This window comes from Lonchura striata, chromosome 3, assembly GCF_046129695.1.
Source record: "Lonchura striata isolate bLonStr1 chromosome 3, bLonStr1.mat, whole genome shotgun sequence".
NCBI lineage: Eukaryota > Metazoa > Chordata > Aves > Passeriformes > Estrildidae > Lonchura > Lonchura striata.
In genome coordinates, this window is record NC_134605.1 from 90,802,074 (window position 1) to 90,872,137 (window position 70,064).

At 41.2% G+C, this 70,064-nt stretch overlaps 4 protein-coding genes across 5 annotated transcripts in view; 3 read left to right on the top strand and 1 right to left on the bottom strand.

The window, feature by feature from the left end:
- Positions 1-2,512, top strand: part of LOC110482162 (glutathione S-transferase-like) — a 10,470-nt gene extending 7,958 nt beyond the window's left edge. The window contains exons 4-7 of the mRNA XM_077782376.1: positions 353-485; positions 807-948; positions 1,941-2,072; positions 2,208-2,512. Coding sequence (XP_077638502.1) covers positions 353-485; positions 807-948; positions 1,941-2,072; positions 2,208-2,330 — 530 coding nt within the window. The 3' untranslated portion in view covers positions 2,331-2,512. The remainder of the gene's footprint in view (positions 1-352; positions 486-806; positions 949-1,940; positions 2,073-2,207) is intronic.
- A 4,373-nt stretch (positions 2,513-6,885) lies between these two features.
- On the top strand, positions 6,886-13,027 carry LOC110482139 (glutathione S-transferase-like). Its single transcript, XM_021551109.1, has 7 exons — positions 6,886-6,929; positions 7,967-8,080; positions 8,728-8,779; positions 10,508-10,640; positions 11,514-11,655; positions 12,258-12,389; positions 12,717-13,027. The coding sequence occupies exons 2-7, from the start codon at positions 7,994-7,996 to the stop codon at positions 12,834-12,836; spliced, it is 666 nt and encodes a 221-aa protein (XP_021406784.1). The 5' UTR covers positions 6,886-6,929; positions 7,967-7,993; the 3' UTR covers positions 12,837-13,027.
- Positions 13,028-15,257: 2,230 nt separating this feature from the next.
- Positions 15,258-25,867, top strand: LOC110482210 (glutathione S-transferase). 2 transcript variants are annotated; one of them, XM_021551286.3, is made up of 8 exons: positions 15,258-15,338; positions 15,372-15,406; positions 19,244-19,350; positions 20,688-20,739; positions 20,979-21,111; positions 21,673-21,814; positions 24,636-24,767; positions 25,528-25,867. In XM_021551286.3, the coding sequence occupies exons 3-8, from the start codon at positions 19,264-19,266 to the stop codon at positions 25,648-25,650; spliced, it is 669 nt and encodes a 222-aa protein (XP_021406961.1). In that variant the 5' UTR covers positions 15,258-15,338; positions 15,372-15,406; positions 19,244-19,263; the 3' UTR covers positions 25,651-25,867. The 2 variants fall into 2 exon arrangements, with proteins under 2 accessions (XP_021406961.1, XP_021406962.1); XM_021551287.2 differs by having other exon boundaries at positions 15,290-15,406.
- Positions 25,868-27,502: 1,635 nt separating this feature from the next.
- Positions 27,503-35,316, bottom strand: TMEM14A (transmembrane protein 14A). Its single transcript, XM_021551288.3, has 5 exons — positions 35,256-35,316; positions 34,014-34,099; positions 32,319-32,420; positions 28,860-28,947; positions 27,503-27,891 (listed from the first exon to the last, which is right to left on the bottom strand). Exons 2-5 carry the CDS (start codon positions 34,087-34,089, stop codon positions 27,852-27,854), a joined length of 306 nt encoding a protein of 101 aa, XP_021406963.1. The 5' UTR covers positions 34,090-34,099; positions 35,256-35,316; the 3' UTR covers positions 27,503-27,851.
- Between the last annotated feature and the right edge of the window lie 34,748 nt (positions 35,317-70,064).

A 70,064-nucleotide genomic window follows, 5' to 3' on the forward strand; every position in this document is an offset into this window, starting at 1 on the left:
TTCTCCTCCTATTCCTTGGGTTGGAAGTGCTGTTTCAGGCTTTTCCTGCCAGCAGGAGACAGGCTCCAGAAGTGCAGAGATACAGGCAGAGCCAACTCCCACCAGCCACTGAAGCTCTGTCAGTGCTGTCAAGCCCAGGGCCCAGCTGTGCTGTGGTGGCTTTGCTGCAGGAGTGTGATGCAGGCTGTTTGATCTTCCCCACAATGGTAGTTGAGTGCTGTGAGTTTTACAGTTAGAGCAAGACATCAGTGGTCTCCTACACTGCAAGAGAAATGTGCTCCGTGTCTCACTCTCCTGTTCACCTTGCAGTCTAGGAGGAACTAACAGGTTTTCCTTCACCTCTCCACCCTAGATGGATTCCTGCTCTTCCAGCAAGTGCCCCTGGTTGAGATCGATGGGATGAAGATGGTGCAGACCAGAGCCATCATGAGCTACATAGCAGGGAAATACAATCTCTATGGGAAAGACTTGAAGGAGAGAGCCCTGTATGTAACACCTCCTATCACTAACAGAGCAGTCTGTTATTTGATAGCTACATTATATAAACCAAATTCAATCCTGTAAACCCCATATAAAGGCATCAAAAAGGCTAACAATAAGATTTAACCACTGCTTCTGAAATGCTCCTAACACAAATAGGCTTGTGTTCTTTTAGAAAAATATTCAGGTTCCGTTCATGCTTAGTTTTGTCTGTAAAAATTGGCACTATGTTGGTGGTATAAAATTCCTGTGAGTTGCCTTAGTTAATTGGAAAACAGATTAAATAACTTCTTTGCTTTTTTCTACCATCTTCCCATGCCCAATAGGATTGACATGTATGTGGAGGGAATATCAGATCTGATGCAAATGATTTTGGTGTTTCCTTTCTCTCCACCTGATGCAAAGGAGAAAAATCTTGAGTCAATTAAGGAGAGAGCAACTAACAGGTACTTTCCAGTCTTTGAAAAGGTAAGTGACAGGAAGTATGTGTCCATAAAACTTGAGACAATAAAAAAAATTTCTGCAAAATAAGAATGTAGTGTAGGTCAGTTCCCAATCCTCATCTTTTTTTGCTAGCAAAAAAGAGGAAATACAGCAGCACATCTTCCTGTCTTTGTTTGCTTGTGTTGTCAGGTCTGTGGTATTTGAATATCTGCAAAGCAATATGTTCTCAGCTGTACAGAAAAACTTTTCACTAAAAGTTTTGTGATTATTTTTCTTGAAGGAACAGTTATATACTTATATTTGTTTAAAGCCCATCTCTCTCCCATACTTAATTTAATTTAGAAAAATTTCCCTGGAGGAATGCAAAAATCCCTTGTACATAAGTCAGGGGGAGAGGTGTACTTGAGTAAAATGACAGTCACAGATTTATAAAACAATAACCCCAGCCCATATGATTCATGCATCTGGCAATATTTCCCACTTCTGTAATAATCTAGTTTTCTTGGAAAACAGTAATAAAGGCTGAACATCACACAAGTTCTTGGCACTAAATTGGTCTTTTCCCAAAGGGAGAGATTTTCTTTAGTTAGTTGTTGCAATTCTGCATTTCTGAGTTTCCTTCCTGATATCAGCATAGGACATCTCTTCACATGAAGCATCTAAATGGGAGTTCTATGAATTCCTTAAATTGCTTGTTGCTTCCTCCATTATCCCTATTTCTAATTCTAGGACTGTTACTGCTCTACTTAAGCACATGCTTTTGTTTCTGTTCCATCATAATTCATTATTACTGAGTGGCCCAAGTTTGTAGTTTGTGTATTAGAACACAAAATGAACAAAACTTCATTTTTCCCCAGTAATAATGAAATTTAGGCTCAGCTTCAGCTGAAAAGCCCACCCTGAAATTTCAGATATAATTGCTGCTCAGCTCTGCAGCTGTGCTGTGAGGCTTAGCTGCTGAGGATGACCATATGCCCCACTCTCACCTGCAGCCCACATTTTCTTGTCTTCCCCAGGTTTTGAAACAGCATGGCCAAGACTTTCTTGTGGGCAACAAATTCAGCTGGGCAGATGTTCAGCTAATAGAAGCCATCTTAGCAGTGGAGGAGAAAGTTCCTGATGTTCTCTCAGGGTTTCCTCAGTTGCAGGTAATTTAATTACTGCGTATGCTGTATGCAGGAGCTAGAGGTCAGTCCTGAAGTAATCATCTCCCCATGCTGGGTAAATAATTTTTGTGTCTGGAATTCCTCTCTTGCTCTTTTTTTTTTTTTTTTTTTTTTTAGGTGTTTAAAACCAAAATGAGCAATATGCCTACAATTAAGAAGTTCCTGCAGCCTGGCAGCCCAAGGAAACCCCCACCAGATGCCCATTATGTAGAAACTGTGTTGAAGGTTTTTAAGAAATGAAAGCCTTGCTACCTTTGGTGAGACCCAAAATGCTGGGAGAGTGGGGGAAAGCAGAGCAGCAACCCCAATCCCTAAACCAAAGGAGAAGAAAGCTCAGCAAATTAGTGTTGTTTTAGTTAAAACCAGTGCTAGAGGAACAAAGCAGCCCATACCAGAAATAAATCATTCTGTTACACTGGCAATGTGATGGCAGCTTTGTCTTTATTGATATCAAATGCTTAGCAAAACATGAAAACAAAGGAGTATGGAGGCAAAGAACTATTTGTAGGATTGGGAATTTATTAATTTGGAAAAAGAACAATGCAGTGTTAGTATTGTCAGAATGTAACTTGTTGGATTATTCTTCTGTATAAATCAGGTATTTCAAACCTGTATGATCATACCAGCTGCTTACAAATATTTTACCTCTTGAGATCAGAGTGTTGTGAAAGCAAAGTGCAGTCTGTCTTGCAGACTCTGGCAAGGCAAAGGGGGTTTATTTCTACACATTTAGGACAGAACACAGAGCAACAGATACTCACGGTCCAATTAATTTCAAATTAAAATATTTACAGCAGATAATAAACAGCCTTGTGAAGTGGCCTGATGCAACAGAGAAGCACCTGCTTAGAAGGAAACTGTGTTCCAACAACTGTCAGTAACCAGATCTGAGTTTAATAGTCTATGACATGAGTGAAGAAAAATATAAATTAGAAAAAAATATGGGAAAATGGACCTGAGGGACAAAACAGAAGAATACCATTTCCCAAAATAGCTCAGTGAAGTGGCATTTCTGTAAGTCAAGTTATGAGACATTGGACTCAGTTGCCTGAAATCTCCATGGATACTTGTGACAGAAGAAGCAACATCAGTACTAGGATTAAATCATCCTCTGAAGACAGTGCTCTTCTCACCTACCTATAAGGGAAGGCTGAAGAGACTGGCTTCATCAAAACTTTTAACTATCTCAGTTGAGACAGAATTTTGAGTAGTTCAGCTGTAACTGGAGAGTATGCTGAGGGGTTCCTCCTGAATTTGGACCTATTGGAAGGAGACTAGAGAGCTAGACCAGATGTAGGTGCCTATGAAGTTTGATGAGATGGGTTTTTCTGAGTTGTCTACACTACAATTAACTTTCAGGTTTGAACTCGCATTTCCCTACCAGGTGATCACTATCACTAACATCCTAGAGTTTATTAGGAGCAGGCCTACAAATGGTGAATCCAGACAAGTTACCTAAGAGGGAGTTTGGGTTTGTGAAACAGCCAGATGCTCCTTGGTGCGCATGTGCCATAAGTCATTGTGCCCAAAATGGGGGAAACACTGTTTCCAACAGTGTCAAAGGCTGGATGGAAGACCTTCCCAAAATGTAAGGAGGGGACAGAGGGACGTAGAGCCCTAACCAGAATGGGGAGCTACAAGAGGTGCTCTCAGTCAAGGGTCCTCTTTTGTGAAGCCGGGCTCACTTTATGTGCCATGTGGGATACAGAGTGTTTCACCTGGTGATTAGGCTCCTCCTAAAAGACAATACAATGCAGTGGTGACTTTTTTGATGCCTTGTCCTGTGATTCTAGTTCTGAATAAATTATTAAGCTTATTTTATTGTCAAGTATGGAACACATCAATATAACGGGTACCAACAGTGAGGATTGATGGGATGAGGATCATTTTCAGCTACCAAGCAATGAAGTATGCATACAGGAGGGACATGAAGGAGACTGCCTGCTGTACTGTAACTGCAGGTGATGGCTACAACAATATTAGCCAGGTAGATTAGATAGCCAGGAAGGTACAAGGGAATGTATGCTTTATTGACTTTTTGAAATCCATTCAGTTGTCCAGAGAAGTCAGTCAGGAGTGCAGAGTGCAGTTTGCCTTCTGATACCACACTTCATTTACCATCTTTGCTGTGTATTTTCACTGAGTCAAATTAAGGGAAGCTTTCTTCACAGGAAAAAAAAAAAAACCAAAACCAAAAAACAACTAACCCAGATGTCCAGAAGAGATTCAACAGAAGTGACCTGAAGGAATATACACTAAGAAAGGCATAGAAGCTTGTGAATTCAGCTTGAGTTGAATTAGTTGATATGATTTATGTAAAATGGCAATATGTAAAAAGAAAAAAAACCCGTAAAACATTAGAATAAAAGTGTGATTGCCATAGCAGTATTCTTTTAATCTGAGTGATTATAATTATTTTTGGCTAACATGGTACCAAGCAATAAAAATAGGAGGCATATTACCATTTTGTGCTAGCACAGATGCTTCCAATGATCATGATCTCTGATTTTTTTTTTCACATTTCTACATAGTCAGCATGAGTCACGAGTTTATTTTCTGTAAGTGAGAAGTAACTTATCAGAGCTAATTGGTTTTGTTTGCTTAAGAGAGAGAATTTTCATGTTTTCAGAGAGCTGTTTGGAATGCTTAGTGTAGGAGGGGCTCCAGGGGAGTTATACAATCTTAAGGCAGAACTGCTGTAAACTTAGAGTGAGTTACACTGTGCACAAGGTAAGTGAGTTTTTTGCTTTATTTTCCCTAAAAATGCAGGAAATTGTACATGAAACTCAGTCATTGAATGGGTTTTATAGATTAAAAGTGTGTATGTACTTTCTTTGCTAACATGGTTATGTGTACCAAATTGTAATACACAATTTAGAATAAATTCGTGCTCAGAACTAAAAAATCCAGTATCCTTTTTAATGGAACCAAGTGAGGGGAAAGAGCAATATACACAGGATGAATTCCTGTCTTAAAAGATGGTTATTCTGAAGGATTATTCTGTCTAGAAGATATGCCTTGAAAGATAAGATGAATATTCCTTGACAGAACAAGATATTTGAGGGATTACCATCTAACAGGATTTCAGCAACCAGAGGATTCTGGGAAAACTTCCCTTTAGAAGCACCACAAGAAAAGAACACGCATGAATATGTGAAAAAGGACAAAAAGGAAACAGGAGGACCCCTCAAGAATCCCGCTAAGTCTGGAAACAGCATAAAGAAGACCCTGAAATCAGTGCCCTGGGAACTGGCAGGGTATGGTGCTGCATTAGTCTGGACCCAGTTCATCCAGCACCCATTGCCTGGCTTGGTGCTGATTTGCTTTTCCAATTTTACTTTGATTTAATTTAATAAATTCCTTTAATTATTAAATTCACTGATTCATTTATGACATTGAGGAAGGAGCTAGGATGTTGTCAGGTCTTGAAAGGTAGAAACCCATATCGACTCATGCCACTGTATATTAAACCAAGTTTATAATACTGGAATTATTCATTCTAATCACTTGGATCAAGCTCCAGTACTGAGGTTAGCAAGACTGTTGAACTTTGATAAATTTGTGCATTTATGTAGTGAAATGTGTTCCTGTCCAGGGCAGGAGAGTTAAGGTCCCTTCTAACCCAAACCATTCTATGATTCTGGGATATTGCTTAAATACCAAATAAACCAAGTTTGTAAATGAAAGGGCCAGTGCCCTAAATCCAGCTACAACTGGAGCACTGGCAGTTTTCAGCTGGACAAACTTAGGGCTCTGTATCTCTTGCTAAAGCCAACAGTTTCTTCATAAGAAATCTCATGCAGCTGGAACCAGTTTTTGTTATCAAAAGAGGAAATCAACCCGTATTTTTCAGTAGCACAGCATATGTTAAAGGGAGTTGTTGCAGGAGCTGTTTCCCTCTTGCCTTACTGAAGCATTCAAACAACACTTGCAGCTAGTGTCCAGGAAGGACCTGAAGGAGAAAGCCCCTCCTACTGTAACAACCAATTTTTTTTGTGTGTGAGAAACTGTAATTTATACAACCTCCCTGTGTAACATAAGAATAATATCCCATCTCACAGCTATGTTCAGAGCAATTCAGCATGTATATGTTGACCTTGACTATATCAGTATTAATCACGTAGGTTAGATAGGCAGGATGGTGCATGGGAAACAATTCTGTACTGACATATGGAAATCAATATAGTTGGCCAAAGAAAACAGGAGTGCAGAGTGCAGTTTGTCTTCTGCTACCACACTTCATTCACTGTCTCTCACAGTTTTCTTTATTGTGTATATTCACTGAGTCAAATTCAGGGAAATGTTTTTGATGGAAAAAAATTCAAAACTGACCCAAATGTCCAGAGATGAAATTCAGCAGAAGTGTCCTTAAGGAATATACACTAAGCAAGGCACAGAAGCTTGTAATAGATTTGAGCTGAATTAGTTGATGTGATTTATGTAGAGTGGCAACGTGTAAAAAGTAAAATACAGAAAACATTAGAATAAAAGTGTGATTGGCTTAGCAACATTCTTTTCTACTGAGTGAGCTTTTCAGCCATTATAATGATTTTTAACTAGGAAATAGGAAGCATATTACTATTTTATGCTGGCACAGATGTTCCCAGTAACCATGACCTCTCATCTACCTTACATTTCTACATTGTCAGCAGTAATCAGCAATTTATTTTCTGTAGGTGAGAAGTAACTAAACAGAGCTAATTTGTTTTGCTTGCTTAAGGGAAAGAGGTTTCTCATTTGCAGGCAAGTGTTTGTAATTCTCTGTAGGAGGGGCTCCAGAGTTATATAATCTCAAGGTAGAACTGCTGTGAGTTTAGAGTGGGTTACACAGTGCACAAGGTAAGTGGGGATATTATTTTGGACATGCAGGGAGTTATTGTACACGAAACTCAGTCACTGAATGGGTTTTATAGATTAAATGTGTGTATGTACTTTATTTACTAACAAGGTTATGTGTACTAAATGTTAAAATCTTAATCAGCTGCTTTTGAGGTATACAGAATTAAGAAAAAGAAGTTTAGATCTCACAAGTGAGGCGTGTTTCACCTCCTCCTTTCTACTGTAGAGAAGCTAACGTTATTTACAAGGGGATTATGGTGGTGGTTTGGCCCTTTTCCTTTTGCTGCTGTTAATGCTTCAGCTTTGTTGCTGACAGGGCGTCAATAGCTGTGAGGCTGGTATAGGCTGGGCACTATTTGTGTATGTTTGTCGCTGATGTACACACGTAGTTCTGAGTCGGGTGGGTGACAGTCTGCCTAGAAACTGTTGTTACTTGAAATTCCAGCAGAGCTGGAACTGGACCAAGCAAACATTGCCCTGAGGCTGTGCCTGTGGTAAAGGCAAATGTGATGTTACTAGAGGCAAAATTAATTTCCATGTTTTGGAGCTTGTCTGAAGAAATTACAGAAGCAGGGAGTGCTGTAAAAGTGGCTGACTTGAGGAAGGAATTCCTTCCTGGCCGGTTATAGTGGAACATAATGGCTGATTGAGCAAGCACAGAAACTGATGACTTTGTAGCATGTATCCGATTAAACAGTAAACTGTATTCTGAGATAAAGCCAACATACACAGGGAGCACCCTCTGCTTTATGGCCAGAACGGAACGCTTTGGATGTAAATGGCTTTGATTCAATTGTTCTCCGACTGGGCCAATCGCTCTAATTACAGAGTTTCTGCTTAAATATTCTGCATGTGTAAGAAACATTTGAAGGCAGAATGATGCGAGGCAGTCTCTCAATATAATCTAACTTTTAACTCCACTATTAATTGATTCAAGTCTTGGACCATAACTGATGGTTTCAAACAAGATAACTTTGAGAGCCAGTTAGACTCCAAACAAGGATTGTGAATCTTTATCTTGCAAAACTTCATTGCAGATACTAGGGAATTAGGCACGTGGAAACATGTCTGGAAAACCCAAGCTGCACTACTTCAATGGACGTGGCCGGATGGAACCAATTCGGTGGCTCCTGGCAGCAGCTGGCGTTGAGGTTTGCTTCTGGTCTTTTATACTGAGATCCTGTGACAAATATGTGCTTTTACTGTCCCTTCTGAAAAGGGTGACTGAGCAGCAGTTTTGTGCTCTGCCTTTAGTGCATTGCTGAGCAAGCCAAGAGTGACCACAAGCTAACCCAAGCAGGGGGCAAGTTCCTGGCTCACTTCCAAGCATCAGGTGCAAAACCTGCTGGTAGCACCACAAATGCTTCTCCCATGTAGCTAGAGATAGAAGAGATTTAAAACCCCAGCTGCAGAACCTGGCTTCTTAATCTTCTGATCACAGAGGTCAAGCACCTGCAATTCTGAGTACCTTCAGTTAAATTCCAATTTCCAAAACAGCAAGAGATTATTATTGCTGTCATGACGTAGTTTACCTTTGAAGGTACTGGATATTGTAAACCACAAAGTATTTTTTTTTTTTTACCTCTGATACTAACCAGAGATGGAGTATGGGAATCTGTGTGTTTCAAGATCCATGTCTTTCTGTCACAGTGATGGCCAATGTACCTGACAGCTTTCAAATATGATACGTGTTTTAAGAAATAAAATTGCCCAAAACACATCTTTTTACACCTTCTTTACCTAAATGAGGAAGAAGTTAAATCATGGAATGACAACAGAACTTTTCTCCTTCCTGCAGTTTGAAGAATCTTACCTAGAAAAAAAGGAGGATCTGACAAAGCTACAGAAGGGTAAGTTTCCTTCACTTTTAGATAATAGCAGCAATAGTAAGAATAAGAAGAATTAGAATTAGAGTTACTTGCCTGAGAACACCAAAGAATTCTTAAGTCTTAGTGTCTTAAAAAGAAAATCTCTTAACTGACTTGTATATGAAGTCTCAGAGGTGCACACTGCAGCGTTAGGTGGTGTCATCATGCAGTTGCTTCAATCTTCGCTGAATCACGTAATGGCTGAGGTCAGAAGGGACCTCTCAAAAGGTCTACTTCACTTCCCCTCTTCAAGCAAGGCCCCCTCCAGCCAGTTACCCAGGACCATTTCCAGCCGGGTTTTGAGTATCTCCAAAGATGGAGAATTTACAGCTTCTCTGGACAACCCACACAGTCAAAGAGCCTTTCTTCAAGTTCAGATGGTTGACTCTCCTTTGCTTCAGCTTGTGTCCATTGCATTCCATCCTATGAGAATAGAAGCTTTTGTCATCAGATCATCTTGACATTCATTAGCATCTTAGGTTGCCTACAAAGTTGTTGTTTTATAATCCCTATGAAAACAGAGTTCTAGACTTCCGAGTTTACCTGTACATACCTCTGCTGCCTTCCTGCCTCCCAGAGCAACTACCCACTGTGCTGGCTTTAGCCTCCATCTTCCTGATCGTAATAATCATGTTTCCTCTAAACTAAATTGCATGTCTGTGCTCTTCACCTGGTCTGTCAAAAGCAATCTGAGCTTGGGTTGGCATCTGTAGTCCTGCTGTCCTGTAGGACAGGTCCCCCTGTTACAGGCTGCCTTTCAAAAAATATTTTGGGACACAAGCGTGTCCCAAAGCTAAATGCACACTTACAAAGAGAAACATATCTGATCAGTTATCTGAGTCAAGAAATGTGATTCTATAATGCAAAAACTCTTCCACACTTTTCTGACCTGATGCCTCTCTTTCTGAAGGTATTTTTACTTCCTTTCTGCTAAGACAAGTCTTCTGCATGCTAGCAAAAGAGTTGCATGGATCCTGCCTCACTCCAAGTGATATTTGGGTCTTGCAGGAATCTCACAGAACTCACTCTTTCCTACTTTGTGCCTGTACAGATGAGATGCCATTTGTATAGTCAATAAAGTAGTCACAAAGATCTTTTATGCTTTTATATTCACTATAATTTATATGTTCATTATTATTCACATTGTGTGTGGCCAGTGCTTAGAAAGTCCAGATATATTTAACAAAACATGACAGAAATTGGCTAGATCAGATCCTTCAATCCTTCCTTTTTGTATTAACCTCCATGAAAACCACCTATGTTAGAGCCATGCAGTACATATCTTTTTCAGTGTGAGGCAGCTGCAAATTCTGCATTTGGCTTTTCCCCCAAATCTGAAATTCTCACAAGTTCATTGCTATCGTATTAAGTTATTAATGTCATTAAGAAAAGGTTGTTGCATGGTGAGCATTTTCCACACCTTCTTGTAAGAATGAGGAAGGTTGCTACCAAAAGGGTTGTCACGCATTGGAAACGGCTGCCCAAGGAAGTGGTTGAGTCACTGTGTGTAGATGTGCACTTGGGGACATGATTTGGTGGTGGAATTGGGCACTGTTGGTTTTACAGTTGGATTTGATGATCTTAGGTCTTTTACCCAGCCTGAATGATTCAGAGTCTCAATAAAATAACACATGTGGTTGCTTTGCCTAACACATACTGGTGGTCCTCATTCAGGGACTGAACTTCTCCTTTTGTCTCCCTTTGGCCTAGATGGATCCCTGCTCTTTCAGCAGGTGCCAATGGTCGAGATCGACGGGATGAAGCTGGTGCAGACCAGAGCCATTGCCAACTACATAGCAACGAAGTACAACCTCTACGGGAAGGACGTGAAGGAGAGAGCCCTGTACTGTAACAGTAGCACCTTTGCTTGTTAGACCCCAGCTCACACTGCAGCCCAGTGTAACTCAAGGATATCCCAGCTCACAGCTTGATTCAGTGGGAGAGAGCAGCGCTGCTTTGTGCAGCATGAGCTGGCTGTGACTGCAGCTGATGTCTGCAGCAGAGACAGCCAGCTGGATTCCATAGGGCAAGCGAGCCCAGGAATCATCAATCAGAGGTCAATGCACTTATCAGAAGACAGCGGTCAGGGGGGCAGACTGTCCTACTGATGCTGCTTTTCATTTTCTCCTGCAGTTGTCAGCAGCATCATTTTCTCCTCATCACATTCAGGGCAATGTCTTTTAAAGAAACAAAAACTCTTCTCTCTCTAATAACCAGGAATTAGTATAGAATTAGAATTAATAACATGTTATTAAAAGACAGGAGGCCTAGGGCAAGTTTTGACCTGAGATATTTTTGAATGCTTGAAATTAATAAGCACTGGTAAACATGTGTCAAGATATTTGCTAGAAATGGTATGGACCTGCTGTTAAACTTAGGCTGTCTGATTAGATTTTTAACACAAGTTTGGATGGCACACATGACAATTTTGTAGTCAGGTGCAAAAATGCATAGTCCAGACAAGAATCAGTCCCAGTAAGTGAGATGGCTACAGTGTTTAGGTTTTGCCTAGGAGTTTTGCATTTGCCTTTGGCCCAAGCTCCTCTCCTGCCTGCCTCCAGTGCAACTGCATTCCGGGGGGAACTTTGTCAGGGTATGTGTGTGGAAGTTAAAAGGGGCAGGGATGTCCCAGCATTTCAGTGAAGTTGTGCCAGGAGTTATTGTGCTGTTCAGAGCTACTGTGTGTGGCCTGACCAAGTGGATCTATTCCTTTCAGAATCGATATGTACGTAGAAGGAATGTTCGATCTGAATGAGTTACTCCTGAAATATCGCTACTTACCAGCAGACCAAAAGGAGCAACATTTTGCAAATATGATGGACAAGGCAACAAACAGATACTTCCCAGTCTTTGAGAAGGTATGTGGCAAAGAGGTTGTAGCTGTGTTGATACTGTTATCTTGAACCTCCATCCTGGAAGCACACAAGTTTTATGGAGGACAACAGAAGAAAAAACAAACTACTGGTGCTGGGATCAAGGTGGAGACAGGACACTACAGAGGGGACAGAAGGCACTTCAAATCTGGGAGAGATGTAAAGCTGCAAAAACCCAGCACACACTGAACTCCCCAAATGTCCATGTTTCAGTGTGTGTGTTGTTTCAGACAAAAGGCACTACAGCACCGGCTTTGACATCAAATTTTCTCCTGAAGTGCAGGTGGCCCTGTACCATGCATGCTTATGTAAAAGCATTATGGTTCCTTCTGAATCTCCTACAGCTTAACCTTCAATGCAGCTACAGCAGCCAAGGCAAGATGAGCACAACTGAACTGCCAGACAGAAATGTAGAAGAGAAAGAGCTGATAGATGATGCCTAGGATGGCAGTGCCATCAGATCATTGTTTGTACTACAGGTGTTTGAACTGCATTTCCTTCTTTCACAGACATTTCTGTGCTTTGAAGATATCATATTAAGTAACACAGAGAAAAGACATGATCTGCTTCTGGTTCTCTGTTTTTAGGTTTTGAAAGACCATGGAAAAGACTTTCTGGTTGGCAACCAGCTGAGCAGGGCAGATGTTCAATTACTTGAAATAATTTTAATGGCAGAGGAGTACAATCCTGATATACTTGCCAAATTTCCTCTCTTACAGGTAAATGAATGGGCAGTTTGAATGGAGAATGAATTAGAAAGGACCACTGATTTAAAGTGACTGAGAAATATGGGAGAGTGGGAGGGTCAGAAATAACATACAAAGTAATCAGATACCCTAAGAAATTTTAGGTGGCCTCACATACTCTTTTTTTTATTATGCCACGTTCTGTCACTACAACCCCAAAAGCATAAGAGGGGCATGCATATAGTTTCTTCTGCAGCATCAAGTCTTAATGGGACTTTCAGAGTATGGATAACATTGAATGTTTGACAGTTGCAATGAATCTTAAACACTGAGATGTTTTTGTTTTGTTTTGTTTTGTAGAGCTTCAAAGCAAGAATAAGTAATATCCCCACAATAAAGAAATTCCTGCAGCCTGGCAGCCAGAGGAAACCACTAATACGAGAGGAAGAGGTACCTAAAGTGATCAAAATTTTCTACTGAGTCTAAAGCTGCAGAAACTATTTCATTGTGTTTGCTGACAGTGGGAAAATAATGAAAACACTGGAAACCAAGTTTTTTGATCCTACCAGCAAAGAAAATAGTTCAGTAAATAAAGGGTGTGTTGGACAACACAGAATGCCTTAAATAACTAGAGAATACCTGAAATAAATTCCTGCTATTGATATTCAAAACCTGGCTGCTCATTGATTTCTTGCTGCTACTTCTATGCCCAAGATCTGTATGGTTCTATTTTTCTGGCATTCCCAAGAATTGTTGGAAAATTAGGAGAGATAATCCCAAGTAGTTTATGGGGGTTTTTTTTGTGGGGGGGTTTTTTGTTTTGTTTTTTTTTTTTTTTTTTTTTTTTTTGTTTTGTTTTGTTTTTTTTTTTTTTTGTTTTTTTTTTTTTTTTTTTTTTTTTTGTTTTGTTTTGTTTTTGTCTGGGAAATGCCAGGAAAAGACTGCAGGTTCTGGTTAGCTGAGGATGAAAATTTGGATTCAGCTTTCCTCTGAGCTTAACTTGGAATATCCTTGGACCAGAGCTCCTACTACACCTCTGCTTTGTCACTAGACACTTGAAGTCTTGTACTGCAGCTTCACCAACATTTTCTTTATCAGAAGGTCCTTTGCAGACTCTGAGAAACAAATGCCGGCCACCAGTTTAAAACTTATTGAGGAGGAGTCAGGATGGTGTCAGGTCTTAATGAGACCCTGGAATGTGGAAATCCATATTGACTCATGCCACTGTATATTAAACCAAGTTTAATAGAAGTTGTACTGGAATTCTTCATTCTAATCCCTTAGATCAAGCTCCACTACTGAGGTTAACAAGACTGTTTAATTTTGATGAATAGGTACATTTATGCATTGAAATGTGTTTCTGCCCAGGGCAGGAGAGTTGAAAATAGATGATCTTTAAGGTCCCTTCTAACCCAAAACATTCTGTGATTCTGGGATATTACTTAAACACCAAATAAACCAAGTTTGTAAATGAAAGAGCCAGTGCCCTAAATCCAGCTACAACTGGTGCTGTGTCAGTGCTGTGGCGGCAGAGTGGCCCGAGCACACTGGCAGTTTTCAGCTAAGCAAACTCAGGGCTCTGTAGCTCTTGCTAAACAGCTTCTCCATAAGTAATCTCATGCAGCTGGAACCATTTTTCATCATCAAAAGAGGACATAAACCCACATTTTTCATCAGCAAAGCATATATTGCAGAGAGTTGTTGCAGGAGCTGTTTCCCTCCTGCCTCACTGAAGCATTTGGACAGTGGCAGCTGCTGCGTGCTGTCAGAAACTCAAGCCAGCAACTTGGCCTTTTGGTATTGACTCCATGCCAGGACGAGATCCAGGCATGTCCATGTGGTTTCAGGATCCCCCACAGAGATGCCCCTTTTTGGCCACACAGAGCCAGATCCCCTAGCACAAGGAGTGCTTGGCACCCCTTGCACAGGGCTGCAGCCCCATCCTCTGCCTGGTCACACAGTCACTGCTGCCTCGGGGCCTCTAAGCCTGTCCTCTGCTCAGTGTGTCCTGGCCATGTCCCTGATGTGCAGCTGCCTCTGAGCCAGCCCAGTGGAAATGTTATCCAGAAAACCTAGGTTTGTTACCCAGTGTGCAACAAACCAATAATTACACACTTAAGAGAGACATTGGCTATGAATTTCAGAGTTGTGCAAGCCTGGTTGCTTAGTCGTATTCCTAAAATCAACGACAAGTTTTTACTATTTATTCATTTTTAGCAAGCAAGGGCATTAATGTTCATTGACTACAAGTTGCCTAGTTCTCTTAATAATTAGTGTTCTCTCTTGTATTGGTTAATGATTCACTCTCTTCTCATGCTAATTAGTCTGTTTGCTGGGTCCTTCTCTTCTTTTGAGTTGGGTTTCTTGAATTGGTGGGCTGTGAGTCAGTGGTGTGGGAATCTCTCCCTGCCAGAATTATCTTTTACCCGTTCAGAGCTGATCTCAGCACAGTTGCTTTTTTAGTTTCTTCCTTATCTTGGGAGTTCTGACAAATGCCCTTGTGGCCTGTAAATTCTGTATTTTATGTATCCACTATCAGAGGTACATCCTTCTTTCCAAGCCTTGTTAAGCTCCCCCTAGATTTGAGATCTTTAAAACATGTTCAACCCTTAAAAAGGCAATTCTCCTGCCAAGTAATTTCTCTTTCCCACAGCTGGACTTCACTTAGACCTTGTTTGGTAGCTGCTCTCTGTTTCACAGATTAGAACTTCTTTCTCGTTGATTAGGCTTGAAATTGTACAAAGACGAAACATCAAATCACATCCTTTGTCAAGAAAATATTTACGTATTCCGCATCTTGCAATAGAAACTCGGCAAGAGTGCAGGGACAAGGCTGAGGCGGCTTTTCCCCGAGCTGCGGCGGTAGAGTTTGGTGATGAGCCAGCGGGGGCGGGCGGTGGGCAGGGAGCGGCCGCCTGCCGGGGCGGGAGGGCTCTGTGCCGGCGGGGCCGGGCGCCGTGTCGGTGCCGTGTCGGTGCTGTTTCGGTGCTGTTTCGGTGCCGTGTCGGTGCTGTGTCGGTGCTGTGGCGGCGGAGCGGCCCGGGCACACGGTACTGCGGCGGCGGGCGGGGGTCGCGGCGGGGCCGGGCGGTGCCAGCCCGGTGGAGTGAGTGGGTTTTGCCGGGATCGGGGCTCCTGCCCGCAGGGCAAAGGGCGAGGTGCGTGACAGACCGGCTGGCCCTCCAGGAACGTCCTGCCGTGCTGCTCTCGAGGTTATTCCCGGAGTTTGCCCAGGGGTTATCGCCCAGCTTCTCTCCTGTAGCAGGGACGGGCGGGAGGGTGAGCACGGGGGGGGTGTGTGTTTGGCTCTGGGTAGGATCAGCGGGGAAGCTGAAGAGAAACTGCTCTTTGGAGTGCAAGTTTTGCAATCTCTGGGAGTACTTTGCCTTTCCCCTCGTCCAGCCACTCCTAGCCCCGGCGGTGGAAGGAAGCTTTTGGAGCCCGGCTTGGCCGCTCAGGACGGTCCGGAGCGGGCGGGGCCGCGCTGTGCTGCGGGGCCGCCCTGCGGAGCAGCCCCGTGCGGGACGGGGCCGAGCCACAAAGCGGTGCAGAGAACTACTTTGGGGCCCATATCCAATTGCGAAGAAGGTTTAAAATCTTGGATCACATTATAAGCTTGCTGCTAAATTCATTTACTTGTTCCTCACCGAAAGGCTGGTGCCTGAATTGTTTTGGACAAAGCGATGTGACGCGTTTTTAATACAGCCGTCACAGCAGTAGCTGCCTCTCTGACACCTGTGTGGCTGTGCTCCAGCACATTAAAACATCAAGAAAGTTTGTGATTAATTTTCAGGTCCATTATTGCTATTCAAGAAGACAATTTAGCAATTTTGTGACTCTTTTATCACTGCTCTCTATTTTACCAAGGGATATTATTTACAGAGCCATAAAAGGGTCATCAAAATAGTTTTGCAGCCCTATGTAAGTGTTCAGCCTGAACCCCAAATTTGGACCTTTAGCAGTGCATTTACAGGAGGATATTCCCAGTTGTTTTCAGTGGAGCACTGGGTTGAGACTGGTAATCAGGACTCTGCATGGGCTGAATTTTATCAGCTCCAGCTCTGCCGTGTGGAGAGGTCAAGGATGTTTGCCCTTTCTGCCTCTTCTAGCCTGTCCTTACAAGTGTGTTTCTCAGCCTTGATCCCACGTGCTGTAGGTTAGAGTGTTTGTCCAGTCCATGAGGGTTTAAGTGCAGTTCTCCTCTCTGGTGAAGCTGAGATCAACACCTACTTTCTGAGCATCAGGGAATGAAAGTATTTTTGAAGTATAGAAGGTCAGGAGCTCTCGTACTTGTTGTAGTGTAAGTCATACACGGGAAGTAGAACTGAAGTGTAGGTCATGGTCCTGTGTGTGTAGGGCCTGGCAAGGGAACTGTGCCAAATCACTTTTTGAGTGCCTTGTTGCTATTCAGGTGTCAGAAATCTAACTGGGCATCCAGCAGTGCTGGATTAGATGCCAGCTCCACTCAAGATGATCTATTGACAAGCACATCTTTTTGTATCAGGAGAACTTTGCTACCAGCCACTGAGGTGTCTGGGGATACAGACATTGCCAGGGTGTGGTGGTTTTAGTTTGAAACTGGGTAGAAATACTAATTTTGTGTAGTGGTTTTGGTTCGTTAATTGGAGATTTTTTTTGGTTAATGTATTTTTAAGAGTGTGGTGGGTTTGGTGTTGGTTAATTATTAATGTGTTTATTTTATGTTGTGAGGTAGGATTAGGAGAAAGGTAAAGTGGGTTTAAAATTTCAAAAGGATATAAAGAAAAGTTTATTAACAGTAACTAAAAGAAAGAATGATAAGAATTAGAACAAATTTTTTAGATTATTTATTTATATATATATTTCTTTCTTATTGATAATGTAAAGAAACAAAATTTAAATTTTAGTCAGTTTACTGTTTTTAAAATAGGTTTTTTTAATTTACTTAGGGAGAGAAATCTTTTTTGTTAATGTTATGGAGACTTTTCTATAAGGAAAAAAACCCAGTTTTCTTGTGTTTTTATTGTGAATAGTAGTATTTTGGGGAAATTTGTAATCGTGAAGTTCTTATTTTTTGTAAGCTTTCTTACAGTTTTATATGGGTTATGTTGATTTATGGGGTATTGTTTGAAAGATTAGTTGTTTAAAGGTAGAAGTTTTTATTATAAATTTTTTAAATTATTTTTCTTTTTAGGGTGAGATTTTTTCCCTTGGGGTATAAGATTACTTGTTTCTTTGTTTAAACTTTTTATGGGATTACAGTTATTTTGATATTTATTTTATTATGGAAGTTTATGTTTGATATTAATTTTAAATTTTTTTTGTTGTTTTTTGTGTTACAGGGAAAAAGAGGTTTTTTCTCTATAGTTTATAAGATGATTTTAGCTTTTAAATAAAGGTATTTCTTTATCTTTTTTTATCTGGCATTTGATTTTTTTTACTGACTTTGATGGTTTTATGGGTTTTTTAATATGTTTGTATTTTGGGGGTTTTTTTCCTAGTTTGAGGGAGGATTGAAGTACTGAAAGGGTAACGTGTTGTTTGGGTCTTGTAAAAGGTTACTTGATTTGCTGGTAACTTGTGGAAGAGAAAAGAGTAAATTCTTAGGTTTTTTTTCATGTCTAGTTTTTTAGTGTTTGGAAGTTTTGTATTATTTTTTAAAATTCTTCTCTTGCTAAACTATGACACAGAGCTAGGTGGAAGCTGAGCATTGGTTTTGAAGACCTGCATTTTGGATGGGTGTACCTCTTTCTCCTGTGAGTCAGTTCCTAACAGAGTGGTGGCTGTGTGCTGTGGAGCCTGTGGAAGATAGCACCCAACACAAAGGACTTCAGTGGAGTGGGCCAGGGATGCAGTCTCCCTGTCACTGTTGTGCTGTTTGTGCCTCTTTATTGATGCCTTGGGATTATGGCCAAAATTTTTACTTTGTAGCTCAGCTATGTATTGTGAAGTGTATGCAAGCATAAATAAGCCTGCCTGTGAACGGATAAACCTTTGGCTTAACAATGAAGCATTCTGTTACTCTGTGCCTCTGTTTTATGAAATTTGCTTCATTCTTCTGTGACCCATTAGTGATAAGAGTACAGTGTTAGCTTTGTTTCCAGCATCAGGCAAGCTCACATCAGCTGCCCATGTCATACAGTGCCATGTGACTGCACATGGTAGGGAAATTTGAAAGGACCAAGTGTTTCATCCCAGTGCCATCATTTGATGGGCTGACTTGAGCCCCCTGCTGCCAGGGGCATTGCTCAGGCCTTATCTTCCCAACAGAGGTCAGTTCCATCAGTCTGGTTTTTGATTTTAAAGTTAAATTTTCAGGGCAGATAGAATATAAATCTCTGTTACAGTTTGACTGTAGCAGCTGGATAGGGAACGCAGTAGGCCTGGTGATATATGTTGCTTTTAAAAGCATATTTGTAAAGGAGCACAGGGCTCTGAATTGTCAGAGAGGTGAAAAGAGTGCTGGTGACTCTAGTTTGGTGTTCTTTGGAAGCCATTCATTTGATATAGTACATTTTTCAAGTATGGTATGACATGTGACAAAACCCAACACCTACTGAAGAGATTGCATCACTGCAAGGTTAAAATGTGCTAATTCAGGAATGCCCTATAGTTCTGCTCTAGTTGTAAAACCCCAGTAAGCTGTTAAAACTACGTACAATAATGTATTATTTAGGAGATGCTTATTGTCATGACGTGGCTGAATAGCTGCATATTCTGGTAGTGTGTAGTTTTTCTTTTATTCCATTAATCCACAGGAAACTTTGTTGCATCAAGCACAAGTATGAAGGACTAGATTGTTTTTCTACTTTCTCATTTATCCAACTGTATTCAGTAGTTTGGAGTGGAACATTCAAAATGCTAATTTAAAGCATGCTTCCGTAAGATCATCATCTTGATTTTATCAGGAAACAAGAACTCTCAAGTCATGGCGGGGAAACCCAAGCTGCACTACACCAAGGGAAGGGGGAAGATGGAGTCAATCCGATGGCTGCTAGCAGCAGCTGGGGTTGAGGTTTGTACCTTTTTTTACAAAGTGATTTGTAATTACATTAGGTATTCTCTGGAAGTGTTTCTGAATTGCATCTGTGCTTAGGGATATGCACATCATCACATATTGTGATGCAGAATGCTTAGATTGAGTGATACAAGCTTGTGTCGTATTTCATGACATAGTTACACAGTGAAGATATTTTAACATACAAAAGAATTGATGGGTATCATTTTTGAAACATACCTTGAAATTGTAAATTGTTGCTACAGACAAAACTGTGACTTTTTCTCAATGCTCATAACTTCCCTGTATCTCATGAGTCTTTTCCACTGAAAGACCATGCATACCACCTGAAATCTTTTGAACATTCTGTCCAAACAAAGCACCTTTTGTTCTTTGGGTCAGGACCTGAGTATGATAAATCAGCAGATCTGCCCCAACAGCAGTGTTATGTAGATTCACATCAGGTGAAGGCCATCCTAGGACATCTTAATTTCTACATTAAGGTTTTGTTTGAATATGGTTTTTTGAAGCTATTTATACTTTGTTGGAAATAAAAGGCTTTTTAAAATGGTGCTCAAGAATGTTGCTGGACACAAGTGCTGAGGAAACCAAGATCTTGTCCTTATTCAAATATCCTTATTAAAAAAAAAAATCTAGTCGATCTAAGAGAGAAATGCTATGTAAAAGAGGCATAATTTACAAGAAGTTTCTTAATATTTCATGAGGCACCAGCTGCTTTTTGAGTGATTTGGTATCCATTTATGGTTCATGCAGGTGACTCTGGTCTTTATAACGAGGAAGTTCTTTCTGGAGCATAATGCATTGAACAGTCCTGTGGGGCTGGGGACATCAAAGTCTTGGGTTATAGTCTCTGCTGGAGCAGAGATGAAGTAGGTGGTCTTTCAAGGAAACTTTCCTGTCTGACCATCCAAGAGCCTCTCCATCAGTCCCTACAATAATTTAATAATGGTGTAACAACAGAGTTACAGTATGCCTCCAGGGAGGGACCCAGAAGAAAGGAAACTACTGATCTTTTATACCCTCACAGGTATAAGGGAAGGTTTGAATACATGGGCTCCTGCTGTGTTTCACCTGGCCAGTGCCACAGGTCCCCATGCCCTTTGTTGTGCAAAGGGGGCAGTTCCAGCTCTTGCCTCAGGCTCCCAGGGCCCCATGAGCAGCTGGAACTGCAGCTGCTCACCAGCTACTGGCACTGAATGGATTCCTCGACAGGGTCAACACAATGAGAAAAGTACGGAGAATAGTGTGGAGAGGTGCATTCTAACTGCCAGACTTCCTTCCACTTCTCCGCTACCTTCGGAGTGACGCTGCTGTTTTCTATGGTTGCTTTTCAGTTTGAGGAAGAATTCATAGAGACAAAAGAAGACTTAGAAAAATTGCGCAATGGTGAGTCTGTAAACTAACCCGAAACTCCCTAACCATAAATTCACACAAATAGAACAAAAGAACAACAAGAGGTATTTTTTTTAAGAGCTGCAATATTATGTGACCTGTAAAGAAGAGCTTTCTTGTGGATGCTTTAATCCCTGAGAATTGATAATGTCTTGGTCTCTTACCAGGTCTCTCCCTTATTTTCGGTGTAGTATTTCAGCAGTCTGAGTAGCTTGCTCCTTTTTCTTCCCCAGATGGAGTCCTGCTGTTTCAGCAGGTGCCCATGGTGGAGATGGATGGGATGAGGATGGTGCAGACCAGAGCCATCCTCAGCTACATTGCAGCAAAATACAACCTCTATGGGAAGGACCTGAAGGAAAGAGCCTGGTATGGTAACAGTGTGCCACTTACTAACACTCCTCCATGATTGTTAATATTTACAGAAAGAATGTTGCTGTGAAGTATTTGCACCTAAAGGTGAGTATGCCTAACAGACTGTCACTGGAGAGGGTTTATTTTGTGAGAATGGAAGGGCAACTCCAGAGATTGCGGGGATTACTATGGACTGACAATTGTTAGCTAGCATCCTCTCATGATTATATCTCAAAACTATTTTTTTCCCTAAAGTCTTTTGCATATGCAGTCTTTTCTCCCACAGTGTAAATGAATAGATTATAAATGGAAAACAGCATTAATTCCACCTGAAATACATTATTTGCAGCCTTTTATCTTGCTTATTGCATACACTGTGATCCCGTTTTACAATCTGTGCTTTGAAAAAAATGGGAAGTTTTCTCAAAGTGGAAGAACCAAGAAAACAAACCAGTGTATTACATTATATTCAGTAATGAACATTTTACTCAGTGATCACTTCAGAGTTGTATTTCAGGAAAATAATCAAAATGGAAAATTTGAATGATACATGTTGAACAAAAATATTTGTTTCAGGATTGATATGTACGTGGAGGGAACTACAGACCTAATGGGAATGATCATGTATCTCCCTTTTCAACCAGCTGATACAAAAGAAAAGAATCTTGCCTTAATCATTGAACGAGCTACAACCAGGTACTTCCCTGTTTATGAAAAGGTAAGTGATAAATCACCAGCAGTTCACAGAGACAGTGAGTTCTGGGCTCCCTCTCCTGCCCCACTCTCCTGTTCCCACACTGTACCTCCCAGAAGGCACGTGACAGTAGAACTCTAGAAATGTATAATGGAGCCAGTATCCAGCAACGTGAAAAGAGGGCCACAAAATAATTCTTGGCTGGTTTCAGTACTGGGTCTCTTTGCTGTCTTTCTTTTCCAACCTAGCTTAGTGGCTGATGGCTCCCAGTGTTTTGCCTAAATGCATTTCAATACTTGTACCAGCCTTCAGTACTTATTATCTAGAAGTGTAGTGTGTTATAGAATTGTTAAGGCTGGAAAAGACCTTCTAAAGAACATTCAGTCTCATTGTCAACCCAGCACCACTACTGTATTCAGCATTAAACTGTGTCCTCCTGTGACATATCCATGTTTCTTGAACACTTTCAGGGTTGGTGAGTCTACCAATTCCCTGGACAGTCTGTTCCAGTGCTTTACAACCCTTTACATGAACAAAAATTTCCCAAGATCTTATCTAAACCTCCCCTGGTGCAACTTGAGTCCATTTTCTCTTGTTTTGTCACTGATTACCTGGGAGAAGAGGCCAACCTCCACCCTACTACAATGTCCTGTCAGGGTGTTGTAAAGAACAATAAGGTCTCCCACTCTGCCTCCTTTATTGTTGCTATTCAAAGTTAAATAATATTTGTGCTTTACAGCTAAGGATCCAATTCTATGTTCTTCCTCAAATCTGTTGCTTAAATGTATTATATTTAGAGACTATGATTTTCATTCTCTGAATTGCTACTTGGGCATCCTTAGGTGTGCACAGAGAGCTTCTGCAAGCAAGCTACATCTAGCATAGAAAGCATAAAGCAATTATTTACTGGCTAGCATGCAGCAAAGAGCCTGAGGTGTGAGGGAAGGCATTGGTATGCCTGCCATCTCCTTAGAGCACATGAGGAGGCTTTCTTGGCTAGAGAGGAGTTGGTCAGGAGGGGATGGATTGTTCTTTTCTTCTCCCTGGAACGTTGCCTGGATGTTACTGAACTTCCATTTTCTACCAACTTGCTGTTTGCTTTGTTGTTTTATTTCTCCTGTAAGGATATTTTAATTTTTGTGCATTTTTTTTTCCTGTTTGAATTGAGCCAGCTGTGATCCTCATCTCACATGTTTGCTTCTGTTTGTAACTTTTCCTTTTGTGCCATGTGTGGCTGTGCTGTACACACTTTCTCACAGTGCTTTTTCAGGGCACAGTGGTCTCCTCGGAAATCTGCCAAGGGTACAAAGCTGTGTTGTTTCACAGATGAGCTGGGTTTCCAGCTTGAAGCCTTTGCTGCCAGGCAGCTGAAGTCCACTCAAAAAATACAGGACTTGATGCAATTTCATGTCCCACTCTATTAGAGCCTTAAATTGCAAAAACAAAACCTACAGTGTCTGCCCTGTAAAATAACAATGTAAATTACATAATCCAGCACTTCTGTAATCACAGTTCATATATATCCACTGCCATACCAGTGGAGGGCTGTGCTGCGAGATATTCATTACACACCCAAATATTTCAAAGATTAAAACTCTGGTATGTATTTTAAGTTATTAAACAATAAAAACACGCACCAAAATTCTCTAAGCCTGTGCCTAGGTGGCATAAACTACTGTTGTGATGTTTTAGCATGTATACTTAATGTAGGACAGTCTTTAAAGTAATCTTTGTTTGCTTACGTAAAGAAGCAGCTGAACTTTTCCATTATTTTAGCCTAGTTAATTTTGTTAAAATGGTTAATAATTTTCTTTCTGTACCAGCTGTTTAAGATGTACATTGATTCAGCTTATCAGGGTTTGCAGTCTATGTGTTTTTCATTCAGGAAGCTGCCAGGAAACATACCTAGCTGTGAGTGTTCACTTTAAACACTCAGCAGTCAGATGGAGCAGCAAAAGACAATACAAAGCCCTGCAGGCAATCAGATTCCGATGCTATGTTTGGGAGCTTCCATACAGCCTGATAAACAAGGTATGGGAGACCTTGTAAGAGCAATGTAGGAAGTAACTACCTGAAGGGATCAGCTGTGACTCTGCCCATGATTGCTGCCTCTGTGGCAGAACTGGCAGATGGGCCTGGAGAAGCAGTTGGCTTCCAGAGTCACAGACTGATGCACACTGCACATTTGTTAATTAAACGCAAGCCTTGGTGTGACTTAGGCACAGACACAGGCTTCTCTTGCTCCTGATAGGAGGGTGACAGTCTTCAGGACAAAGGTAGGCTGGAGAGCTGGTAACTGCTCTGAAGCTGTGCTGCAATGTTCATCTCAACTTGTCCATTGCACTTGTTAGTAGCTTTGGCAGGGTCTTATTCTTGCATCAGCAGTTTGCCATAAAGTAGTCCTTCCTTACAGGATAAAGGGTGGGAAGGTTGTATTCTTTCATTCATTTCATATTTCAAACTGTAATCAGCAGTCTCAAATTTTGCTGAAACATCTGGTAATTCACTTAACTTTTTTCTTAAAAATTCAAGGTGTGCTTACATGTAAACTGGCTTATCTCTTCCAATTACTTTAGTCCTGTTTATTTTGTATGATGAAGTCTTTCTTGTGGTACTGGACTTGGTATACAGCTACCTGGAGCAGTAGGTTAGAGTGAGAGATGGGATCACACACATTGAAACATGAATTCTGATTTAATTTTTTGTTTATGTATCACTTTCTAACTTCACAGGTTCTTGCATGGCTTTGCTCTGCTGTGTTTTTTCAGAAATCTGTCTGCAACAAAATAACTAGATAAAATTGTTACATCCCATGTGAATTTTTTTGTTTGTTCATACTTTATAGGCCTTAAAAGATCATGGACAGGATTACCTTGTTGGCAACAAATTAAGCTGGGCAGATGTCCATCTGCTGGAAGCCATTTTAATGGTAGAAGAATGTAAGCCTGATGTACTGTCTGCATTCCCTCTGCTGCAGGTTAGTAATCATCTGGTGTCAATATGGAAGGTAACAAACAAATTTCACTGACTGTTGTTAAAAGTTAATTATGTTTACATCTTTTGAGCCATTGTACTGGCACTTCTCTGGTCTGACTACCAAAACCTGCACTCAGTGCAATGCCTTGTCTCAGAGCTGCTGGGGACTCACCTTCCCCAGTTCTGCTTTTCCCAGCTGTCCCAGCTGGCAGGAATTCACTCACTAGTGCTACCAATTTTGTCCTTTTACTGCTACTTCCATGTCGTCAAACACAGCAACAGCATCCAGAAGGAGTCCATGGCCTGGTGTGTCTGCAGTTCCTGTCCTTTTCTTTTTGCCAGCAAAATTATATTTTTAAGAAATCATATACAAAGAGCAGTTAAGTTTTGCATGTCTTGACTTCTGTAATGTTTTGCACTGAGATAGTCATGTCTTTGCCTCTATTTTTTTTTTTTTCTCAAATATAACTGCAAGATTGGGATCCAGGGTATGGGGTTTTTTTTCTTCCACTTTTTACTAGATGAATCTTAACTCTTTAATAATAATAATTTCTCCCATTCCTGTCTGGGAAACTAAGATACAGCACCAGCATTACAGATCAGAAAAAGCTAGTACTTTTAACTAGCTTTTACTGTTTAAAGCTTTTACTGTTTAATAAATATGTCTGACAAGTAAAAATCCAAGTCACCTGATCTTTAGACTATAAAGGATGGAATTATATTTTCCTTAATCTCACTGGCTTTACTGCTGCTTCTTACAGGCTTTTAAAGGAAGAATCAGCAACATTCCAACAATCAAAAAATTCTTACAGCCTGGCAGCCAGAGGAAGCCACCAACAGATGAAAAGTTTGTTGCTGTTGTGAGGAAAATATTCAATATCTAATCTAATGAAGATAACCCAACTGTAGCATATTATCAGAGCTTGCTTTGTAAGAGTAAATAGATGTATAGACGTGCTCTGTAACTTGCATCATATGGCCAGTGTTGAAACAATACACTGTGAATACATTTTAAAATTAGAGCAAAAAGCTAATTTGGACCTGTTGAGTCCGGAAAGAAGAATTTCATGAAGTAGTTATATGAAATAAAATATGCTGACACTTTGTGTGTGTTCAATTACATGCATGCCTGGTAGGGTAAAATGTTCATTTGTAGCTTCTGGAGTACTGTAGAAAAGCCACATGATCCCCAACCCCCTTTTTATAAACTGCCAGAGACAGGAGCCACACCATGAAAATGGAGAAATCATTTAAAATCAGGCCTAGAATCTTTTGGGTTTGTTCTCTAGGTGGTCTCCTAGAAAATTCACTGTCTCCCTGCTGTATTTCATAGCTTAAAAATTAAGTAAATAAAATCTTTAAAATAAAATGAAAATTAATTATCCTTTTAAGTTTATGGGCAGTAGTAAAAAACTTTTCTAATCCCCACATGAATCTTTAGGAGCGATTTTTTTTCACTGAAAGATCAAAGTCCTTATGTTTAATTGGCCTGCAGTGGTTTTCATCCACTGAAGAGCACCTATTCCCTTGCTCTTCTTTTTGCTGCTTGACTGGCTGGTCAGTGAGGCAAATGCCCCTTAAGTGGATTTTTTGTGAGGTTTTACCTTCTGCAGTCACTTCCCACAGTTATAAAGCCAAATGCACTGGATGCTTACCTTTTCAGTAAGAGTGAGTTTTACCTTAATAGTGCTTAAAGCATGCACTACTCTGTCAGATTCTTTACCCTAATTTCATGGGAACAATCACTGTTCTCTTTAAGAACATTGCCATAAACCATCCTTCTTTGCATGTAGTTGTTTCTCCTTAGTAGGACTCCAGCTGATTAGGCAAACAGTCAGCCAGTGTCCATGAAGAACTGCTGCCCAGCAAAGTTAACTCCTTCCCTGACTTGTGCCTAAGAAGAGCTATGTGCATCTCAAGAGGTACAAACCACAAGTGCCTCAGTGACCTGGGCACTGCTGAGTTCCAAATAGGTTCACATTAAAATTACCTCAGTAGCAGGAAACGGTGCTTAGCCATGCCCAGCCCAGTACTCGTTTCACTGGGCTATTCCTCTCTTCCAAACAAGTGCTGTGATTTAGGAACCATCACAAAGGAGGTATCACGATACATGATAACCTTCATAAGCAAGCTTTGTATGAAAAAAATTGAAAGCAGCAAAATTTCTGTCTTCAAGAGTGCGCCCACCCATACTGCTTCCTAACAATTTTGCTTATATTCCCTGTACAGCAGAAGACAGTCTTAGCCAAGCTTTGAGACCCCAGGACAACTTCATTCCCTGAATAGTTGTAACTGAACAGTCTCTTCTGCTTACAGAGGGGAATTCAGCAAGAGTGAATCAAGTAATCTGTGTGAGAATGGAATGGCAAACCTGTTCCAGAGTACTGAGAGCTTGGAACCTCTCTGTGCGGCATGATGAACCTCAGCCATGGTTCATGTCACTGGCAATTTACAGCATGGTACATGTTTTAAACCACTACTGAGTACAAAGCAGAGCACCAGACTCTTTCATTGACAAAATGGCTCACTCCGCTGCTTAAAAAAACTGATAAGCTTCAAACATTTTACATTTTATTTAAACACTGATTTTTTATATTTAGAATCAGGGGAACAACGTGGGTTCTTGTTGGAAAGGAAGTTTGTTTTCTAGTGTAACACAGTACAGGCCCAAGACTTTTTTTATTTAGAACTGATTATTTAGTCTCAGAAACTACAAAATTAGACTTCAATACAAGATACCTTTTTAGCATAAACACGTATTTATTGATATTCTTTCAGAGATACAGTGCAAGAGTAATTCAATTTCCTGGGGTGCTCTGCACCCCTGAAAGATCAAACTTACAAAGAAAAATCCCATTATTAATAGACTGCTTAAATGAATGTAGATCAAAATATACCAACAAAACACCTGCTTTAGTTTTTAAAAAATATTTTAAAGTATCACCACATGTCAATAATCAATTAACAGGTACAGATCTTTTACAGAAAATATAAATGCAGCATAAGACTTGTGTTCAAACTTGTCTTTCAAGTACAGAGAGCGTCTGTTTGGTGGGCATGGCAGTCATATTCAGTTCTAAATCTCCTACAGCAGCATAAACACAAGCCTCAAAATCATCAAAAGGCTGAAAAAAAAACCCAAAACAAGAAAACATCAATATGGCTGTCATTAGTAAAATCAGTGAAAGTAATAATTAAATAACAGTGCATTCATAAATAACTGGCACTAGAGTCTCTATTAAGCCTGAAAAGATGTTCAGGTGTCCAGATTTCCACTCTTAGTGTCTAGAAAAACAAAGCCCACCTAGGCTGGAAAAACAATCCACAATGGACAATAACATTTTCCAGTGTAAGTCTTGATTCTTAAATTTTGCTTAAATTTTGACAAATTGCTTCTGATTTTTTCCTCCTTGAACGAAATTGAAGTAAAACAGAATGGCGTTATATTAACTCTGTAATATTAAAATGACAAAGCAATAGTTAATATTCCTTCAGAAGATGGGGATTCTGATTTACACCTGGAAAATGTTTTGCATTACACTAATTGGGAAAAATGTTTTGAATTTACTCCATAATTTAATTCCAAATTAATAGATTCAGAATTTTTTTCAGAATGCCAAACAGCAGCAATAAAGCAGCTGGAACAGATAGATTTTTTTTTATTATTTGCACTCATATTGGAAAAAGTTCTTAGGCCAAAAACGTCCTGGTTTTCAACACTACTGTGCTTCCAGTAGTTTTGAATGCAGCACTTCTAAACCAAAGTGTTGGCCTATTTTTTTTTTTAAGATGAATGTGTTGTATGAAATTAGACTAATTTTATGTGTAAACCTTATCAATATGCATTAATATTTAACTGCTGACCTCTCCTTTCTGTGCTGAGAAAGTAATTTCTTAACAGCTGTATCTGCCTAGTAAGATGAAAAAGCTGCTCACTGGAAACACGACTGTGACCTCCAAACTAATTTCACTTAAGATGTATAGTGGCTGAATGACAGTGACTTCCACCAACACTGCCTAGAATTGGGTGTGAAATGGTAACTATTTGAAAACCAGTGAAATCTTTACAATAAGATCTGCAATATGTATTTACCTCAGGCACGCTACTAGTCCAGCTGGCATTAATTTCTTGGACCTCTTGAACCTCATTCCCATTATAATGGTCAAAAGAAAAGATGAAACTGTAAAAGACAATCCACTATATTTATGTTCTCAATTTTCTCAGCAGACCACTCAAGAACACACAGTTATCAAAGGTCATTGCTGTTTTCCTATGAACAGCAATTTACTGAAACATTAGATCAGAAACAGAGTCTATAAAAACATTCTTGCTTTTCCAAAATACACCATTATGATTTTTTTTTAGCTACAAATAAAGCTTCCATGTGCAGCAGAATGCTAAATCCTATTCCATTAAGACTAGGTAAGTTTGTCAGTCAGTCAATCCTACTCACCTATATCTAAATGCATGGGGATACCAACAAAGTACAAAGAATCTTGGTCATAGCAGTCACATGTATATTGAATTACAGGAATAGTATCTTACAAATCCCACCACCCTAGATAATTGCAGCTGTTTTCTAACTATTCAAGGAGATGGAGCATTCAATTTCTTGTCTGTTTTATTTTTAGACTATTAGCTCTTTATATGCTGAGCCTTAAAAACTATACTGGAAGGTTTGCCACCTGTTTTTGCTACAGAATATGGCTATCAACATCTCTCCTCTGGAGCCTTTTGCTATGAGGGAACCATCCTTGCCTGTGACAAAGGTGGGCAGCCCAAGAGGACCATAAATGCAGAACAAGCAGCAGAGAACAACTATGAAAGAAACTGCATCTTCTTCCTGGAGCAGTCTTATCTAAAAATGGAGTCAGCATTGAACTCATCAGGCATAGGGATTTCACTTTGAACTATGGCTGCAGAGTGCTACATAAATGAGAAGACTGAGGAGAACACATGAAACTGCAAAGATAGCTACCTTCATTAAAGAACTGTCACTTGAAATGCTTCCTAGAAGTGGGCAGAGAGGCAGGAATTCTCATGAGCAGCTGGGCTTTGTCACTCTCACAGCCAAAGTAATGGCAGTCACACAGATCTCTTCCCATTTTATAGAGTAGTTAAACCATCTGGCTAATTCTCTTCAAACTCCACTGCCTAATCCTGGGGCCAGTCCTGTGTTCATAGGTGTCAAAAATTACTTTAAAACTCACTTCAGCATATAAAACAAGCCCTGACGGTTACAAGTATCTTACAGAACTCTACCAACTATGTGCACTCATCAAAGATACCCTGCAAAAAAAATATATTATGCTCCATTAGCCATTACTCTTATTTTCCAGTCACATAGCCTTGATCCTCTCAGGAATGTCTCAAGAGTGAACTATTCCACAGCATGTGTCTTCCCAGAGTCCTGAGTATATTTACAGTTTATTACAAACTACAAAGCATATTCACTCTGTAACGTTTTTTTTTCCCCCATTTGCTAGTACCTGGCTTTTCACAGATTCCAGAGGCTTTTTAATACATTCAGCTTTCAGACCAGATTTTAGAAAGTGCTATACATTCACTGTTTCACCTTAAACCAAAGAAATTTAATAAATCAAGACAAATTTAACCCAATGAATCATATTCAGATCAGAATTGACTTGCATTGTGAATGCTGCTAACTCTTGCATACTGAGATTTGAATTTCTAAATCTACTTCAAACATAAAAATGCATTAAAGTATCCAAGAAAACACAGAGCTTACATCAGGTGAAGTAATAAAATGCTTGAAATAGTAATTTATAAAACAAATAAGAGAATTTGCCTGAGGTACCCACTGGCTATATATTCTTTGTATGTAGGGCAAGTTACAACAACCTTACTATCAAGGTCTTGTACTAAAATATTACCTAAATTACTGTAGGAGAATCTTGCATAGGTGAAAACTACTGTCAATAATTATGGTTTGGATGGATGTGTTGGTTTTAGATTTCTTAACCTTTTAAAGGTTTGGGTGCTTGTTTTATTTTATGTTGTAATTTACTGTAGTGGTTTATAGGTTGAGAGTGGTCACTTTCTTCCATGCACTTATTTTCCATCTTTCATTTGTGCTCTAGCTGCTTTTCACATTTTGGCATGTTAGGCATAAGTGAAAACATTCTAGTTTTCCACAAAAGCAATACACATTTATAATAAAAAGCAATTAAAACATTTCTTTGTAAACATTCTAAACTAAGACTACTTTAAGAAGTCCTTGTTCCTTTTACTTTATGCAAGAACTTTCTAAGGCAGATGTAGTGAACTCTATTTCATCTCATTGCTGTAACTTCTACTAAAAAAGTACTATACATTTCACCAGTTGAGCAAGTCTTCACATGCCTATGACTACATTAAATGCAAAACACTGGTTATTTTAGATATCAGACATTCAAAAGCACATTAATGGAAAATTTTGTATTAGACCCTTCAAAACTTGGGAAACAGGCAACATATATTAAGTTTTAATGAGTCTTCCATAAATTCTGTATCTAACTAAACTATTTAATTGACCCATAGAAGTATAATACCATACGCTACTTAAAAGCATCTCACACTAATTATTATAAATTTACATATATTTAAGGCTATGTCTTCATTCCAAAAAAAGTTCTGGAATTTTTTTAAACAGTGAGATAACCTCATGACTATGAGGTCATGGTGGCAAAACCGGAAATCCAATTTAAGGCCATCTAGGAGCAGATCACAATTACCACCTTTACTAAAGAACTTGATGGGAACACTTTGCTGTCAATGCTACTCATTATTTTTTTAAATGGAAAATTTTATAACTGTGATTGGTGCAAAGCACAAAGAATGAACAATATACCACAAATTCTAAATTGAGAAAAACAAATTGTGTACTCACACAATCTGGATTAAATGTATTTTAAATGCATTTCTGCATGTGAAACCACAGCCCAAACCACCTTAGCTAAAACCATGAGTGAGACAAGCTCCCAACAGTTCTTGTCGCAAATTCACTTGTGCAAGGTTTATGTCCCCCTTAGGGATTGTAGTTTTTTGCCTCTATGAGGGTTTCATGGCTAACTAGCTGTCATGACAATTATTGCATAGTCTGCATCCTGCCTTTCTTAGAAGCAAAGAAAAAAAACTGAGTTAAACTGCTCCGTTCACTGGGAGCTGAGGATACGTTATATTATGCAACAGTAGATCCCATATCTACTTTACTGCTCAAACTGCAAAATTCAATCTGTAACTCTAAAAATTTTATTGCAGTACTTTCTCCTGTTTATCAGCTGGATTTCACAATATGCGCAATGTTAGGCAAACACCTCATAAAAGGAGGTGCTGCCAGGTGGTAACACACCTACTGGCTTTGTGTCAATGATCTGCCTAACCTTGTAATTGGCTCCTGAATTTTGCAAGCTAAGCTGAAGTGCTCAACTCTAGTTAAAACCCAACATTTAAACCAAAGCAATACCCAAAATTTACTAAAAAAAGATAGTTTTACATGCAGTTCAGGATGCTGCTTGTTTGTTTGTTTGCTTACTGTAGTGAAACACTTACACAATGATATCTTCACGTTTCTCGGATCAAATGTTACACAGTAAGCTCCATAACCAGCCACAGAGCCAAAGGCGAGTCCAGCAGCTAAAGAGATTTTACTACCTGCAAGAAATCATGCAAGTATTATTTCTCAATACAATGTCTTTAAGCTCAAGCTTTATGCAGAAGCTGTCTCTCTAGAATAGAATGGATTTTGCCACATTCCAGCTTACCTCACCCAGTGTGAATAGAGAGGTAATATTTCTGTACCTGAGTCATTCTAATGTGTGGGATTAGGGGCAAAGTCAACTAAGTTAGAGGGAGATGACCAGGATCCAGTAATACTTTCAACTTGGGAAAAATACAACCCTAAATTTGGCTATTTTCTCTATCATACTTAAGAAGGATTTTTGCAATTTATCTGAATTGTATGTTCATTTTAACTATATCATACAGCACTTGGGAGTCTCCAAAAATGGTAGAAATGTACCAACATATATAAAGAGTAAATTGGAAAACATGTGTGGTCATAATGTCAGGCCTTTCAGTTTGACATCAGTCCTGGACAAAGAAATGCCATCACCAACATCACATTTAATGAATAAAGAATGAAAAAGGAAATGGCAGTGAGGATGAAAACAGGGCTTTTAAAAGTAACTTGACATCTTCTATTGAAAAACTGGTTCATAAATCCCAGATAAATTCTTAATATTTTAAATTTCTGAACAGACATTTGTCTTGGCACCATATGATAAAAGCGTAGAATCTGCACATCAGACATTATTTGAATTAAGCTGATCCCCAGATATTTATGAAAGAATTCAGACACCCGATGTCATTTAGCTCCCAATCCTTTTGAGTATTTTTAATCAAGACTTTGCAAGAAAATGTAAATCAATAAACCAATAAAAATATAATCTAGTTTTGCCATGAGGATTGCCCAAGTGAACGGGATAGTCAGTGGGAGCAGCCGGCTGCAAACACAAAACCACCGCGTTTTCAGAAATTCAGATGTGAAGCTGTGTCTCCGAGAGCAAAGCACATACACACTACGAAGGGAGACGGTGACCCTAAACCAAAGAATCGTGGGGGACACTGGAGCAGGGCCGGTTACGATGCGCCCCGGGGCTCTGCGGAGAGCGGCCGCAAACCCGCCCGCGGCTCCCGCCTGCGGTCCCCGGTACCGCTGCGACCTCTGCCGGGGCTGAGCCGGGCACGGCGCTGCCACCCGCGGCACTGCAGAAATCCCTGGAATACCGAAACTGCTTCGGGGTACACTGCCACCAACACCTGACTCGTTATCTTACTCTGAAAAGGCACAATTCTAACAGTGCCAGAGAATCAACCGCCACAAGTTGAGGGTTTTTCCCACTGTGCATCTGGAAATGTAAGAATCAAGCCTGGATTTCTCTGTAGAAAATAAGCTTTAATCAAGGATATACTGTGCTCAGCATAGGCGTGATTAAAAGGAGATGAGAAAGCCCAAAATGCATTTAAGGTCAAAAATAACATGACAACCCCCCACTCTTTGCCCTAAAAACAAACTCACTTAAATGCTTAAGTTGGCCCAAGAACATCTCATGAAACTCAGTACATTTACAGCAGCATTTGATGGATGTAAAATGCAGCTGTTAATTACAGCAAAGTTTTCATGTCTCACACTGCATAGAAGAAATCAAATGCTTAATTTCCAAATCCTTCTGTCCCAGTACTAACCTTTACGAGTGTATGCTACAACACCTCCAACCACCAGCAATGAAGCATATGCAAAACCAATCCAGTCAACAGCCATGGTCCCAACTCTGTAAAAAAAAAAAACAACAACCAAATATGTTGCAACTGAAGGCAAACAAACTTCTTCCTCCTGGTAAAAAATAAATCATTACCTAATGGGTTTTAAATAACACTACACTCTCCTAAATCGTGTTTGACTACTGTGTCAAAATATTCAGAAGGTGAAGGTGTGTGTATTGACTATTGTTCCATCACTTCACTAACTGCTGCCCTTCCTTAATCCTCAGTACCATATTTCCATTAGAGGATTTTTTGGTATATATATAGCATACATTTTCCCAGTCACAAATACATGTATGCAGGCAAAAAGCTTGACACCATCCAAAGCATGTTTTGTTGCACTTGTGCCATGCTTCAGAGCTGAGAACGCACTGTGGATACATATAGGCCTTCTGAGTGCTCAGCTCAGTGCTTTCATCTCCTTTCAACCACACTATACCTGGAGCACTTCAAGCAGCATGTAACAAACCCTGCACCAGGCAAAAATACAAATTTTTTGAGTCTATTCAAAGTTTCCATGCAGAAACTTAGGCTGTTTTGGGAAGCTACACATACAGGTGCTTTATCCTGTATCTACGCCCCTTCTATTTCACCTTTACATTTTGATGCATTGTCTGAAGTTAGGCTTCAGAAAGCATTCAAGGCTCTGTAGTGATGCGGGTCCCTGCTCCGCTGGCAGTGCTGTGTAAAGGCAGCAGTCAGAGAACCCCCGCAGCACCACGGCCTCTCTCCCGTCAGGCGGGGCACACCTTTCCCCTCCTCCTCCCAAACTAAGCTGACACTTAATTAAGCACATCCTTCTTTACACCACAGCGCCGGTACCCTTGACCACAGTGTTAAAGGGTGCTAGCAAAGAGTGCTCCCTCAGCATTTTATGTCAAGCCTTTAGAATTAAAAGTAAGCAACTCGCAGCGAGCCCACTCCTCCCCAGATGGTAACCCCTGGGGACAAAAGGTGGGTTTAGGCGGCCATGGCAGCCTGGACAAGGTTTGCGGGGGGGGCAGGGATGCAGGATCCCCAGGCCTTTGATGCGGCAGGCGCTGGCGGCCTCCCGCCCGGGCCCGCAGCCGGCGCCTCCTTCCCGGCGCCCGGCCCGGCCCGGCCCGGCCCGGCCCGGCCCGGCCCGCTGCCCCGCCACCCGCGGGCCGCTCCGCGCCGCCGTACCTGGTCCCGCCGCACCGCCCTCCGGCCCCGGCCCCGCCTCCCGCGCCCGCCGGGCCCGTGGGCGGCGGGAGGCGGGCGCCCGCGGGCTCACGGCGGCGGCGCGGCCCGCCCGCAGCGCCAGTGGCGGAGCGGCGGCTGGCGGCGTTCGGCGGAGCCGGCCGCGGGGACGAGAGGTGGCAGTGAGCCGGCCGAGCCCGGGCGGCCGGGGGGGCAGTGGCATCGAGGGGTGCGAGGGAAGAGCGGGGCTATCGGGAGGGGGTCCCCCCCCCCCTCCCCACTCGGCCCTAGGAGGCCACATGTGGAGTGTCCAGGTCTGGGCTCCGCAGTAAAGGAGAGGCATGGAACTACTGGGGAGAGTCCAGCAGAGGCCACAAAGATGACATGGGATCTGGAGGATCTCTTTTATAACAGACTGCAGGACTTGGGTCTGTTCTGTCTAGAGAAGAATGAGAGAGGATCTCATCCATGCTTATAAATCACAGCTGGGTGTTGAGAGGGTGGTGCCAGAATTTCTGGGGGTGCGCAGCAATAGGACAAGGAGCAATGTGAACTAAACCACACAAAGTTTCAGCTCAGTTGGACAGAGCGTGGTGCTAATAATGAACTGGACAATTTACATGGGTCCCTTCCACCTCCTGCTGTTCTGTGATTTTGTGAGTCGTGGCTATGCTGGGGCAGTAGGGCAGCACACTCTGTTGGGGCCCCTCTGTTACTGTGCCCTGCTCCAGGGTGGGCATCTCCTTGAGACTCCTTATCCAGCCTTTCAGACTCTGGCAAGGTCCATGGATATTTTACTCTTTTAAGGCCGATCCCCCTTGCCATGTTTAGGATGGAAGAACTCACGAATGAAGGAGTCCCATCTGCAGATCCGCTTGTCCCCAAAGTGCACCCATCCCACAAAGACCTGGGCAGGGGCGGGGTGAGGGTCTGCTGCCTGCAGCCCCCACAGAGGGCCTGTGACCAAGCAAGGGGCACTCACTGCTGTGTCAGGCACCCTTCTGCCCCCCGACCCTCTCATAAGCAGGTTCCTCTCCTTGCTTGTGTTTTTTGGAAGTGTGAGGGCTGCTGCATGAAGCCAGATGAGCAGGCACGTAGGCTGAATGCTCGGATGTGTTTGTCAGGGAAAACATCAGGCACAAGCCCTGACACTCTGATGCTAAACACGTAGCTAATTTATGAAACTGCTTGATGTGGTTATTTTAACACTCTGACTTCTTGTCTGCTAGCCCTTTTTGCTGGACCTATTCCACCACAAGCTATTTTTGTCCATATTTTGTCCCCCTCCACAGAGTTTCTTTAGCTTTTTCTCAAGTGAGTGATTCTTGACCAGCACAGGACGTGTCCTTCGGGGTGATACAGGGGCGCCTGTGTGCAACATTCCCCACACTTCCCTTGTTCCCACAAACAGACTGAGCATAAACATGGCCACAACAGGGAGAGACTCACAATGCCATGTGATAGGACTTGGATACCTGCCTTCTTTAGGGGTCATTTGAAAATCTCTGCCAAAATCCTGTGTTTCCTTTAGATTTCTTTGCTTAAAGGTGTGGGAGTTTTCCGCTCCAAAGAGCTAACTGGAAAGCAAATCAACATTCTCATTAGGGTAAAAGTATCTAATTTCCACTCCTAACGTTCCATTTGTTTTTTTCTGGTGGTGTTTAACTGCTGCAATACAAACCCACTCCATGTGAGCTCTCCAAGTCTGTCTGCTCAGTGGAAAACAGAACTGTTCTCCTTATCTCACCACAGTGTCTGTGGGAAGGAAGACTTAAGGTACACTAACTTTGGAAAACAAACACAGGACACTTGAGGGCAGGATGGCTCCAAAATGCAAACAAAACATGGATTCATAAGCTGAAATCCAGAAAGTGGATTTATTGATGAAGTATTATGAGACTTGCAGCTCTTGAAAAGCACAGTAAAATGAACAGGGAATTAAATGGAGCAGAACCATGCAACTCTATTTGAGGGGATTCCAAAGTGTGACAAATACAATATCTTTTGGCACCTCTACGATAATGATCAGTTGTGGTTACTGATTCAATGATACTCATCACTTAAGAAGACTGGGTAACCCTGAAGGCTGTGTGAAATTTGAAATTAACATAATTATATGCTGCTTGTTATGTTTCCTTCAATTTTCAATTACAAAAAGTATTTGGTACTGTTTTCTCTAAGGCTTTACTCAACTATTGTCTGTTGTGAAATGGTTGCTGTATTTTACAGCACAGATGGGAGGTTTTGAATAGGAGGCAAATTAATTAAATTAGTTTTTGGTAGCATGACAAATCAAACACCTCAGTCTTTACAGAGAGCTGTAACAGAGCTAGCAGCATAGCCAGTGTTACTGTTGCTGTGTGCTTTCTAGTATAGTTTTAATTTGCTTGTTACTGCCAATATCAGCTGAAATTCCCCTGCTGGGTGTCTATTTCCAGTTGTTTTATTTTAGTTTGTTTTGGTTATTTTGTTTTGTATTATGATTTGTTTGCTTTGGTTTTGGAAAGTTCCATTTACAACAATTGAGCCAACTACAAGGATGAATTCAGGCAAAAATACATGATTTTGTCCATTATAAACATAACCATTTAACTGAAGATCCCCTAGCATCTCTTTGCTTTGGAAAAACAAATTTTAAAATCTGGCAAGCAAATTGCCTTAGTTTTAGGGATATATTTTTCCATCTTCAGGAAAATGTGACCTGAAGAGAAGAAGAATTAAAAGTGTTGAGTTGAGGCTTCTTAAATTTGCACCACCTTGTCCCTAGAAAATTTCACCTGTATTGATTATGTGTGATCTTGTATTAGCTACAGCTATATTCTCATCTGAAAGTAGGCATCCTTTCCTCAAAAGGTCTGAGCTTGTGCCTTGCTTTGCTTATGTCATGTCTAAAACAAGAAACCTCTAAGGAGCTTGTGGCATACAGCCCATCTCCCTCCCCTGATACATTTTTGCTGAGGCTGTCTGTTGTTAGAGAAGGTGCTGGCAGGATGAAGCACATAAAAGACCCCTCTCTGTGGTAAGCTGTCTGTGCTTTTTGTTGGTCTTCCTGTATTAACACTAAGGGCTACTCATAATGTTAAGCTTCAAGTAAACTTTAATGCTAATTGCTATCCCAGAACAAAATGTGATACCAGAAGGGATCTGGAGTGGAATGGGGCCTCTGAATGGAGGGAATGGAAGAGTGCTGCTGAAATCCCATAGACAGAAGAAAAGGTGCTGAGATGGAGAGAACACCTAAGCACCCTGAGGCAGGTGTCGTTCTGCAATATTTTTGTGCAAAGGTGTTCTCCTCATTGGGTGGGATTATGGAAAAGGAAGAGGAGACAAAATACTGTTTCTGAAATGCAGGTTCAGAGGCTTCAGGTTTAATAATCTAGTTAATGAAGGAAGAAGTCAGTTGTTATATTCCACCACAAAAAAGTGACCGTTGGGGATAAATTCTGTAAACTTTTATACACACACATATGCAGAGCAGTGAGAAGGACAGTGGTGTCAAAGTAACAGAAGGTTGTATTAAAAAGCTGAGGAGGTTGATGTACAGACTGATGTACAGCTTTCTGGGTTGACTGTGGGTTATTATACTGCAGTTCTGAGGTATCACTTCCTTGAAAATTATCTGGAATCATCAGTCAAATAGTAAAAGGCAGAGATACTGTTTTTAATAATAATTATGAAGTAATGTGACAGGCAGCCACACAAATGTAAGGCTTTTTCTATGAATTAAACATATATTGACATGGACTAAAGGCTGCAAAGAAAAAAGAGATGGGTTCCTGGGCAGTGATTTCACAGGAGATGGTGCTCAAGTTTAACAGGTCACTGCTGCCAAAAAGGCCTCTTCATTTCCAGTTTTGTGTTCCAGTCTGTTATTTTGTGAAGTAATTGTTGAGTTTTGCTCCATCTCTCCCAGTCCTCGATGACTGAGTCAACTCAGTAGCCTGGCAGAAGCATAACCAGGCAGAAAAATGTATCACTTTTTGCTGAATTCATTCAATCAGTCATTTGTTTAAATTATTTAAGTCAGGAGTCTTTGCAAAGCATCAGAACACAAAGGAAGAGATGGGATTGCATGACTGGGTGGGCTGCTGGGGAGAGTCTTTGTAGGCATCAGCAAAAAAAAGTGAGGTAACCTGAAGCTGTGCATTTTCTTTGATTTGTCATGAAACTTTGCCTGCAAGAAACCATTAGGTATGGCACTGACTGAAATTCTTGGTAAATTTGGAGAAATGTAAGCTATGGTTATGGTTGGTCAGTGGTATCTCAGGAATCTTCCAGATGCTGAGTCCAGCAGACACTGAAATAAGGTCCATGCCCACAGAAACCTACCTGTGGGCCTTGTGAGCTGACAATATCCACAATATTAGTGTGAGAAATTAGGTTCTAGCTACATGTAAAGATGGAGAGGCCAATAGAAACAAAGTGCAAGAATGAAGTTGTGGTGTACAGTGATTTGAGAGAGCATATGTTAGATTGTTTCTGCTCACCAGGAATAATCAAAGGGCGGTAGGTGGTGTTGAGAGTGCATGGTTAAACTGCCTTGGGTTCTGCTCAATGTAGTGGTTTTGTTTTCCCAACTGAGTTCTTAAAAGCTGATAGATTTCATCTGAAGTAATGGAGCTTTTTCTTCGCAGTATCTCAGGAATCCTTGGTCTAACAAATCCAGATTAAGACCACTATCTGTTTTCTGCTACTGATACATCCCAAATTTTCCATCTTTATAATAAGCATGTAGATTGTAAAGTAGTTCATGAAGTCAGAGTGAAACCCTAAGGGATTTCAAAGTTATTTGAAGTGGCTTATTAGTCATGATTTGGTCTTTTCAGCTCACTGAAAATAATTAATGAGCATGAAAGTTTCTTGGGTCAGAGAAGGAATTTTTGTGTGTGTGTATATTTTCAGACTCTTTTCCTAATATTTATTGTCCTATGATGGCAGATGTCTGATACCTCTTACCACTATGAGCTTGTACAGAGGGGTCTGTTTTTACTTGCACATACCGAGAGACAAGTTTCTCAGACAACAACTCACTGAAGGACAGAGGCACAGAGGCACTTGCTCTTTCCAAGATATACCAGGATACACCAGATACACCAAAAATTACCTAAAACATGTACATGCTTTAAAACTTCCTGGTCTGAAAAACAGTTTGAAGCTAGGGAAGCTTTAGGATGAAAGTTCATACATAAATGCCCTGTCCTCACTCTCTCCTAGACTTCAGTTCATGCCCACTGTTCTAATTCTTTCTCTCCTGACCATGGCCATAGGCCAAGACAGGAGCATGAGCTGGCTGAAACTTGTTCAGGTCCAGTATGGGCAAGCTTGTGGACAGGAGTATCCATATTGTAGGCATCCTTCAGCTTATTCACACTAAAAAGAAGGAAAAGTAAGATACAACATCCCTCCCAGAACAGGGGGTCTTTGAGATCCTAGCTTTTATGGGGTGCACAGAGTATGGCTCAGAGTGTGATTTTGCAATAACTTATTTCAGTTGCTGAATCCCCCATTCTCAGTCACTTCCTTGACCCACACCTGGCATTCAGTGAGCTCTCTGCTGAGTCATGATGATAAATCATGAGAAAATTTAGCTCACTGCTGGCATTTTTGTTCTGAAACGGTAGTATTAGATCTGATCCTTAGAGATGATCCTTGCTTATGTATTGAAGAAGGGACTGAAAGATGGAGGGACAGTCCCACTCAAACCCACATGCCATACTCCCAGGGTTCAAATACAAGGAAGTGAAGCTATCCACAGCATGAGCCTCCGTTTGGAGAGAACGGATGTAATAAGGATTTATAAAATCAAGGCAGTGGGTAGAGTGAATAAAGATTGATGTTTTCCAAATGCTGCAGAACTAGAAGTAGGGACAGTCGTTGAAACTAGTAGGAAATTGATTTAGAAAAGATAAAAGGGAATATACTTTCTTAATGTAGCAGATATAGTGAGCTTGTGGAATTTACTGCTGGCAGAGGTTTTGGAAGCAAGGGGGTCAGCTCATTGGAAAGGAGACTTAACAGTTAAATGGACTGCGTATTCATAGGGAGATGTAAAAAGAATTTAGTAGTGATATGCTCCCTAGCTTCCCTAATACAATCATTGTGGCTGATGGAGGAGAGTAAAGGACATTTATATGCCTGGCTTGTTCTCTTTAAATAGTATCTCTTGTTATTAAAGCAAAGATACTGGGGATAACTGGAGGTTGGTCTAACCCACCAGGACATCCTTTATGTTCCTCTCAGGGCTCTGATTTTGTGTCCACAGGTATGTGAGGATAAATGCAATGTTGTAGGAGTTTGTATTTTAGTTTTTGAAGATGATACCTCAGGGTTCTCTTACTTCAGTGAGACCTGAAACACAGGTCACTAGCTTAAGGAAACGCACACTTTTAAGACAGTCCACATAGTATCAGTGCTTAGATAGGGACTTTTAGACTGAATATAGCTCTCCTGATGTTGCACTTTCCCCTGAGATACTTCTCAGGATCCTGAGATCCTTTGTCTGCATAGAACTTGATGAATACTCATGTCTCAGGAAAGATTTTGTAAGTTGTGATAGAATTTCCCCCAGGATATCAGTGTATTTTGGAAATATTATTTGAGAGTCATCTGTTGGAAAATATCTAGTGCAGCTGAAGGAGAGAGAGTGCCAGATTAGACAGATTACTAGGCATGAATCCCAGGCCTTATTTGTATGAGTATTCCTTCTGCCTTTAGATAATCACATTAACATCAGGAGTATTGCTTACAAATGTACTACTGAGAAAAAGTGGTGAACAGGCTTGAGCCCTAAAAGCAATGTTCTTGTTCCAGAACTTTCCTATTGAGATTCTGACCTTTTTCTCATCAGAGCTCATTAGAAGTTGGTACATCCACTAAGAAGGACAGCCTACTACTCAGCAACCTCAGGTAATGATTACCAACCCATCTTTTACATCTATCAGAAGTAACATTTTTAGCTGTTCACATGTTGTTTTTCTTCCATTTCCTAAGCTCTTCCCACACTTAGAGATACACAAGTACTGTGTTTCATGCTTGGTTGATTCTGAAGCCAGATCTTTTGTCTCCTCTGAGGGTTTTTTTGGTGCTCCTCCAGTGCAGATGAGCCAGGAACCTTCCACAAACATGTGCTAGAGGAGCCCCCAGTGGGTGGTGAGACTGGTATCTCATGGTGGTTGTCATCAGTCAGCGTGGGTTAGGATATGTCTTGCCAAGCCTTCCTGGAGAAGCACAGTTTAGTGAGACCTTAGGGATCTTGCCTAATAACAGCAGTTACCTAATTAAAAAAAAAACTGTCTCAATTTTTTTTGTGGTTGATGATACCCAAAGGAGTACCACTGTGAGTGCAGAGGGAAGATTATAAACATCAAACGATAGAAAGTGCTTATATGTCTACTGTTGGGTGCAATTACTCAAGCTTGGAAAAGATTAAGTAACTTTTATTTATACACCTAAAAGAAGAAGCCAAGTTAAAGTACTTATATAGATCATCCTTAAATGTGAAAGTGTGAGATAAACAATGCCAACAGCACTGCAACATAAAATCCAGATTTCAAGCCAAACATCCATGAAGGAAAAAGTATTCCATGGAAAATATCAAATTCTTGCAGTCTTTCTGACCACAGAATTACACTCATTATGGTAAAGCTATAATTGCAGCCTTGTGAATACAGTGCTGTAGACAATGGCCTGTCAGTGTTTTTCCACTATAAACCCTCATGTGAGGTTTGCAATTTTATGAAATACAATTATCTTTGGCTGGGATATTCAGCTATATTCTCATCCCAGAAATTGACCTTTTTTGTGTGCGTATTAGTTTTCTTTACCGAGTTGTTCAAAATTCATTGTTTGATAAGTGTTTGAGCCTTTATGATTTCTTGGCTGCTTGTGCCTTATCTGTACTGTGAGGATGTGTGGGGAGTTTGCTGTCACTGGTAATGCATCAATGCTTTGTAATATTTAGGGCTGTCAGGCTGTTGCAGAGTCCACACTTTGGACCAAACTGCCTACATTTGTAGTGATGTGGTTTGGGAAAGTCAGGACAGCAAGATTATAGCAAATTAGCACTGACTAGCATAACCAGGCATGTACAGCAAAATGTGCTTTAGGGAATAGTAGAGTATATTATTACAGCTATGGAAGGAAAGAGAATTGGCTGGGCCAGCTAAATGGATAAAATTGTAAAGATTTGTCTGTCTTAAAGAAAAAGGAAATTCTGAATTGATGTTTCAAAAAAATCTTGTAAAACCTGTAGGATTAGGGAACCCCTGCAACATGCAAAAACTACTTGTGCAATTCTGATTTTGATTCTTTGTTTGGCTTAGCTAGGGGTTTTATCTGTGAGATAGTAGTAATAGAGACCCAAATCAGCCCAGTTCATTTTTTTCACAGGTAACTCAAGGGGGAAAATACACTGCCAACATTGAATGCTGATTCCCAGATTGAAGTGTGTTTAGTTACAAATCCTAACTATATAACACCTGCATATGAACTCCTATATAAAATAGGACATCTCAAACAGCGTGTAATATCTTACTTAAAAATAATTATTTTGAGACAAATATTACATGCACTTAAGGGATCTCACCTGTAGTTGATACAGTTCAATAAACATGAATTAATTCAGTGTCAATCAATGCTCTGGAAGAAAACCTGAAATCCTTGTGTTACAGAGATCTCTGGTTGCTTCAGCAACTTGTTACATGTTGCGGGGAAAAACTGCTGAGTTCACATAGTTAAAATAAATACAAATCAAAGCAGTTTATTCCTTTATTGGCAGAGTGTAATTATACAGCAATCTGTGAACTATGGCAATGAGATCAGTAATACAAATAGGCAAACAATGCTAGAGATTAAACAGTCTTCTATTACTAATCCCAGAAACACACAGGCACACGTATGCATAGAGTTGTATGCACCCCCTCAACTCATGGGCAGTATGGGTTACAAAAACACCCCCCTTCCCAAAGATTGCAGATTTCCCTGTCTATGTCTCCTGTGGGAGATGTGGATCCTCTATCTTTTTACAGATCCCTGCAGTTCCCTACAAGTCATGGGTTGAACCACACACCCGTGAGACAGTTGTTTCACTTCCAAGGTCTGTCCTGTTACGGGTTTTCACACTTCTTTTGTATTTTTTTTTTCAGTCTTGCTCTGGCTTTGTATCAATTTTTTTTGTAATTCCCCAGTAACTGTTTAATCTGGTTGATGATCATCTGTAACATGATCAATTTGGGCAGGCAGGTAGATGTGTTTCATCTGCAGACACACACAGATACTTAATTCACACACATCTTTATCTTCAGGGGTGACATTGTCTATGCCGTTTGTCGAGGGTGTGCTGTGTATCCCTGCCACATCTATAGTGAGGGAGAGCCCTCCCTGGGAGATGTGTGGCTCACAGGAGCAGGGAGAGCAAGGGCCTAGCTGCCTGCAGCCATGTGGCCAATGCATCCATGCAGCCACTGTTCAAACCAGAGTGACTTGTGTTCTGGATGCATCCCACTCAGTTGATGGTAATGATAAGTGGGCAAGCAAATCTATTTCCAGACTCCCTTCATGCTCCAAAATCCAAAAATAAAATTAACAGTTGCTTTACTAAATGTGTTTTGAATTCCTATTATGATTCTCAATAAAGGCATCATAAATAGGATGGAAACAGCAAATTGAATAATTGGAAAAACTGCAGAGAGACCATCTGGACCTGGAGATTTAATGGATTGTAAAGAATTTACATTTCACACTCCCACAGTTCACATTTTTTGAGGTGATAAAGACATTTGGATAATTTTATGTTTTGGATGTTTTACATAAAATGAAGAGCCATGATTGAAACTGGAACTAGAGTCAGGAAATAACCACATTGTGTACAATGTGGTAAAGTGCTAGCAAATACCCACGTGCTACATGATTAATTTAGTATAAATGCCAGTTGTGGATTTGATTTGTCAGCAGTTGGCTCAGGTTTTGTGATTACTGGCCAATAATTTAACTGATGATTTGATCTATAACAGAATCCTCAACTTTTGGGAATGAAAGAGAGTTGCAGTGATAGTGAAATGCATTAACTATACACAGAGCTTTAACTGCAAGAATGGATACTGATACGTTCTGGGGTCTTCATGCAGCTGACGAATAGCCTACAGTATGATTTATAGTGGTAAATCAGGACAGGGAATAGAACCAAGTGACTGCTATTGTTTCAATATGTCTTCATGCAGTTTTTGAATTGCAGATACGGAGGCAAAGAACACTCTGGGTTTGTCTATAAATACAGCTGCAAAGTATGGCACTGCTCGTGCCTTGGAGTCAATCTCTAATCTCTGCTCTTGGCATATCAGCACTGGACCGTAGGGAAGGGCCATCTGTCAGAGGTAATTGAAAATGGAGGCACTGACCATCTGTAGGTATTTAAAGTCTCCTGACATTTTTTGTGAGCTAAAGGATAATTCAGTGTTAGAATTTATATTGTGTCTACCTATTATCCTCTACATTTTTCAAGGTAATACAATAATTTTCGTCTGTTGTCTTTCATTTTTGTCGCCCATCTCTTTATGTCACACAAGCCTATTTTTCATCCCTCTCTGCAGTTCACTCTTGACAGAAGTGACCCCTTTAAATCTTTGTAAGTTTGAGAATTTTTCAGAAGATGTGCTGTGTAAATTACAAGTTACTGTTATCACTGGACCAAGCAGAAGCTTCTCTTAAAGCCTAAGATTTGACCAGGCTAAAATGGAATTCAGATCTGGTTTCTACTTTGCAAAAATCAATCGATGCTGTATTACATTGCTTTCCCATTGTCTCTATGGTGTAAATGATTTAGCAAATGGAAAGGCCAGCTCTATTCCAAAGAAAAGATGTATAAATATATAAAGGCGCCTGCAGACTCCCTGTATGTGTACAGCTATAGGTGTTAACAGGAAATAATAATGTGCACTGCTTGTTAAGAAATTAATAAAGATTTGTAATGCTTATTTTACATGTTGAACTGTTGAATTTTATTTAAACATTTATTAGGTGTGTCAGTGTGAAGGAAACCAGCTCTGTCAGATACACACACACACACAAACAAAGAGTAAGTTTTCTTTCTTCCAGAAAACCAAAAACAAAAAACAAAACAAAACAAAAGTTGTTGGAATATTTATTTTATTTATCCTTCTAATCCAGGCATCCAAACACTGTACATAGCTCACATGAGGAGAAAGAAGAGATACAGAGAATTTTTAATAAAAATGCACTCCCAGCAGGATTTGAAGTATACTACTTTGAAATACAAAACCAGAATTTTATTATCAAAGCTAAGGAAATTTTCTGAACATATTCAAGGTACTGTTATGGTAAGTGAAAGAAGCCTGTGAAGTTGCTTGGAGTTCAATAGAATAAAAAGTAAAATCCATTTATATTTCAGCAGATGGTTGGTTTTCTGATCAGGATCTGCATGCACACAGACTACAGAGAGGAGAGACTAAAGGTTCATTTTCTGCACAGTCTTGTGCTCTCTTTCTAGGCAGCGTTAGGCAGGGGAGCCCTGAGTGTGGGATGCAATATGGAGCACAGAGCAGCTGAGTGTGAAGGCTGTGTATTTGTGTCCCAGGGAGGCCAAGCAAGGAATATGCAAGGGTATTCCACCCTTTCCCATAGTGTCCTCCTCTCCCATTTCAGCTTAATACTGCAGTGCCAGGAGAAGAGTGCAGCATATGGGAGTTGCAGAGTAGAGACTGCAGCGACTGCCTATGGCATTCTCATCCCTGACACGTTAGAGTAATGGGGATGTTAGCAGTCCTGGTCCCTGCAGTGTGCTGGGGCTGCAGTGCTCTGCACACCTGCATGAAGCAGCATGATTTGGACCAGAAGAGCTGTGATTATCTGCCTGTTTATTTTCAGAGTAGGAAGATGGCAGCTGGTTGTAGAGCTGGGATGAAGGTGACTTTGTCACCTCCCTGTTCTTGCCACCTCCAGAGCCTGCTTCTAAAGGCCTGAAATGAAATGAGTTGCCAAAAAATATCACTGAAAGATTGACTCTTTCTTAGGGTGGAAGTGTTCTTCTTAACCACCAGAGACTATAGACTAACTGGCTTTGGTTTCCAACTGGAAAAATATCTATTTGGATTTTAGTGGTATTTTTCTTCCCTCAGAAGCCTTTTGAGGCAGAAATAACTGCATTAATCCTGTGTTAGGATTAGTCTGACACAGACTAGCTACCAAATTCATCACCTGAGTGAGTTTCTGAGCTATTCTTGGGTACCATATTGCCTCACAGAAGCTTCTGCTGTCTATTGCATTCCGGCTGCTGTTTGCTGTCTCCAAGGAAAGGAAGGAATTGGCACTTTTTTAGGCATTGGTTTGGAGGCTTTATAGAGGGAGTCAGTAAAATTGGTTCAGAGCCTTCAACCACAGACTCTATGAAAGGCTTGTATTTCCAGCATGGACATGGTGCTCCTGGTCAGATTCACACTTCTAATACTACAGTGAAGGAATGTACTTCTGCAGCTTCTAATGTTCTACCACTGTTATCTCTAAGTCACCATCATCTTCTGGGACTAGAATTTTCTAACCTTAGCCCAGTCTGTCAAAACTTCCTGTAATCTGAGTTCCCTTTTTATGCCTTGGCATAGAGCAACATCTTAGCTGCATTTGGTAACAGTGGTTTTGAAAAATAAGGAAGCAAATTCTCACTCTTGTTTATGATTTCAGACTCTTTTTGAAAAAAGGATCAGTGCACTCACATTTAAATGTAACTTAGTGTTCTTCCTTCCTATTTTTGAACTTACTATGCATGTATATTATGGGTTACTAGCACAAAACAGTGTGCTTGTTATCTATTATACCATGATATATTTACTGAGAAAATTTCAATAAATAAACCACAGGCTTGAACCTCTGAACCCTTCTAAACCAGCTGATTCCCATGGTGGGTTCAGGAGTTTTTATGGATGGATACTGTGTTCTCATGAGAATTTTACTGAAGCTCGTAGACTCAAAACTGACTAGCAAGAGAATTTATGAGGTTACATGGGAACAATCACATCTTTCATTCCAACACCCTGTGAGTTTATAAAATGAACCCTTCCTTAAACTGTGTTAGAAGAATGTTAATGCAACTTTAATAAAATACCTCATATTTTCAATGATTTCTCTTCAGCAAGAAAAGCTGGATAATTTTACCAACTTTTCAGTTTTCAGTTATCCTAGATTAGAGAGTTGGTTAAAGGCTTTTGCTAAAAATTGTGAGAAAATAAAAGAAAGAAGGGGAGGAGGTCATAAATTACTAAATATCAAAGAACCCTTGTCAAGATGGATAATAGAAAGGGTGAATAGTGCCCACTATGCATTTGCTTGGCCTCTATTCTGTTTATCCTCTTGAATACTCTCTAAAATTTCTCTTGCGATTTTGTTTAAATTTAGAACAATGTTGAAGTTCTGTAGCCGCTCATTATCTCACTTGAAATTTAACTTATAATGTTATTTTGCATCACAATTGAGCTGGAAAATTGCCTAAGACAGGAACTGAGGTCTATGCTAGTGAACTACAGAGGAAGTGGTCTAAGCAAGACTCCGTTCTGGGGATATTCCAACATTTTATTACATTGTGTGTACTAATGAGTAGAGAAAAGGGCTGAGAGCCAGGAAGGGCAGAGTTTTAATCAAATGACTCATGATATGGCCTTCAGCAAAATACGTGACCTTGTAATTCAGTCATCTTAGCTGTGACAGTGGGTGAAAATAGGGGTTCAGTGTAGTGTTCAGGCAGAGATACAGATGTGCCTGCTTCAGCTGCATTCAGGATCTGCAGTTTTTTCCTCCTATGGAGTAGATACTATGGGAAGAAGAAGATCTCCTTTCACCTGCTCCAGAGAAGCTCAAATCCAATCTGACATATTTTTTTTCTTGAACAATAGCTTTTAAAACTGTCAGATGGAGGTCAGCTTTGTCTGATTCACCTGTGAGTGATCAAATTTTTTTGTTATGGTGGTGATGAGGTGCCAGGGAGACCAGGCACAAGGAGGATGAAGATGCACATTTTGAATGGTTGGTTCAAATTGGGTCCAGTGCAGTTTGCCCAACCAGACAGTGCTAGGAGTCTGTCTGGACTGCACACTGATGCCCAAAGGTTGTTCTTTAATTGGTACATGATGTGCATCAGATTTCCAAGTGGCACTGTAAATGTCAGCTTGGCCACCAACAGGCTGTGGTTATTTAAGATGTCACAGGCTTTGCTTTCAATCAAGGGTACATCTTTGGTACTTGGCTATCACTGTGCTATTTAAGAGCAGCCTGTTTCTTCTGCTGCTTCCTTCAGCTCTGTGTTAGTCCTTATGGCTGTCTTAGATCATGGTTCCAGAACTCCACTTTTGAAGCTTCAGGCTCTCAGCAGTGTGTAATAGCACTCAACTGTCCCCAAGATCCTGTCAGATAGAAGATGCCATACAGAAATATAAAGGAAACCTATTGTATGTCTGAATATTTCAGGCCATAAAAAAGGAAAAGGACTGACTCACTTTGCCAGATTTGGAACCATCCATTTTATTTCAGTGTCACATTATACATTACATTCTCACTGTCTTTCAGAAATGTGGGCAAGAAAACCTGGGGAGATTTTACTGCTTACCTAATCTGCTTTCATACCTTAAAGACCTGTTGCAATGGCAAAATACAAGGAGTTGAAGTATCCTTGGTTCTTAGCCTACATACTTAGCAGAACTGCATTTTCGTATGATTGTTCAAGCATAGGGAAAACATAACAAATATGTCCCATGTCTCTAATCTTTGCTATCTCAGGACAGGAAGGAATGGGCAAGGTAGATACTGTACTGCCTTTTGTAAATCAATTGATCTGTGTATTTTCACATGTTTATGCAGAACAGGTTGACTAAGCCTCTTGTGCTTCAGAGAGAAAGTATCCCTGAGCTAACATTTTACTGATCCCATGGAGATTAAAATAGGAGGAAACTGCATACAAACAGGACTACAAATCATTGAAGTTATTTAATAAGAGAAAGGCATTAGGTTGGCTCAAAACCAATCTGGAAAGGCTCTTAGTTGAGGTTATACAAATGACCACATCTGGCCTAATTTTTTTATATCTTATGTTGTTTTATGAATTTGTTTATCTTCTCTTTGATATTTCACATTCACTAGGTTTCTTGGTTTTCTGGTTTGGTTCATGTGAGCACAGCAGTTTGGAGTTGGATCATTATTCCTCAAGTTCTGCATCAGTTAAGGAGCAAATGCAGAAACATTGTTTTATTCTTTAATAAGATGTTTATATTTTTCTCATGTTTATCATCCTGCAGCATAAGATGAACTAACGAAGAGGCTCATTTTATATCTCTGAATGACCATCAGTTTCTCATGAGACTAAACTGCAAATAATGCAACTGTTAGGAATGGGCCAACAACAGCTTTGGTATTTGCTGCCTCTGGCAAATAAAAAATGGTTCCCCTCATAATTGTTCCCCTCAGTCATATTGCTGGTTATCTGTATCCTTTTCCTGACAGCCACTGCCCAGCAGAGGGGGTGGCTACTGAGCCTGCCTGTCTACCAGAACTGCCCTACTTTGCTCTCTGAACAGTTATTTCAGGCTCTAGGAAACATCTATTGGCACAACCAGCTGGCTTGGTGCAGTGTTCTGGCTGACACTGGCATGTTTTTATTGCCTTGTTCAGGTCAGCATCCTGCCCCGCTTCCTGTTTGCCAGCTCTGGCTCTGCCAGCTCCTTACGCTTCTTCAACCAGTGCTGCAAAACAGAGCTTACTAGTAATTGTTTAGACTTAGTTTTAAATGTAGGAAAACAGATTTGATCATTGTGACCTCGCCAGGAATTATGATTTCAACTTGTGCACACAAGTGCGCTTCACTATTTTAGATATTTTCTGGTAAGATATTATTTGACCTTTGTACTATCTGTCAGTGATGAATCTCTGGCCTAATCTAGGACTGTGGTGCCCTATCTGCTAGCAAGAAGAGCACTGGCTGTTCCCTACCCATCCAGAAAGAAGAAAGAATGCCAAGGGCCTTCTCATTAGCAGAGTTCAGTCTGAGAGAAGGGATGATCTGAGCAGCATTTCAATTTGGAGGACTTCAAATAAAAATAAAAAGAGGAACGTCTAAAAGAACGTTTTCTAATTATGATTTCTATTGGTTTTTATTAGAGTTTGGATTAAAAGACTGAGAGAAGGAACCTCTTTTGGTTGAGGTATTGATGTTGTGGAATAGCACAGAAATGTTTTGGATATACTACTCAGCCATTTTCCTTCACAGCCAAAGAAAGAAAACCCAAGGGAACTGCTGCCTTCCCTATTGTGAAAAAGTACAGGCCTGCAACTCAAACATGTTTTTCCCATCTTCATTTAAATTGTGCATTATAGTTTAAACTTATTTCCATAGTGTGGAAAACAGTGGATAAATTTGAACTCTAGGTCATGAAAGATATACATATGAATATTTGCAGAAAATGCCCTCATTGGGTGCTGCTTCAGAGTATCATTTCCATTTTAAAATTCCACATCCTTAGGACAATTATGCTGAAGAAAGTTAATTTAATCAAATATAATCAAAGTACATAAAATGTTCTTTATATATTTAAAAAATATAGTCTGAGAAAATATCTTTCTAATGGCACTACCATTTTATTCATCTGTCTTTTCAGGCATGTTTTTGTTGGCATTTTCATCTATGTTTGGCCTCATTTTTAATGAACTTTTAACTGCTTAGTAGTGATCATCTGGGACACAGGAATCAAAGGTAGTTAAAGTTCCTCAGACCTAAGAAGAATAGACAGAATTACTGCTCAGCATTTTATACAGTAAGCTGTGGAACAATGAGCTATAATTATCTCCTGTTAAAACAGCAAAATAAGAAGTATGCCAGTTTAGATTTGAAGTTGGCAGCTGTTCAGAAGGTTGAGACAATGAGAAATTATTGAAATTCACTGCCTTTTTTTCCCTTCATGCCTCTTCTATGTCACTTTTTTAGGTTGTGTATGGATGCTCAAAACTTAGTTGCTCTAGAAGCTCTGTATTCCATCCCCTCATTGTTAATAGTGGTAGCCTGAAGCCAATAAAGCTCAAAAATATTTCAGTTGTCATTTTTCTAGACACCAGGCAAAACACCATTCAGCCTAACAGAGCAGCTACATACAGGTGAAATAGATGGGAGGAAAAAGGAAGCTGTAGCATCCTCATTTTACAAATAGGGAATTAAAATAAATTAAAAATATGGCAAGTGTATGGCTCATTTTACTGACCTGAGCTGTATGCAAGTTAGATGTTTTGTAATGAACTAGCTGCTTAAGCTCCTTCCCTGGTGGAGACAGATAGCCCTCAATGATTTATCCCACCTCTGTTAAAAATCTGTAGTAGAATGGATAATATTTGTGATCCTGTGGTAAGGCTCTTGCTCTATCTCTCCACTGCTAAGGGAAGCGAAAAGTGACAGGTTTTGTCCCCAGTCCTCCCACTGCAGGGGGGACATCATGCAGGACTCAGCACTTAGACTTAGTAAACATCATCTTACTGGACTCTTTCCATCCATCCAACCATTCCAGATCTCTCTGCAGAGCCCTCCTACTTTCCAACACATCAACACACACTCTCAGCTCAGTGTCATCTGCAAATTTACTGATGAGAGACTCAATCCCCTCATCCATGTCATCAGTAAAAATATTGAACAGAACTGGTCCCAGTACAGACCCCTGAGGGACACCACTGGTGACAGGCCCCAGCTGGATGCAGCACCGCTCACCACCACTCTCTGGGCCCGGCCATCCAGCCAGTTCCTAACCCAGCAAAAACTGCTCCTGTCCAAGCTGTGGGCTGACAGCTTTTCCAGGAGTGGGAGACAGTGTCAAAGGCCTTGCTGAAGTCCAAAATTGACAATATCCACAGCATTCCTGCATCCACCAGGCAGGTCACCTGATCATAAAAGGAGATCAGGTTGGTCAAACATGACCTACCTCTCCTAAACCCATGCTGGATGGGTCTGATACCCTTGTGATTCTGTGATTCTGTAAATATGAAACACAGGAGGTACCATCAGAATGTAAGGAAACACTTTTTTCTGTGAAGGCAACTAAGCACTGGTATAGATTGCCCAGAGTCTGGGGACTCTTCATCCTTGGAGGAATTCAAAAGCCAACTGGACACACTCCTGGACAGCCAGTTCTAGGTCACCCTGCTTGAGCAAGCAGGTTGAAACATACCATCTCCAGATGTCCCTCTGAACCTCAAAAACTCAGTGAATCTGTGAAATAGCAATATTAGGAAATATAAAATATTAAAATTACAAGGCTATTTGTGTTAAACTACTGAACCTGCCAGGAAGTTTAGCAATGTTTCTGAGAAAGAAGGAGGGCTGCTCTCTGTTCAAAGAGAGTTGTCAGCCATATTTTTTTCACATGACCAATACTACAGTGCTCTATGTAAGCTATTCTTTTATGAGGATTGTCTTCTATGTGATTGGACTCTTCTTGAGGTGCAGATGGGTGAAATCATAGCTTCCATCCACCAATAATTCCTTTAAAATATCTCAGCATTGCAGAATACTCCAGAGCAAGCATGTTAGATGGCTAGGCACCTACCTCATGTTCAAAGAAAATTGCCTTGCTTTTACAACCATATTTTCTTGTTCAGCTTTGATGCATTTATACTCTTAGCTGAGCTCACAAACTTAGCTGTATCCAGACAACATGAATTTTATCCCAAGGAGAAAACAGAAACGTTTGGTGTGTCCATAACAGCTGTGGACTCCTCAGTTTACACCTCTCCCTGACTGCTGCTCTGTGCTTGTGCAGAGCAGGTCTGCACTGCAAACACCTCAATGAGCCATTACTGTGGTACTCCAGCCATCAGTGCAGCATTGCTGATTTGTCTTTCTTTTTACATGAGCTTTGCAACCTCAGTACATGTAGTTATCACAACTGTGTCTAAACCCCAAGTTTACAAGGGTGCCTCTTTGTTACACTGCAATCCATACAGCAGATTTCCCCAGGTGTGCATACAGCATGCCCTTGCTGCTGGCCAGGATTGGCATTCTGCAGGGAGTCTGCTTTGCAATTGAAAGAGTGTAATGCTGGCTTATCCAAAACAATTAGATAGGAAGACAAAAGATACTATTTACTGCTACTCATTAACAGCTTGAGCCCTGAAACCCTGCAGTTTTCCACTGTCCAGTGTGTAAGATTTTCCATTGCCAGTTAACCTTTAAATTTTATTCTTACCTAAACAGAAAGAGTCAGGACAATGAGGACACAATTCGCTTTTATCTTGGGCTTTTCCCCAGGATGGTGTTACCAAATAAAACAAATACCTTGTATACTAAGGCATAGAGATTTGGGTCTAGACAAAAAAAAAAAAAACACACACACACACACACAAAAAAAAAAAACAATAAAAACAAACAAAAAACCAAAACAAAACCCAAAAAACACACAGACAAGATTTATAGGTGAAGCTGAAATTCTAAAAATTACCCTTTTTCTGTCCCCAAATTTGGAAGATCCAACAGAATTGAGCTGTATTAGTTTCAAGGCATTAGCTATATACAGATATATCTGCCTAGAAACACACACATATATATATCTATATAGAGACACGTACACACTTTATAAACTTGAGCAGCATCACATTTAACTCAAAGAGTGAGAACAGAAAGTGAGGGTCCCTTTCCCTTCACCTCCAGTGTGGATTCTCATGGCCTTCCTTGGCATGGAGTGGGCAGCCCGCACCAAACACCAGAGAAGTTTCCTTGAGAAACTCCTTCTGTAGTTGACACAAACACATTAAGGTTAGTTGGAAATTAAAATGTGAAATATATCCTTATTTAAAAGTGAAGTTTTGTCCTTCTGCATGTTCAAATTTTAAGATATAAAATATACCGGGCATTTATGAGATGGCAAGCTGATGACAGTCCAACAAGACAATGTGCAGACAGAGAGAGGAGAGGAAATAGAAAAATTGTGCGTTTGACTCCATGCTGAGTTCTAACATATTGTTTCATGCTTTAATCTTTCCTTGGTATCTCACTTGTTATTGTAACTTTGCCTAATTTTTCTCTCTCCTTTCTTTATGCTATTTCTTCATATAAATATGAAAAGCACAGCAGTAAGCATTAAAAACAGAGAGATCAGAATGACTTCAGTTAGCTTACAGCAGGGATGAATTTTCTCCCTTGTTGTAAGCACAGCCAAGGAGAGAGAAGATGCAAGTAATGGATTTCTTTAATCAGATGCAGACTTCTCACATTCGTGCAGTTTTAAAATCATCAAGGCCACACTATTTATTTGTCCATTCTTCCTTATTGTCCTTTGCTCTCACCATCAATGCTTCTGTTTTCTTGAGATATACTTTATGTCACATTGAAATGATTGAGAGATGGTTTTCTTGGTCCAATTCATTGACTAAGAAATGAATGTTAGTGGCATGCCTCTTATGGATTTACATGTTACTTTGGAAAGCAGACATGAAACTTTATAAAGATGGCCCAGTAGCATTACAAACCGACCTGGCAGCAGCAGTTTCCCAGCTTGAAACGAACAAGAGCCGTGAATGAGGCCCCGAAGTTTAATGCCCCCAGTAGGTAAGGGAGAGCGAGTGCCCTTTGTATGCAAGCCAGGAACTGGTTGCCTTGACAGTCAGTGGCAGTCAGATCAAAAGGCTGTTTGAAAACCATGGCTTTTAGAAGCAAACATGGGAAACAACATCTTTTTTTTTCTAGCTCTGGAGTTGAGAGATAGAGGAAACAATACCTATTATATAGATAGAGAGTAATTTGAATTCTACATTTCTGCACCTGATCAAACAGGCTGCAGATGAAAGGCTGATGTATCATCAGGCTTCCTGTGTGATACAAACCTGATTAAAATTGTTGCACCTGAAACACCTGAAAGCATAAAGCTTAAAAGAAAACAGATCCCAGGAAGGAAAAGTGGGCCAACACCAAAAGAGTCCTAATCCAGGGACTGTCATTCTGGCATGCATTCTCTGCATTCTTCAGAGAAAGAACAAGGGGAAGAGAGAAATTGTCTTTTCTCCAAATATACCTTGGATGGGGCTGCACAAAACCACTAAAGCCATACTTCCAACCTCACCTTTTCTTTACTATAATCTTATCCCACTACACTAGTACATATGTAGAATATGAAGGGTACCATGTACCCTTCTCTTATTAGAAACCCCCTCTCAACCCAGGATGATTGTCTCCTACCTGCTAGTCTGAATTCCTAACATACTCCAACCTTCCTCCCTTGCACCAGCAGCTGGAATTCCATATCTTATCCCTCTCCACAGTAGCAGAGTAGAGAAAAAAGGTCTGTCAGCTGCTGGCCTACATGCAGGGGCTCAGAAAGCACACCAAAGTGGTACACTAAACCCTAGCATCCCATACCAGCCTTGGAGATTTTACAAACCTGACTGGACAGGGTCCTGGGAAACCTGCTATAGGTGGCCCTGCTAGATGACCTTGGGCTTGGGTCGGCCAGTTTTCTGAGTCCCTTCCCACCTCAATCACCTTACTGTGATTATGTAAGACCTGAGGTCCATGAGAGGCAAGAGGAATTATGAAACTTAACTGCCCTGTTGAGAGTCACGGAGGTACAATTTGAAAGGAATAACCAAGTGGCAAGCCTGGTTTTTAACCGCTTGAGCACATTTGGTGCCTACATGAAGCCTCTCTGCAAACCTTGGTCAACTTTTCCTTTGAGAAAAAGCAGACAGGAGAAAAAATTACCTTCCCTGATGCACTTGGGAAAGCACAGTCCCCAGTGATTTCTTGCTCCTGGGCAGCAGGAGCAAGATGCACGGATCTATGGGTTGCAGCATAAGGAATTATGTGAACAGATGGAATGACGGGAAATGATGGGGACATGCATGGGGAAAGGTGAAAATCTGGAAGCAGAATTCCAGTTTAGTCAGCACATACAATCCTGACAGCTTTAGACAACAAAATGTAAGACAATACTGCATCTCCAGGGCAGCATGGGAGTCAGGCTGCTGTCTGTGTTCATTAGGAAAATTAACTCTTAAACATGCCTGCTATGAAAAATGTATCTATTGTAAAGTGAAAAGGAGCAATTAATTTTAGTAAAGAAGCTGGCAATTCTATTTAAGGGGTGGTATATTCATAATTCCGTTATAATCTGCCCTAGGTAAAAGAAACAAAATTACTGCATTTTCACTGAGAATGTTGTCAAGACAACTTTTAGTGCAGCTATTTTGAGAAATAAAGTAATATAATGCAATTAAAAAAAAACATGCATGATTTAAAATACTTCTATGTTTTATCCACTTCCACAGCTCTGTCCACTTTATCAACCTTTCAGCTTTATGACAGTTTCAGTGTTGGCAGCCATTCTGATTTTGTGTTAGCAGCAATGTGAAATACAGTGTGATCCCCTGATAGTTTCTGTCACCACTGGAGAGGGCTATACTCTTTATTTGCAGTGACCAAAGACTGGTGGAAACCCATGGCATGGCCAGCATCCACTGGGCTGGGCTGGTACACCACAGGCTATTCAGCAGGTCAGCTTTGCAAAGTTAGTCTTACAGGGCCTGCCTCCTGGTTTATTTTGTTGTTGCTTTTAGTTTTATTTTGATTTTTAAACTATTATGTTGGAGAGAGCGTTTGAACACTAGAAAATTGTTCTTTGACTGGAGCCATCAGAACAGTGAAGGGAAATGCTTATCCTGATGTCCTGGGGACTTTGAAGGGGCTTGGAATGACATCTATGTGATTCAGGGGGCTATGAACACATCTGATGGGAATAGTGTAGGATAAGAATATTTGAGACAGTAAAACATTGTGGCTATATTAGCCTGGATTAAACACAACCGTTTAAGAATGCATACTAATAGACTGGAATGGAAGCCTCACCCTACTTGCTGGCAGCATTACCAGCCCTGAAAGCTCTGTTGTGAGGAGCTGAAAATAACTGGCAGCCTGGCTCAAAGACTCATTGCTGTTAGGTCTAGTCTTTTAATTTTGGTCTCATGTTTTTTCTTGCTCAGTCTAACCACTGTCCTGCTGACACAAGTACAAGACAAGGAATAAACTATGGCAATAGAAAGTGCTGCCGAGCTGTATAACTGCTTCACACAAGAGACTGAGCTGATAACACTGTTTTAATAAATAAAAATAGTCTCCCTAATCCCATTACTTCTCTGTCCTTAACAAAGTATATCAGATTATTTAAACAAAGGGAGAGATGTTCTTTGTGTTTCATAGCCTGGAGACAAATATAGTGGGAAAAAGAAGAGCTCACCATCACTGACAGAGAAAAAGGGAAATCAAATTACAAGGGAAAAAGGTGATCAAATGCCAGTTGTATAATGTGAGTTTCCCCAGACAGCTGTAGGCTAAAATTCAGTTGTAATGTGAGACTGTGTCTATTGGATGAATACACTGCTTTTCCATAAAAATGCTGGGAAGTGGTGCATATGACCTGACCCTATATTACTTGGCTGTGGAAAGCTCAAGTGAGTTTATGGCATGCCGAGCTGCACACTGCAGTCATGCCAGCAGGTCTGCTCTTGGGTCTAGCAGATTCAGGCAGAGATTTCCCTTTGCAACCCAGGAATATCTGCCTTAATGATTATTAGAAGCTTTCTCTTCCTTATTTTACCACCTCATGCTATCTGGCTTTTGATCTCTTCCAAATTGGAATATCGTCTTGATCCATTGCAGTTCCTCTGAAATCAATGAAGTCAATGTAGTATAAGTGGTGGTGAGATTGTACTAGAGATTGAAGAAATGCAGTAAAGAATAAAGAAATAAAGAGCCAGTCCAAGAAACAGCATGTAATTCAGGATAAAATAAAAACAAACAAAAAATCAAAACAAAAAACCCTAAAAAACAAAAAACAAAACAAAACAAACCCCAAAAAACCCAAAAACAAAACCAGGGCAAAACATGGCTATAAAAAGAGTACCTCAAAGTGATGAGTGGTAAAAGACAGAGGAAAGTGCCACGATAAAGTAACAGAAGTAGCAAACATACAAGAAAACAACACATGAGATATATTATATGGCTAAGAGAGCAGTGTTCTATAAAGCACAAGGAAGGGGAAAAAAAAAGAGGGAAGACAGCATGAAACAAGGATGATAGAAACAGGACAACTGGACAGAGAAATAAAGTTGAAAGCTGAGAATATAGAGTGCTTTTCCATAAAAAAGAATCCATAAGCACAGAGAAATGTAATGAAACTTTGTGCTGAATTCATCCTGTTCAGACTCATTTTCCCAGAAGCAGTGATTACTCCAGCAATCAGAAATGGGAGAGCTCTCAAGGTCATCTCATCTGACTGCCTGCAGAGCAAAGCTTCTCAGAGCCAATAGTCTTTTATTTGATTCCCCCAGCTTTTAATAACAACTAAATATAAACCAAGCTGTTGGCAATATGAGTTATGTTCTCTGTGAGCAGTAAAAGCATGTGCTTGATCTTGATGATGAGAGGTACATTGTGGAGGTAAGGGAAGTTGCAGGTTGCAGTGAGTATGTTAGCAAGGACAAAAGTTAGAATAATGGCTTGTTTTGAGAGAGGCGATGCTGGTTATTTGTCCTTCCACAATTCACTCAAGAAGAGAGGCCCCAAGGAGCTCTGCAAAGCTCTGCTCTCATAGAGCCCAGTCTGTAATGTGAGACTAGACCAATTCCTCCTTCTTCAGTTCTTTGGTTCTCATTGACCATGGGCTGCACAGATAGCTGCATATGGTATGCTGTTGAATACACACAAAGATGCCTTGGACATTCTGGCTCTGCTGCAGGTATTTCATTACAGAAGTTTGAGAAACACTATTATAATGTAATAAAATACAGCCCTGCTTTCATCATGCATCACTCTATGGAGAGTTAAACAACAGGAATGCTTAGGAGATCATTAGCACCACAGAGCAAGTGATCTTGCCTGAGAGGAGAAATGAAACTTGTAACAGTCCAGTGACTTTAATGCAAGTTTGTTGAAAACCAGATAGGAGTAATTTACTCTGAACCCAATGGGAATGTGTCACAGCTGATCCCTGCACAGAGCCCACAGCCCCAGCTGTTTCACTGTGCCAAGTTTTCAGTGTGAATAATGATGTTAAGCTTCAAGGTTTGTTTTTTATCATCCTCAACATGCATCACTGACTACCTCAAAATGCATTTTAGAAGTTTCTGAAGTAGGTTAGAAATAGATCTGCCCATGCCTTAGATTTTTCCTCCTAAAAGTAGGCATATAATTGCGTTTTCTGGGCTTCCCGTTTGCTTGAGCAATAGAAATTTCTGGATCAGAGTATGGCACTTAGCCATGTAGTTCACTAGATGCAGCACATCCAGCATTGCCTAACAAGACTGATCTTTTGTATGGGAACATTGCTAAATATAACTCCACTTCTGTTGGTCTCCACAGGATAAAACAAGTAGCTCCATATCAAGTAGCTGGATATCAAGAAAACAAGGGGGCAGAGAAAGCAGACCAAACAAGAGGGCAGATTTCTCCCCAGGCCCATCCTCAAAAGGAGGGGGTGGGATACTCCATGAGAGGATCCCAAGACACACAAGCCAAACCACACACACACGCCTGCTTTCACAGCTCAGTTTTTGGCAATGCCTGAGAGGCTGGCACCCCACATCAACCTCTGCGCCCCAGGCCAGGGGCAGAGGACTGTAGGGGTGACTCCTCTGCCCAGGCGGCCTGCAACCCTTCCCCATGGGCTGCAGGTGCTCAGGCATCTCTGATGCCCCAGTGGAGGCAGAGGGACAGAAGGACAGAGGGACAGAGGGACAGAGGGACAGTGCCCAGCATCCACCTGGCTCAAGGCAGTCAACCTCCACCATGGGTGTCTTGCCTGAGCTGCTCAGGCTGGGCTTTCCATACAGACATATAGTCAATACAATGAATCAGGCTGGGCTCTCCTTACAGCCTGCAGATGTATAATCAATATAATGGATCAGGCTAGGCTCTGTTTCATCTTGTCCTGGAATCGATGTCTAAAATTGTTCAGATGAAGGAAACACTGGACATGCATTTGTTTCCCAAGTGATAGCATAGAGAAGTAAAAGGGTCTGGACTCCTCTGTCTGCTATAAGGCAGTCCAGATCTGCTCTAGCTGTATATATCATGGATGTCTCAAGTTATCTGAGACAAGTGTGATGCCAAATGCTTTGTCTGCACAGCTATAGTTTGGGGACCTGCTGATCACCACCCACAGATTTAAACCAAACATCCTTTCTCTAGCTGGGACAGCCAAGAATTGAGCAAAGGAATGCAGAGGGCTTGGCATAGGATCCAAAGGCAAAACAGCCCACACCAGTGATCCCTCAAAAATGAGATGAGAAAGTCTTTTTTTTCTGGAGGAGGTGGAAGTCAAAGCACAGGGAGCTCTCTTCTCTCTGTTTTTGCAGCAAAGTATGGGGGCATGGGGGGAAATATTTTGTTCTGTGAGATTGGCCCATTTGGTCAGAGTATGGTGCTAATAATGACAAGGTTGTGGGTTCAGTTCCTGTGTGGGCCATCCTCTTAAGAGTTGGACTTGATGATTCTTGTGAATCCTTTCCAACTCGGAATGTTCTGGTTAGTCAATACATGGAACCTGCGGCCCAGCTCAATAGGCTCTGCATGGGTAAACCACTTGTGAAACTCCCAGTGTGCGTGGATACTTTGCTTTCTGAGGGTGCGCAGTAAGCATCACTGGGTTTGCCTTGCCCTAGTCCTCAGGCCCCTTTGATCTGGCTCAGATTGCAGCTCCGTGACCCCCACACCACACACCCTGAGACCACTTCCAATTTGTTATCAGACCAGAGAGAATCTCAAATATAGAAATTAGTCTATGGTGCATTAACAGAGTTTCCTACATAAAGCATGGTGCATTAAGGCTTGTTACTGTCACTGGTTTTTTAAAAGCCGCTAAACTGAAGCTCAGAACTGCTGCACATATTTTCAGTAGAAAATCATAAATATCCTCCATCATTTTGGCAGTCCTCTTCCTTTTCTGCCCTCCCATGAAATTCTGTTTTCTAAACTGATTTTTTTGGTTTCTGCTGTGAACCTGTCTTGCTGCTGTCACTGGTTTTGTTTGTTTGACCATCCCACAGAAAAAGGAGCAGGTACAATCTTTTCTTCCTCCCTGCACACAGTATTTATGCTGTGTTGGAGGAGAAGCATCACATCCTCTTACAGCACCCCTCAGGACTGAGGGCTCCTTGGAAGGCAGGTCTCCGACTCAGGTTCTATGGGCCTGGTGAGTGCAGACGAGCTCAGCTCTGTCACGCAGACCTTTTCGGGCCTGTCCTGATTTGGGGACATACTGCACATCACCTGGGAACGATCTGTCCTGGGCTGGGCACATCGAACCCGCCGCCGCTTTCCCTCACCCTTGGCGGACCCTGCTCAGGGAGCCCCCGGCCCCTGCTCCGCGCCGGGGGTCGCGGGGCAGCACTGACTGAAATGCCGGGATCGCTCCCTGCTCCTTCCCTTCGCGGTGAGGACGGCCCGGCGCTGGGATCTGCTGCTTCGCCGCCAGATGGTGGTAGCTGCAAGCGCTGGGCTGGGGCTGCCTTCGAGCGCCGCTGCCCCTCGCTCCCGAGCCGGCCTGCCCCTTCCCTTCCCTTCCCTTCCCTTCCCTTCCCTTCCCTTCCCTTCCCTTCCCTTCCCTTCCCTTCCCTTCCCTTCCCTTCCCTTCCCTTCCCTTCCCTTCCCTTCCCTTCCCTTCCCTTCCCTTCCCTTCCCTTCCCTTCCCTTCCCTTCCCTTCCCTTCCCTTCCCTTCCCTTCCCTTCCCTTCCCTTCCCTTCCCCGGAGCGTGCGTGGCAGCGGCGTGTGCGTGCTGCTGGACAGTAACTGCCCCTGACAGCTCTAGCCCCCTGGCTTACAAACTGTCATAGCTCTCTGGTCTTCCTGTGTAGCTCAATGTCAGAACTTCTTCCAGCATAGGAATTAGGTGTGAAATGTTTCAAAAAGCTGAGCTAGCCCATGTCACTGCAAGGGTACTGGGGATGTTAAGTAGGATAAGATGGGGCATTCAGTCCCAGGCTTCTGTTTCCAACAGACGCTGAGCTTGCAGGGATGAAGTGTCACCCACTGGTGACTGTGGCTTGCCAAGAAGACAGGTGAGTTTGAGTTAATTTGAGTTCATTTTCAGGGAAAAATGTAGCCAGTACCCCAGAGCTTCAGTTTGGTGAGTGAGGACAGCAGAAGTAAAGAAGGCAAAATACACAGAGGACAGAGCCTCACAGGACTGTGGTAGCCAAGTGCCTTGGGAGTGGATATGAGCATGGGGAGGCTCGTGTCAGACAATGTGTAAGACAGCATCCACACTGCATGTGTCAGCTGGGCCCAGATTCTGGGGTTTAATCCAAGATGCTGGCTGAGCTGCTGCTGTTGTGAACAAATTACATTTTAACAAACACTGGACAAGCCTCTTGGCTCATACTTGCCTCTTCACCAAGATCTCTGCTGTTTTTCTGAAGCTGCTCCTTGGCTCTGTTCCTGTGCAAACTCAACAGAGTCACTGAGGTGGCAGGTGGTGTAAGAGGAGCTCTTGGATCCAGAACAGAGAAGGATATGAGGCTTGGCAGAGTGCTAGGGTCTTACAGCTCTGCCTCTCACAACCACCTCAGACAGCACAAATATGCAAACTCCAGCTGCCCTGGCAGGCCAGCTTGTCTGCAGGGCTAAAGAGGATGTTGAAACTCCCCAAAATGAACCCTATGAGCCTGAACATCCAAGGTATGGGCTATTGCTAGCATGAAGTACTGGTATACTGTATGACTGAAGAACTGTGTGCTGTAGGGTGCTCTTCATGACAGGAATCACTTCTCTTTTCAATTAAAGCCTGCATTCTTTCCTTCAGCCTTAAGTCTCATGTTTCTAATGCATTTTATAATCAAATTGTCAAAATTCTTCCAGGCAGAAGTTAGTAATATCAGCCAGCCAGTTTGGTTACAGCAAAACTGACCCCACCTGGGTGGCAGGACTTATTCCAAGCACTTAAGACACATCAGTGCTGGATGATAAAGGTACACTCAGGAACATTGTTAGAAACTGATAATCAGTGAACAAAACATAGTATTTTCTTACATGAGGAAATAAAACAGATATTCTGCACATGACTTAGCTACTCTCTGCTTCAGCCCTTTGGTTTAGTTAAATATTTGTAACCTTGTTTTTATAGCCAATCTTCCTAGGCATATAACTGGGTTTGGCTCAAGTAGCCAAACTTCATTACATGGAAAGCAAATCTGAGATATGTGCAGCCATAAAATGGATTCACTGAAGACATCCAGTTAAAGACAAAGACTGATCCAAACCACAACCAATCCCACATTGATCCTTGAGTCCAAATTTTCTCAGAGTTTGAGGCTGAGGGAGGGAAAGATGCAGGCTACACACATGGCTGATAGTGCAACCTAAGTTTTGGACTGCCCAATGAATCTTGCCTTCTCAATCCTGGGATTATTTATAATTTATATATATTTATTATTATTTATTACTTTTGCCCAATTAGCAAATATTTAAGCCACACTTTGCTTGCCAGGTGTGTGTTGAAGGCTGGGTTTTCTTCAAAGTTTCAGCCAAAACAGTTCATGTTTCTGAGAGCACCTTTTCTTCTTAATCTTATCATAGCCAGATTGAAGACAAACAAGAACCCATTTTCCCCTCCCAGTACTCTGGAAATCCTTGAAAAGCAGTGGTGCTTTTTTTCTTATTGGAAGAGGGACTTGGAACTGGACAAAATTCAACCTTAGTGTTGAGATGGACTTTTTATACTCTCAGTGAAAATTTGGCCAATTCATAGAGCTTTGGATAAAAACCAAGCCAGCTGCAGCTCACATGTGCTTGCCAGAGGCCAGCTAGAGATTGCAGGCTTTGTTCTCTGGTGAGTTCATGAGCATGGGACGTGCTCCAGGGCCTGGAGTGGGACTTCCCGAGAACTTGCAATTCCTAACTGCTTCAGGACAAAGCAGCTTTAAATCCAGATACTTGAAAGTACAGATTTTTAGGGTTTTTTTGTTTTGTTTTGTTTTTGGTGTTTTTTTTTTTTTTTTTTTGTTGTTGTTTTTGTTTTTTTTTTTTAACTGTTTGTTTCCAATCTACATGAAGGACATCAGCTGAACTACATTCAGAGGAGGTGAGACATGCAAGAGGAGATAATTTGGAAAAGTAGACTTGGAACAGCCATAAGGAATCCTGGAAAAGAACTGGAGGAACCTGAAGTGTGTGAACACTGAGGTGGAAATCGGGGGATGGAGAGGAGAGTAAAGCACAACAAAACATGGAGGCAACTAGGAAATGCTGTGTGGGATAAAAAATGTGAAGGATTTCATTTTGGCCTCTCTGCATGTTATTCTGAGCTCATTTAATCACTTGAGCTCACTCAGATGGTCTTCCCATCCATTAGTGACTCCTTGGTAAATAAACCTGGCTATGAAGACAAAATCATGCACTTCTTTCTGATACTATCATAGTGACTATTACAGAAAAAGCACCAAAACTGCACAAAACAAAGTGTTTGTTGAATACCTCTAAAATGCAAGGAAGAGCACTGCCATCATATTACAAACAGAAAACTAGAGCCTAGAATATTTCCTGATTATTCAAACCAAGAAGAACATTGTACCAAGTATAGTGATGTGTGCATGTTCTTTTTATTGCCTTCTCCAGCAGCTGCAAGTCCTAAATTCTTCTGCAAACTAGGCTTAATTTAGGTCAGGCATCTAAGGAATAAGGGAAGCTTATAACTGCATGTGGAAAGATTTGACCTGAGTTGAGAAAGAAGAGAGGGATGAGAATGTGCAACCTGGCAGACCCTTATTCAATTATTCTGTAGTATCACTTGATCCCAAAATTACTCCAAACTTGGAGGGTTCAAGAGTACTCCTTCCTTTCCAGGATATAATATAATTTAGAAAGGACTCTTTTTTTAAACTTCAAATTTTTTCTACTATTAAAAAAAGGAATATGAAGTCTCTATTTTCTTCAGCTGAGCCTGGTGTGGCCCCTGAAGACACTGCCTCTGCCATGCACGTGGTGTAACGCCTGTGGTGCTGCCAGTGCCCACCTTTGTGCTGGGACTTGCTCTTCAAACAGGCACGTGGTTGTCTCACCATGACTGCAGCTCCCTGTTGGCCTGAGCTCCCATTCCTGGCTCCTGCAGGGCTAATTGATGGGCTGCCCAAGCTTTATCACAGTGCCTGGCATCCTCAGTGGTGGGAGATGTCCCAGTTCACACCTCTGCTTTCATACGTGTTTGTGCTGCCAAGAATGATTGTTGGTTTTAAACAGGCTCTGAAAGCAGCAGCCAGCATTCCAAAGGGATACACAGGATGAGCTAGCGACAGCAGCCACTTGGCATTTCCAACCCTGCAGTGCAAAAGGGGATGTCTTCTAAGCATTGAGACTTTGTGAATCTCTTGTGATTTTGTCAGCAACACAATTGACAGTATCAGGATATGTACGCACAATCTCTTATTACTGTTTAAACTTAGAAAACAATACCATATCCTGTGTCAACAGAACTACTATGTGTTATGCAGAATGATTTATCAGCTCTTTGGAATACCTTTCCTTTTCTGGACAATAAAAACACTATTTCTCCAACAACTTCTATTTCTCTGTCTTTAAACAGCTGCGTGAACCAGGTTATTCACCTACGACTACAACCAAGTCTTAGCTACAAGTGTGGGATTCCCGAAAGAAGTATTTCTGCATTTTGGTTTATCTCTCCTGACTATAAAAACAGTGTGTGTTTTAAAAGTCTTTTTAACATCTCTCAGTATGTGACCATACTGATGCAATCCGTTGTGATAAACAGGAATTTATTAAAGAATCCTTTATTAAGGCATTAAAGTCAAACCAACTTTTTTTATACTTCGTGAGACAAAAAGTGAAGTTTCTAGAAGCCAAAAAGTTTCTAGAAGCCAAAAAATACTCATAGATTATACAGACTGGAGTCAAAATTTTATAGCCTGTTTATCATTAAAAACTTTAGAAGACTTGGGTGAAAACTAACATAAAGGCAATGACATTTTCTGGACCTATAGTGTTTCTGCTAAAAGTGTAATAGGACACTACAGGAGATGCAAATGCTTGTTAAACCATGACAGCCCTAACCAGTGACTGTAATGCATACAGCATGAAAAGCGATTTAACTTAATACCTCCAGTTCGGGTTTCAGCCTTGAGAAATCTGCATATTCTTCTGTTTGTGCTTAATGATGTTGTACAGCATTTGATACTTTTTGGGATCATTACAGTGTCAACTCTCCCATCTTGGCCAACTGGAAATTAAGTTCTGTTTCCCTTGTGATCCCAACTGGATGAAATAGTTGCAGAGCTGAATAAAGCCAGAAATTCAAAACTGCTTTGGCAATTTCAGCCTTTGCGAGTGTCCCTGAAAAAGACAGGGAAAGAGGGTCTTGGTGTGGAGTGTGGGACACAGCAACTGTAGTGATAACAAGATCTGCTGGTGCCCATGATGCACAGAACTCACTCCTAACATGGAAAGGCACTTCAAAAATATGGCTCTTTAGCGTGGAACCCTTCCCCTATTCCTCTCTCTGTAATCTCTGCCTGCAGACTGGTGTGAGCCGTGGGCCATCTCTGGTTCCACCTTGTTCCTAGGGCAGTTCAGAAATGCCCTAGGAACAAAGCTGAATGCAGACATCCACATACCCATCCAATGCCTTTGGCATCAGGTAGTCATGCTGGCCCTATAGGTCTTCAAATCTTTTCCAACCTAGCCAGGTGAAAAGTAGCACTGAGGACTCCCTGAGGGCATGGAATAATGGGAAAAGTAAAATATCTCTGGTCTTTTTCAGGCCAGGAGTTGTTGAGACTGCATCTCCTTCTCATCCCAGTGACTGGGCTTTGATGCCCTAAAGAGTACACATAATTCTGTAACTTGTTGCTCATCCATGCTTCAAAGCACCAATGAAGCTCAGCTAACCCTACAGAAAGAACAGCACATCCTGGATACTTGCAAACAAGCCAAGTGGGTGTTAGGACCTACCACTCTGAAATGGTTTGTACTGGCAGCCCATGGTGATGCCTCTCACAGGCTGTGAGGGTGGGACTCAGATTTGAGGACCTGTTTTCCACAGAGGTTTTGTGAGGGGCCCAGCAGATCTGGCCAGCAAATCTGTCACTGCACAGCCAGAAAACTGGCAGCGACTTCTGCCCCTGAACATCTGCATCCTCTCTAGGTTCTCTGGGCCTGTTAGGCAAACAGGTTGAAATGGCTTTGGTTCGAATTAGTCACACAGGGAATACAAACAAAGGCATCAAAATGTCCTTCAAAAACAGAGTTCCCACAGAACGTAAAAGGCTCTGGAATAGTTTGTACAAGCCTAACTAATAGAGCTTTCACTTCACAAATATGACCCAGGAACAACTCACTGTTTTTCAGAGGATTGTCTGCTCTTTACTCAAAGCCATGTCAAGTGCCAGTCAATGAAGGAGCAGGCTCTGGCAGAGGCAGGAGGAAGGGAGAGCCATCTCAGATGGCCAATATAGACTTCACAGAGTAGTTTGGTTGGAAGGGACCTTAAAGACCATCTAGTCCCAAGCCACCTGCTACGGGCAGGGATGTATTCCACTAGAACAAGTGGTTCAGAGCTCAACACCTCCTTCCAGCTGGCCAGCAACAGACCCCTGCCTTTCCACTGGCATCTGCCCACCAAATGCCAGTCCTCTAAAGGAGAACATATTAGAAGGACGTGGGTGGCAGTGGTCTGTGAGCAGTTTATCAGGCTGAAAACAAATAGGGAAATTCTTTGGTTCCAGAAGAATTAAGGAAACCCAAGATTTGCATCAGTCTGAAAAGTGGTGAAGGACTCATTAGAAAAAAGAGACCACAGTCAGCCCAGGGTAAGGCTGCAGATCTGGGACTGGAACTGGACAGGTGAGAGAAATATTCACCATGCTGACAGGAAAACTGGTCCTCACACAGAAAACAAATTTTCCCTGGAATCAGTGGTCATGCCTGACTGGAGCTGATGTTTTGAATATCTGTTCCAGATCATTTTCCTTCTCTGAACATTCTGTGTTTCACTTGTGTGACTTTTGCTATTATAGAAACTAAAGTAACAATTTCTTCTTTTATCTTATACTCTGCAAATTGCACAGCACACTTTACTGGTGGGATATGCAGGAACATGAAAATGAAAGAGCAACCCCACTGTGTTTGCTCCAAGCCCTGCCACCAGAGCCACTCTGCTAAAAAGTAACCTAGAACTGCAGGTTAGGACCAAATCCTGGTTGCCATATTTAGAATGGAAAAGCATTACTAAAGTAGGTGCCAAGATCTTGAACCTGTTATCTGGTTTTCTATTGCATTGAAATTTCTGTCATAAGTGTTTTTTTATTTGGAGGTGGTGATGGGAAAAAGTATCTTTTTCACTTTTAACGTGAAGGCAAAAATCCCAAACCTGGTCATGGTCCTCTTCATTATGCAAACACAAAATAGTTACCTCTCTCTCCCTTGAAGTAAGTATATACATTCTCTGCATGCTAAAAAACCAAAAAAATCAGGGGCCAACTTTTAAGTACTAAAAGAAGTTTTACAAGTATCTACATTTGACTGAAAGGAGAAAAAACAAGTATTACAGCAAAATGCCTCAGAAGAGTTAGCAAAGGACTGCATCTGGGTGGAGCCCTTTGTGTCCTCCTCAGTCATTTCTTCAGTCATTTTCTTCAGTATCATGAAATGTTTTGTCACTTCACTTTTTGTGTTCTCCAAGTAAGACTTGCTTAGCTGAATTCCTTCCCTCAAAGTAAACCCAAGGATGTCATTGTAGAACTAGCATTTAGTGGTCTTGCAAGTTTTACACACAGCTTGTGCATATGAACAG

Bases quoted from the DNA above. Each gene is read 5' to 3' on its own strand.
- LOC110482139 (XM_021551109.1), top strand. From the start codon at position 7,994: ATGTCTGGAAAACCCAAGCTGCACTACTTCAATGGACGTGGCCGGATG. The intron at 8,081-8,727 runs GTTTGCTTCTGG...TCCTTCCTGCAG, and splicing joins TGGCAGCAGCTGGCGTTGAG to TTTGAAGAATCTTACCTAGA. The intron at 12,390-12,716 runs GTAAATGAATGG...TTTGTTTTGTAG, and splicing joins CCAAATTTCCTCTCTTACAG to AGCTTCAAAGCAAGAATAAG.
- LOC110482210 (XM_021551286.3), top strand. From the start codon at position 19,264: ATGGCGGGGAAACCCAAGCTGCACTACACCAAGGGAAGGGGGAAGATG. The intron at 21,815-24,635 runs GTAAGTGATAAA...CATACTTTATAG, and splicing joins ACTTCCCTGTTTATGAAAAG to GCCTTAAAAGATCATGGACA. The intron at 24,768-25,527 runs GTTAGTAATCAT...TGCTTCTTACAG, and splicing joins CTGCATTCCCTCTGCTGCAG to GCTTTTAAAGGAAGAATCAG.
- TMEM14A (XM_021551288.3), bottom strand. From the start codon at position 34,089: ATGGCTGTTGACTGGATTGGTTTTGCATATGCTTCATTGCTGGTGGTT. The intron at 32,421-34,013 runs GTTAGTACTGGG...GATTTCTTGCAG, and splicing joins TGTAGCATACACTCGTAAAG to GTAGTAAAATCTCTTTAGCT. The intron at 27,892-28,859 runs GTAAATACATAT...TTTTTTTTTCAG, and splicing joins GGACTAGTAGCGTGCCTGAG to CCTTTTGATGATTTTGAGGC.